Source organism: Chelonoidis abingdonii, chromosome 1, assembly GCF_003597395.2.
Source record: "Chelonoidis abingdonii isolate Lonesome George chromosome 1, CheloAbing_2.0, whole genome shotgun sequence".
Taxonomy (NCBI): domain Eukaryota; kingdom Metazoa; phylum Chordata; order Testudines; family Testudinidae; genus Chelonoidis; species Chelonoidis abingdonii.
Genome location: NC_133769.1, coordinates 250,658,773 through 250,729,216, shown reverse-complemented (window position 1 = coordinate 250,729,216; position 70,444 = coordinate 250,658,773). Strand labels below are relative to the sequence as shown.

The window sequence follows — 70,444 nt, the reverse complement described above, 5'->3', positions numbered from 1 at the left end:
ACATCCAAACAGTAATGAAACATTTTAAGCATTTAACCAAGATACTTACAAACAGCTAAACCCAGGGTTCTTAGACCCCTATTGGTCAGCTCAAGTGTGATTAGGCAGGTGTTAGCAATGAACCCTTTAAGAGTTTACTTTTCACCCCATGGCACCCTTTCAGAAAGAAGTGATTTCATTGCCAGTTACTGACTTCAGCTAGAAATCAATTTGAGACAATTGACCCTTATTTCGAGTCCTAATCCTGGTAAAATGGACAGCCTCCTTTCTTCTCAAAGCCTTTCCTTTCTTATCTTCTCCCTGACTTCCAGTTTACTAGCAGAACAGTGGGAAGGTTTGGACTTGTTTATTTTAAGACAGTTTTTCTTTGTTTTGTTACTGCAGCTCTCTATTTTATTAGTTTCTTTTGGAACCATACATCCTTCCCACACTACAACTAATACTGCTTATTTGCACAGCTTCTTTTACTTGCTGATTGAGGCCTACTTTACAGCGCACACACACATATGCCAAACTTAAGCTAACTTTAATTTTTTACTTTTTGACTTATCCTACGTGTGGAAAGGGACTTTGGGAGGTCATCAAGCCCAGTCCTCTGCTCTGAAGCAGGACCAAGACTAAGGTAGATTATCACTGACAGGGTTTGTGCAACCTGTTCTTAAAAACCTTCAAAGATAGGGATTCCACAACCTCCCTTGGAAGTCTGTTCCAGACTGTAACTACCCTTATAGTTAGAAAGCGTTTCCTAACATGTAACCTAAATATCCTCTGCTGCAGATTAGGCCCATTAGTTCTTGTCCTACCTTCAGTGGACAATTTATGGCAAAGACAACACATTATGACTTTGTGCTTTATGAGTGTTTGCTATGAGCCTTTTAGTACAAACACAAATTTAATCATTAAAGATGCCCAAGATCTGTTGAAAGACAAATTAATCAAAAGTCTACAACTGGGGGATTAATGGGTGCCTGTGTTTACACTACCAACCAAACTTAAAACTAAGCAAAAAAAGTGATGAAGGATTGTTAGTAGGTGTTAGACTGTCTTTCATAAATCCTCTTTAAACTCACTATATGTGTAAGCAGTGTCAGGATGAGTTCTACCCTGACATCTAGAGGTGAATTATGGGAAGTGCAGAAAGAATGTCAGGAATGTGAAATCTCAAATATTTGCATGGGCACACCCAGCAAGGCAGCCTGGGATGGTTATTTTGACAGCTGAGATCCCCAATTTCTTTGTTATTGGGGCAGGAGGAAAAGAAAAGTGCTGTCACCCTAATTATGTGAATGAGGAACTATTAGACTGCTTTATGACAGAAATGACTCAACCTAAATTAAGTAGTATTTGCTAGACAAGGGACATGGGTTCCAAAAACCAAGTGATTTGAGAGAGGTTGGGGACTGATGTGTGTATCTGATGGTATGGGCCCCTTTTGAGGGCCTGGCACACCAACTGCACATCCGCCTCTCTCCACTGTTAAAGAGTAGAGCTAATTTTGATTCCATTAGGAGTCCATCTAGAGACTGCTCAGCTGAATTCATGTTGGGCCAATGATGCACCAGCACCAGGGCTCCCCTACTAAGAGCTGAAATCACTGAAAGAGCTGATCTGAGAATCACTGAGTGCTGTGTTAACCAGTGGGGGAGACTGAAGAGCTACCATTAAGCAGCTGGCAGAATGGAGCAGTTTGCAGCGTGTTGGAGCAGCCCATGGAACAGTGAGCAGAGTGAAGTGGTTTACAGGGACAGCTGGAGGAGCGGCACAGCTGGTCGTGGTGAAGGCTGCAGCAGAACTCCACAGAAAGGCGGAGCAGTTGGCCTTGGCCCACGTAAGGTGCCCCTTAACACCCTGTGTGGACTCCACCCGCCTCCAGTTCCAGCCAGGCAGGGGGGAGGGTAAAACTCTGCAGATAAACTCTTGAATTCTGGGGTGGCATTGACCACAGACTTTTGAGTTGTTGGACCTTGGGGTGATTGGACTTAAGACCCTAAAGAGGAAAGGACATTGCCAAACGTACTTGGAAGTGGGTTTTTGTTTATGGTTTGTGTATAATCCTATTTGTGGTGTTTCTCCAATGGGATGCCGCATTGTTTCCTTCCTTTATTAAAAGGATTTTGCTACACTCAGACTCCGTGCATGCGAGAGGGGAAGTATTGCCTCCTAGAGGCGCCCAGGGGGGTGTGGTATGTAAGTGTCCCAGGTCACTGGATGGGGGCTCGAGCCGGTTATGCATTGTGTTATTGAACGGAACCCCTGGATACTGAACCCAGCCCTTGTTGCTGCCAACTCAGAGGGGCAGAAGGGTTATATATGTATAAAAAAAGCTAAAGACATTTAGCTATAGACTAGCTATGCCAAGAACCAGAACAGAATTTTTATGAGAATTTGCCACCTGTACAAATTTATTTGGGGTGAGCAGTTTTCCACTTACTGTTTCAGTAAAGATGGAGTGCACACCTCCCTAGGGTTTGTGGTTGGATTAAGGTATCTGGAGTTGTCACTTGTCTATTGGCTCATCTCCTTGGTGGGCTGCTCTGCTGTTCCAACCCATCAAGGAGATGAGCCAATGGAGAAGGGACAAGTCCTGAAACCTGAATCCTAGCAAACCTCTAAGAGATGTGTTCTCCACCTTCATTGAAACGCTAAGTGAATAAAAAGTCCACCCCAAAGGAATTCACTGCAATAGAAATACACGTTCAGCTTCAGAACCTCCTGCACGGATTCCTCAAGCTTCAACTGGTGAGATCACACCTTACATAACTAACCCTTTGCCTTGTACTGACATTTATTTTAATTCTATATTGAAATGCTATTGTAACTAACGGTTTTTAACAGCTTCTCCCAGTAAACCATTAATAGGTGAATTATTATTTCTTTAGACTTTCAGGTCCTAGCTAACCTAGAAAACTCTGACTGGAGAACTAGTGAAATGAAGACATGAGCGCAGACAAAAGAATGAAAATTTAGCAGTTGAGAGGGGAATAGTTTTCTAGTCACTTGTTAATCTCCTGGTTTCATAGGCACTGACTCCGAGGCTGGCACACACATGGAAAAAAAATAGTGGGTGCTCAGCACCCAATGGCAGCCCCACTGATCAGCTCAGCCCGTTCTCCCCACAGTGCCTCCCACTCACCAGTGATCAGCAGCTCAGCAGTGTTGAGGAGGCACTGCAGGGGAAGGGGTGGAACAGGATGGGAAGAGGTGGGGCAGAGTGGAGGGAGAAAGAGGCGAGGTGGGGTAAAGCGGAGGGGGGCTGAGGGAAGGGGTTGAGTGGGGGCCGGGCCTGGGGCAGAGAGACTGTCGTGCATCCCTCAGGACCTCAGGAAGTTGGGGCCTCTGCTTGGTTTCTGCCAAGCCCTCTTTATCTTTAGTAACTAACATTTTGGAGCAAAACACCTTGTTAAAAATTGAATACTGCATTCAGGTGTGAAAGCTCACCCAACAGGTTATCTAGCAAAACCTAGGAAGACCAGAGCTGATTTTCCTGGTATTTCTAAGGTAAAAAACAAGCAGTTGGGAAAAAATATCACAAAAAAACCCCAACCAAATAAAAGACAGCCCCCCACTTTCCAGTCTTCATTACCTATCATAAAGAAGCAAAACAGGACATGAACAGAAGCCTGGCTGGCTTATTCTTATCATACCATATGCATCTCTAGCCTATTAGAAATTTGTGAGTGTATTCAGTAAGAAAGTAAATGAAGGAGAACTGGCTGACATAATTTATCAGAACTTTCAAAAAGCCTTTGACAAAATCTCTCCCATAGGCGGTGTGCAAACCCGCTGTTTGGGAAGCCTGACCCCCGGACCCATCTCTTCTGACTGAGACTCTGCCCCATCCCACTCCTCTGCCTGAGGCCTTCCCCCACTCTTTCCCACTGGAGCCAGAGGAGCCCCTCACCCCTCACTGTGGTTGAAGGAGCCTCGACCAGCCTGGCCGAGCTGCCTTGAACCCTGGCCTGGCCATTGGAGCCACCCCAAGCCCTGGCTAGCCAGAGGAGCTTCAAGCCCCACCGCAGCCCAGCCCCGGGGCCATGGCAAGAAGCATTAGCAGAAGTTTGGGGAGGCTTAGCCTCCCTAAGCCTCCATTTCATGCCACCCAACATCCCTTCCCAGAGGCTGTTAAAGAAATTAAGTGGACAAAGGGTGAATGATAACATATTGTCATGGATTAGCAGCTGGTAAATTTTCATCATGAGGTCACCAGGCCAAGCTTCTCCCCAGCTCTCAAAGTATGCACTGCCACACCCAATTTCTTCCAAAGAGGTTTATTTTCTTAACAGAAGCCATAAACAGAAAAACAATTTTTTAACTCAGTCCTTTCAGGTTTCAGCTCCACCCACCTCAGGGGCCTCTGGTGGGTTCCCAGTTCTGGCCAGTTCTGCTCCTTCTCTGAGGCAGCAGCCTCAGGGCTGTCTCCCTGAGCACCTGACTCCCTTTGTCAAGGGACTCATCACTGGTGTTAGCTCTGCTCCACTCCACTGTAGCTTCCTTCCCCAGACACAGCATACTCAGTCACCCTGCTCCAACTTCCCACTTGCAGCAGCCCTTCATAGGCCAAGGTATAGCCTAGTCCTCTTTAATTGTCTGGATTGGACTCATCTGCTCTGGTCCAAGGGAGTTGGGCTTTGTCTGTCTGCAGGGACCAGCCACCCTGTGAAGTACGCTCCCTTACGCTTTCCAGGAGGAAATATATACATTTCCCCTCCTTGTGAGGTGGCCCCCTTGGCTACTCCCACATTTCCACCCTGACATTCTGCCACAAAATTCATTACAACACTCCAAAGCCTAAAATGTTTTCTTAAACCAACCAAAATATTCCCCTCAATGAGTTAATGCAACACCAACATTTCAACCATTATTTCCCACCCACTCATGGAGTATTCTCAGAGTTCTTGAGACCATAGCAAAGTCTCCCCAGGCACAAACCCTTGGTCCCAGTCCCTCTGAGTTTTAAAAGGATGAGTCAAAGTCCCATATCCAGGCTAACCAGGCATAGTCTATATACCATATTAACTCTGTATCAAGGACCTCAGGACTACAACATGCCTAGGTTTTTCTGTTTCTGGACATAGGGTCTCTACCTAAGTTCCATCTAAGCTGCACAGCCACAGAGCAGGCTATCAAGGGCCACGCAGGCGCACAGTGGGGAGAGGTGCCCACCCCCAGAGCTACCTGCCACAGCTGGGGAGAGGTGCCTCTCCCCCAGCCCTGGGCTGCTGTGGTGAGAGAGGGCTGGGGGGAGTCCTCTCTCCCCGCCACAGCCCAGGGCAGCCTGCACCCCAAACCCCTCATCCCTGCCCCCACCCCAGAGCCCTCACCCCCAGCCAGAACCCTCGCCCCGACATCTCAACGCTCTGCCATAGCCCTGAGCCCCTTCCCGTACCCCAAACCCCTCGACTCCACTCCCATTACATATCATTTCCATAGTGGTGCACATAAAATTCATTCCACATATGGATATAAAAAATTAGAGGGAACATTGGAAAAATCTACCTCAGTTTCATATTCAATAATCATGAGAAGTAAATGTTCTTTTTCCACCTAAGTGAACTAGAGATCTGTGGCTAGTTCTTTCTCGAACTTGAGGTTCTGTAACTCACTTTCTGCTGACTCCAGTTGCTCTGTAAGCTTACTAGCATTTAGCACAGACATGTTTTATGGCTTCCCTCTATCTCTTTCCCTGTACTGGAGTCGTGTTTCCCACCATGGCTCCCTATTTGGGTCTCTACTTGTTGGAATGTCTTGTCTGAGTCCCCACACTAGCTTGTTTAATGGGGAGTCCATCTGGGGTCCCCAAGGTACACTGCAGGGCCAGAGACTCCCACGGTGCTGTGTTTTGTTTTTCCTGTCTGGGCCTGGGCCAACCCTCCTGCATAGCCAAGCATTATTGCATCTTCTCCTCAGGCCCACCTGAACCTGTGCTAATTCTTGTTCTAATAAAACCAGTTGGCTGATTTTCCTCTGATTTACATCTTCCAAATCTTGTTGGCATTTTCTAGGCTGCTCTCTCAGCTTGAAGGGAAGGTCGTGATCTCACTCTTGGCCTCCCTTTCCCATCTTTACTCCAGCCTCTAGCTCTCTCACTTTCTTTCCTAGTTGATCCCAGACCCCACAGGTCCTGGGCTGTTGTTCTATTCCTATAGTAAGAGAGCTGGGAAACCCACTCAGTTTCTCCCCAGAACTATGGGCCAAGGCATACTCCTGAACACCACACTGTGCAGCTGAGGTCTTCAACCCCAAACCTCCAGATCAACTTCTGTGGTGGGGCAGACATGGGTCTTACCATGGTACAGGAAATATGTACTCGGAGATGGCGCTCTAGGCTATTTACCCTCACCCAATCTTCCCAAACAGGAGAGTACACACAATCTGAGCCTACAAGTCCCTTAACTACTGTTCCACTCAACCTAACTGCTACCACTAATGACAGGGCCCCCATAACTCTCACAGTGGACCCCAACCACTTGGTCTCATCATAGTAACAATTTAGGTAGTCACATGCCATAAGTAGGCAATGCCTTTTAATGTGCCCAGACTGACCACACCTGAAGCATACCACAGGGGCCTCTGGTCCATCCCATGAGTGTTTCCAATAAATTGCAGGGCTACCCAGATTCCTTGTAGGTCCTATGTGTCCCCTGAGCTTTGGACACTCAATGACATTCCCCCTTGAAAGTTTCTCTGACTCATCCCCTATTGAGCTCCCTTGAGTTTCCCATACCGCCTCAGCCACTTGTTTCCTTCAGCCTCAAAGAAGTCTTCAGCTTGCTCCACAACTTCCCCCCTTGCAGCTCGCTGAAAGTGCCTCACTCAGCTCTGCATCTCCCCAATCTCATCCAAGACTTTCTCCATCAAGCTGGTCAAGAGGTCCTAAAATTTCTGGGCTATTACCCGCAGTTGTGCCCCTCACAGGAATGGCTCTGTTCAAAACCAGTGTCTATATGTCTACAGAGTCATTCCTAAATGGTCCAGGATGATTGCCTTCACCACTGGGTTGAAGTTCGCCTCTCATTATGTACCACCCGGCTAGCTGCCTGCACCTCGCTCATCAGGAATGGTACTATGTTGGCCACGAAGTCAACTCCACCCAGTTTACTGCCTTGCCACTCTCTCAACCATTCAGAGGAAGCAGGGCCAGCCCACAACATTTTGGCACCTGAGGTGGGGAGCTCAAGTGACGCCTCCCATACTCCCTCGCTTGGGCCAAAACTTTGAAAGTCTCAGTTCTGCCTTCTTCCTGTTCTACTCCTCTCATGGTACTGCTCTGCTGCCTACCCCAATAAAGGAGAACTAACAACTTAAAATGCCTTGTTCTAAAATTTTAAGTAACGCTTAACTTTCAAATGCCTGAACAGCAAATGTAACTTTTCTTGTCTGCATAATAAACACTGGCATTTTTATCTTTGAATAATCAACAGTGGTGCTTTCCGTGCCTTTCTTGGTTGCAAAGATTTGAACTGCTTCCTGAAATTCCACAGTCTGGGCCAAGCTCAGCTCTCTTGAGATAGTTGCAAGGCTGACCAGCCTCTCCTTGTCTTTGTAGAGCGTAGATGTGGTTTTTCAACTTTAGTTTGGAGAAGCTGTGTTCTCCACTGGCAATTGTTCCAGGAAGTGTTAGACGTATATGCAGAGCAACAAAGGCATTTGGAAAGAGGCGGTCATCTTATTTGTGCACGTATAGTTCAGAACAGCCTTTGGACGTTGATCTTGCTGAAATATATCTTGAAAGGACTTTCAGTTCATTACCTAAATCACTTGCATCATATTGCAACATGGCATTCATGTGTCAACACTGTCTGTAGTGCCCTACTTTGCTGTGTAGGTATTCTTCAAGTTTAGTTGAGCAGTTTTGGAATATCATACAACATCCCAAATATACTGCTGTGTTCCTTGAGCTGCATGAAACATTCTTCAACTGACTGTATTGCACAATCTAGCACTTGGTTAAGGAATTCAACTTTGGATTGTTGTTAGGGGTCTCTTTATGGGATTATCCTATGCCTCGTAATCAAATGTCTTCTTCTTTGAGTGACTCTTGTATTCTTGGAATGGGTGGGAAAATAAGTTCAGTGTGAAATTCCTCTGCCAACTTTCTCTGCACTCTCAGAACATTTTGAATCCCTCATCTGACCGCAGTAAGACTGGACGTATGACTTTTGCTTTGTTCCAGTTGTTTCCATTGCTCCAGATTATCAAGGTCAACACCTTGGAGTCCTGCTTACAACATTTATTTTCAAATAGTATGTCATGCACACACTAAGCTAGCACGAATTTGAAGTAATGTATGTTTCGGTGATTCCATTTCCCTCTGCCACTTTTCCCACGAACAGTTCCTGTAATAGCATTATCCTCCATTAATGGCAACTATCGGCATTATCCCTTCCAATTGGTGTTTGATGCTTATCACCTCCACTTGGCTTTCCATTGTGGGCCACTCAGTGGTTTCAGTGTCAGAGAGGATGTTCCCAGATGTTGCTTCAAAATTTGCCATCGATGAGTTGATGCAGAGAAAAATACATAGATGCTTTGAATTACACTAAAAAATTCAGCAGCTTCACTAGAAGTTGATGCTGCATCACTGACCACCAACTTCAATGAATGAGAATTGCATGGGACAAAAAAAGCTCAAGAGTTTAACTCTTGGATCCGTGTCTGCACTCCTCTGTTCTTTTCTCTCATGTTGGCACCATTATCATAGCCTTGACCTCTCATGTCAGCTATTGCAATTCCCATATCTTCCAGCTTTTTAAGAAGCACATTTGTCATACCAACTCCTGTAGTATCATCAATATCAATAAATTCTAGAAAATTCTCTCAGACAGTCACCATTGCAGGGACATTTTCACTAAGTTCTGTTGTTGTTACAAAACACACCATTAAAGTCATTTGTTCCGTATGGCTGATGTCTAGTGAGCAGTCCAGAATAACAGAGTAATATCTTGCTGACTTCAAATCTGCCACGATCTTCTATTTGACTTTTGTTGCCAGTAACTGTATGATCTCATTTTGAATTGTTTTTCCAAGGTTGTGGTGTGTGTACATTTCTTGGGTGGTGACTCTTCTTAGATGCCCCTGGAGTACAGCATCAAACTCAGCCATCAGCTCTACAGTTTTAAGGAAGTTTCCATTGTTTGGCACATACAGCTGACCTGAACTGCCACGCAGTGCTAGTTTTTGGGTAGCAAGCATTCTCACAATGGCAATGAGCCATTTCAGAACATTTTGCCAGTAGAAAGATTCTGATGCAATCTTCTCTTGATGCTGATCATCTATGGTGGCCTTTAACCTTAGTCTCATCTCAAGCTCTTTCCACTTATGGAATGCTCTCTGGTGATTTGTTGCCTTCACATGGCATGCCAGATTTCTAGACAGATCTTTCCAGTCCTTTGGTTCTGTAGAACCCAATGTGGCTGGAACATTAGACTGGAAGAGTTTGCAACAAAAACAGTATGCAGTATTTTGACATTTTGAGTACATAAGCCATGGCATCTCCACTTTGTCACCATTGGGGATTTCACGCTAGTAATGTGTTGGAGGGAAACTTCTATTTTCATTGTCTTTGGGGAACATGAAGTTTTTCACTTGCTGTGGCCCATGGAGTACAAGGAAGTCCCTCAGGCTACAGCTCAACTGGGTCCACAGTCCTGGATCATCTAGACTTAAGGAACTAAACTCAGCAGTAGCTGTTTCTTGCACCTCCGCAACACTCATCTCTGATCTACACTTTTCTTCAGGAATGTGCATGGTTACATCCATTTCAGATGGAGATATGGATGCTGCAGTAGCTGCCAGGTCACCTGCACTGACTAACTGGAAGATCAAGCATCTGTTCACCACTCAGATCCTCACAGGGGCCAGAAGGCTCACCGTGAACATTTGTGTCTATGTATCTCAGGAGAGCTCCTTCCTGCTTAGATAGAAGAGCTTCCTTTGCTTGCTTGCTTTTTCTGAATGCTGTCCCAGAGGAGCGTTTTCTTCTTTCACTCATGACTGCTGTTCTGTGCCAGCTATAGTGGCTCTCAACACTCAACTGAAGGGGACAAATAAGCAGGCTGGTAGCAGGGCCTGAGTGAGGGAGGCTATCAGAGTCTTAATGGCCTAACTGGCTCCTGCTGCTTCAGTTGACTGCCTGTTCTCCTCAAGTGGGTTCAGGGAAGCAGCAGGAAACAGGAAGCTCCCAGAGAATCTGGTGTTAATCAGTCCAGGCTCCTGAGGGTGTTACAGAGGTACATAAGAGGTTCCTCCTCCTCTCTCTCCCTGTAGCTCCTGCAGCTTTCTGTTATTCTCTCTCACCTTTTCTCCTGCCTGCCTGTTATGTGTCTTGTGCCCTCCTTCCTCCAGCACAGCACTCCATTTCTGTGCATCTAGAGCAGAGAGAATACATCTGTATCAGCAGCAGACACCATTTTCTACACTCTGGGTCCTAGTGGCACCCCTCCCACCCAGTCTGGCACCTGAGGTGGCCGCCTCAGTTCACCTCATGGTAAGGCCAGCCATGAGAGGAGTCTCTGGGTCATCTTCTGGTCCAAGCTACACCAGGCCCTGAGTGAAGTGGTGTCACTATTACTGAGTTGCCAGATATGGCTCAGCCCAACTGTTTCGGTATCCATTCACGTTGTTTGTAGTAGGCCTCTTGCCATCTCTGTTGTGCAGCAAACTGGGCCTCCTGCTGTTTCTGTTGATTTTCCATCAATTGCTTAAGATGGGTTCTGAGTCTGTTGTTGCTAATCTTGCTGCTGCTGCATTGCAGCCACCTGCTGCTGCTCTACTGCCGCTAACAGGTGGATCACCTCCACCATCCTTCTCCTTGTTCTAGGGGCAGGCCAGAACCCCACTTCTGGTACCACATGTAACTGAGCCAGTTTTCTCTCTTTCTCCCAAAATACACAGTCTCTTGCAAAGACATTGATTTTCTTAACAGGAGCCAGCAAACAAACAGAAAAATACTCTTTTAACTCAGTCCTTTCAGATTTCAGCTCTACCCCTCTCAGGTGTCTCTGGTAGCTTCCCAGTTCTCCTCGTTCTCTGGGGCAGTAGCCTCAGGCCTGTTTCTCTGAGCAATGACCCCATTTCTCCAGGTACTGGAGTTAGCTCAGCTCCACTCCACTCTAGCTTCCTTCTCCAGGCACAAATGTCTCCTTCAACCTTCTCCAACTGCCCACTAGCAACCCTTTGTAGGCCCAGGTATAGCCCAGCCCTCTTTAATTGGCTGGACTGGACTCACCTTCTCTGGGCCAGCAGAGATGGGATCTGTCTATCCACAGGCACCAGCCATCCTGTGCCAGAGTTTAATTTATTTTGTGAAAATCTGGAAAAGGGGGAGAATCGTGAGGTGCAAAAAAAATGGCAGATGACAGAAAATTATTGTTAGTTATGACAAGAAAATACTGTGAGGAACTTCAGGGAGACTTAACATATTGACAAAAACAAGTTAGAAGGAATCATTCGAAATACTTCTCCACATTGCTGTGTTCTAAATTCATTGTAGCCAATGCAGAAATGACATGAGGATTGTTGTGAACTGTTGCTCAATGAAAATAACTATTCAAAGTGAAGCAGTGACTAAAAAGCAAATAAAATGTGAAGAAATGAAGAGTGGAATGTTTTTTCAGTATTATTTGCTATAATACTATTATGTAAATCAATATTGTTACGTGCCTGAGTACTCTGCAAGAACGAGGCCCACACACACAGTGAGTTATTTGGCTTTAATGGAGGTTATGTGACACACCCGCAACGGGGACTCCAAGCGTTGCAGTCACAGCGATGGGTAACGAAGTCCAAAGCAACAATACACCCCGCAGCAATTATAGCATCATGCTAATATCATGCAAAGCAGCTCATGCCTAGGCATTTCGGGGCTTTCCATCAGCCATAGCTGCCCCCTTGGCCTATGGCCAGGGGCTTTCTGCACTTCCCCATACATGCAGGGGCTTCCCATGCTTAAGCGGTTCTAACTGGTTACAAGCAGAATACACCTGGTGTGCTGCAACCTCTAATAACCTGTCCTTGAGAAGGTGATAAGCCCTAGCTAGGCCGTAACAAACTCTTCCGAGGTCCCTTACAAATATTATGGCCTTACCTGGAATACTGTGTTCAGTTCTCATTATCATATTTCAAAAGAAAATATAACTAAAATAGAAAGGGGGTCAGAGAAGAGAAATCAAAATGATTAGATGCATGGGGCATGGAGTGACATCCTTAATGAGAGAGACTGAAGAGATCACAACTAAATTTAGAGAGAAGATAAGTAAGAGGGAACACGGTACAAATAAACAGAATAATGAAAGTTATAAGGAAGCTAAATCAGGTGTTCCTAACTACTTTCTTAGAATACGGAACAAGGGGATCTTAACTGAAATTGAAGCAACGCATTTAAAAATAATGAAAAGACATTTTTTACATGGTATATAATTTGCTTGTGGAACTCATTGCCACAAGATATCTTTGGGACCAAGATCTTAACATAAATAAGGATCAGAGACTATATATAAACTTTTATGCTTCTTGGCATGAATCAATCACTAATAGATTGGGATTAGGAAGAAACTTCCCCATGAGCAGGTTATTCAATAATTTCTCCGCTTGTGCATTTCTCAGACCTTCCTTTAAAGGGATGAACAAAATCTTGTATCCAGTTCATTCAGAGTGGGAGCTATTCTGAATTATGTTCATTAATAAAATCCTATGGTTGCTTATGGAAGGCCAATTCCTTATACATTGACTTCAAAAAGAGCTCTCCTTGTGTAAAAACTCCAGAATTAGTCCTTTAATGGTTGTTACTGTGTCTCTATTTTACAACGATTTTTAAACTATGAGGCATCTCCTTATTATTCAGATTACTTTGTAGAAAACCAGAGTAATGGAGCAGCTACAAAGGGTAGTTGGAGGTCTTAATCTCCTCTACCCTGTCCACAGAAATAACAAATTTAACAAATACCTGCACAGCATGTTTAAGGGAACCGTCCACGTATAAAGATGCATATGTAGCAGCAGCCGGTCATGCTGACCACTATGAATTTATTAATTCCAGCTCATATATCAGTGGGGAATTTATTTAGAAATAAGCTATTACTATATTTCATGAGCGAAAAATGATCAATGTCAACAAAACTAATTTGTTACAGCTTGATTCTGAGTTTATTCTCTCGATTCTCATCTACAGTGTAACAACCTTATTTGTGTGCTGTGTCAGAGAGACAAAATATTGTTCTGGTCCCAGTATTTATCTATTAATAGAATAGAATTCCTTTCTGTCTCAGTGTTTGCATATTTAAAAAATGGGGGCTTTGTACTTCTTCACAGTAGCACTGCACATTTAGATATTTTCATTTCTCTGCAGACTTGGATTCATTTTCCAACTCTCTTGGGTGCCTGAGAAGAACCCTCCCCATGCTGCTAACACTGATGATTCTGGGCCTTGCTGCCCTCATTGATGAGTTTGGGGTCTATTCCTATTTCACTAAGCTCACTGCCAAAGCAACCATGGAAGAAGATCTTTGTGGGGATAGGGAGTGTTGTATGTATTTAGATAGAATATATGGGTTGCAAAGAGTCAAAGGTGTTAACCTACCCAGTCACTGCCCAACAGTGTTAAACAAGGTTTGGCATACAGAGACCTCAGCCTGCTTAATACCATGGCAGTCACACCACTGAACATCAGTCTAACCTTGTATTAAAGATATCAGAAAGAAGGAAAAACAGTTAAAGTAATTGAAATGTAAACTGTTAAGTATTTTAACAACATCCCTTGTTCCCTTTCCCTTTTAGCCAGAGGGAATTTTTCAAAGGAAAATACCTCTTGTTCGACAGTAGTGTAGATGATATCAAGGATGGTAATTAAAGGTCCTCTTTGGGGAAAAGAGAAGAAGTTAGTTGGGATGAGCTGGAGATGTCCTTGTTCCTGTTGTTGATAAAGTCCAGTTCCATTTCCTAAGAAGAGCAGAGAAGACAAGACACTCATAAAGGAGGGGAAGACATGAGCAGCAAAAACAGAAAATGTAGCTTTTATCTCTGGTGTTGACTCTCATTTGCAATCTCACTGCAGGAGAAACACAGGCATTTGCTGAGAGTGACCTCTTATGGACGTTCACTCCCTTTTAGCAGTTGAGCTCACAGCTGGAGTAAATTTGTCAGCCCAATTATCACAACAGGAGTGTGATTGGTTTTACTTGTCTGGCATGCTGTTGAACTGACAGGAGCACCTCTCTCATCCTGGATATCCTTCTCTGCACAGTAATTTGACTGTACCCTTGTTTCCAGACTTGGGTACAGCCTCGTAGAGTCTGCTCCCTTCTGGGGAGAGATGAGGTGGGGTTAACATAGTCCTAAAAGAAAAGACAAAATACCTCCATTGCCTACAAAAAGGGCCAGTTCCCCACAGTCTCACATAAAGCTTCTTATCCCTTGTGTGCCCAGACTCCTGATGCTGAATCCCAGGACTCCAAAAATAATAACTAGTCATGCTGTTTCCTTAGAGGCCTCAGTCAGCTGTTTGCCAAGAAGACACTCTGTGTTTCCTGGGGCCAAGGAGCTCTATGTACTAGCTCTGTTTGCTCATGAATACTGCCCAGCCTGAGCTAGGATCCTCCCTTTTAAGGATTGACAATTCTTATGGCATGTTGAGGTTGATTAAGCCTGGAGAAACTCTTAAACCTTTCTTGACTGCAAGGGAGAGCTACCCTCTCTCACAGGAGAGAGAAGAGACTTAACATATCATAGGATTGCCTCACCTTTCCTACAAAACCTAATTATGTACATGTAAGAATGAGTTTGGTTCAACAGTAAATGGACTATAAATAAAACTACCTCAGTCAATGGCACACTTAGTACCAAAGATGATTCTTGCAGGAGGTGGGGATTGGGTGCTGTCAGTCAGGAGCACCTGGGTCTAGAAGTCAGGATGTTCCTATCTTGCCTCTTGTAGATCCCAAATGAAAGACACATCTCTTTGCACAGCCCTTCTCCGTCAACAAAGGCAATGAGTTCTGTGGAGCAACTCTTCCTTCCCAACAGATCTCTTTCAAACATAAAAAGACACCTATGGAATGCTACCCTTCACCTGAGTGGAGCAGAGTTGGGTTCGTGACTTTGAATTCTTTTAGCTTTACTTATGTTTGCAAATGGTCCTTAATGTAAAATATCTCCATGTCATTTTTCAGGTACTTCTGAGAGTCAGACTGGATGCTATGGTAATGTAAACAACATTGATACCACTGGGGCTTCCTGTGCAACTACATCACCAGAAGGCTTAAGCTACTGTGGTGAGTATAACTCTGCTGTTTTGTTGCTGTATTTCATCACACAGAGTCGTCACAATGATTCATAGTACTTTGCAAGCGCTGTGTTGGTGGGAGAGCTGCTCTTGCAGACATAGCTTCTGCCACTCGTGGAGGTGATTTTTTTATGCTAGCGGAACAGCTCTCTCCCCTCAGCATAAAGTGTCTTCACCAGATGCACTGCAGCGGTACAGCTGCGCCACTGCAGCGCAGTACATAGAGACATCCCCTAAGAGAGAGAGGAAGACTTAACAAACCCTTGATGTTACTCCGCTGGCTTCTAGTCCAGGAGGATTTTAGCCCAGAAAGGTAATAGCCAATATTTACACAAGTGGCTTCTACCATTTGAGGTCCCCAACTTGAGACACTTAGGGTCGATTCCCAGAAGTGCTCACACAGGCACTTCTAGTTAAAGTTATCAGGAGCTATGAGTACGTCAAACCTCTGAAAACCAGGTCCAAAGTGCTTTGACTGAAACACCCAAAATTAATGGTGACTTATCAAAGTTTGGCCCAAGTGACTTTCTGAAGGCTACACAGGAAGTCAGTGAGAGAGCTAGGATTGGTACTGAGGAATTCCTGATCCTAGTCTCTGATTTAATTCTCACTGTTTTATACCTGCTACATGCACATCAGATCAACAGTTTGTCTGGTATTGCTGGTAAAAATCAAAGAAGCTCCCTATTTTTTTACTCTACAAATAAAATTAAACTTAATGCCAAACCCTCCCATGCTGAGTAGGATTGAGATCCCCTCATAATGTGGGATGAAATAGTGCTAAGACTCCAAAAGAAACTGAGAGGAAAGTGCAAACATTGGGAACTAATGTGTCAAATTGCAGCCTCCCAGCTATGCCCCTAGATAAGTCTTTTACATCCGTCCCTAAGAATCCTGCCAGTTCTTCTATTTTGAGTTCCCCGCTCAACTTTGAAGCCCCACATTACAGCCCTATTCTTCTGGCCACAGAGGGGTAGATGAGGCTACTCTCAGTTCCTGTTAACATCACTCCTGCATCATCTAGAGTGAGGGTGGGCAAACTTTCTGGGCAGAGGCTGAGGGCCACATCTGGGTGGGGAAATTGTATGCAGGGCAGAGGGTTGTGGTGCGGGAGGGAGAGTGGGGTGTGGGAGCGGGTGCAGTGTGCAGGAAGGGGCTCAGGGGCAAGGGCAAAGGAGGGGTGTGCAGTGTAAGGAGGCTCAGGGAAGAGGGTTGGGGTGCAGGAGGGGTGTGGAGTGAAGGAGGGGGATTAGGGTAGGGGTGCAGGAGGGGTGCAGACTGTGGGAGGGGGCTCAGGAAAGGGGGTTGGGGTGCAGGGTGTACAAGGGGGCTCAGGGCAGGGAGTTGAGGTGCAGGCAGGGGGCTTACAGCAGGGAGTTGGGGAGCGGGGTGCAGGTGGGGTTTGGGCTCCAGCCCGGCGCTGCTTACCTAAAGCGGGTCCAGGGTGGCAGTAGTGTGCACCAAGGCCAGGGCAGGCTCCCTGCATTCCTGCCCTGTCCCCGGCCTCGCGCTGCTCTAGGAAGTGTTGCAGCCCCTGGGGCGGAGAGGGGGCAAGAGGGGTCTGCATGCACTGCCCTTGCCATGCCTCCAGGTACCTCTGCAAAAGCTCCCATTGGCTCCCGTTCCCTGTTCCCGGCCAATGGGAACTGCAGAGAGTGGTGCCTGGAGGCAAGGGCAAAGCATGGAACCCTCTGCTCCCCTGCCCGGGGGCTGCAGGGAAGTGGTGCCAGCAGCTTCTGAGAGTGGCATGGAGCCCATGGGGGGCAATCCCATGGGCCAGATCCAAAGCCCTCAGGGGTTGGATCCAGCCCGTGGGCCATAGTTTGTCCTCCCTGATCTAGAGGGTGACAGGTTGCTGTTGATTTCTCTTCAGAGGCTAAGCACATTGTCCTGCCATCTCCCCACCAAGCCAATTCACCTTCATCTTGGGGCCCAAAGGAATGGGAATTAAACCTAGCTTTTCCATATTATTACAAAGCCCTAGGTTTTTTTTGGCTTTGACACATTGTCAAAATTCATTCTGGGCACTATGCCCATTACTCTCACAAGGGCTATCAAATGGCACAACAGAGCTCTTTGCTTTTGAAATCTCTTGTTGACATAAAAATGATTAACAAAACACCTTTATTACTACAGGGATTGCTGCATCAGAGAAGATTGCTGAGAGGGACTTATATAATACGAACAAATATAAAACCATCATTAAGAGCGCTTGTGCAAAAAAATGTGTGGATCCAGCTGTGATCACTGCTATCATCTCTCGAGAGTCACATGCTGGAACTATCTTATTCAATGACTGAGGTGATTATGGATATGGATTTGGTTTGATGCAGGTCAGTAACTACCCATAAACTAAGAATAAGTGTATAGCCGAGTGTTACAACAGGGAGCCTCCTGCATTTCTCAATAGCGCAGCTCAGGCTGATATGTGCACATTCCTACAAAACGAACTATTGCTGAGGCAGCAGCACATTGCACTGGCATATGTCAGACCTGGGATTATAGAGGCTGCTTCTGGTGCTGCAATGTCAACATCTATTAATTCCATGGGGTTCACAGAATTCCCTGAAGAGGCCGAACATTTTACTCTTCCACCCAGAAATTCCATTTCTTGTTATTACTATTTACTTTTTCAGGAAGTATTTACAAGTTTACAAATCCTTGCCACATAAATACCAGATACAGAACAATAATCATTACAACACTGAGCTTTCTTTAAAGACATTATACAGCAGTACAGTCATTCCATCTCATAATCTCTGATTGCATATTTTGAACGGACAAAGCATGTCTATCAAATTGTAATATTCAATAAAAATTGGACAGGTGTGCTATTTTTGTTGCAGGTGAATCTATTTATACTGATAATTGAATAATGGATTACTAAATAGCTAAGTATCTGTTTGTTCTCCATCTATTTTGCTGGGCATATAATTGATGCACTAGTTTTCCCATTACCAACTCCCATATTTTTTGAACCATTCCCTGAAAGTTGAACTATTTTTCTTTCTCCAATGAGAGGCTATCAGTAACCAAGCAGCTAGTAGTAGTGAAAGATTAATTCTTCATTTCCTTTTATGTGACCATTTTTGCTAGGAAGGCCCAGGAGGATACCCAAAGGATCATTTGGTAATAAATGTCCAACAGTTTCTGATATTTGGTTACAAACTGCATCCCATTACTCTCCAATGACTGGACATGTCCCCCATATATTTATCAAATATCCTCTTTCACCACCATTTCTCCAACATGTATCCTATCGATCTATCAAACCCCATTCCTCTAGGGTAATTTGCCTATAGTACAGATCCTTTTCCCAGACTATCATATATGACATTTTTTTTAGGAAACTTATCTACAAAGATTGATATCACTTACTTATAATTTTTTGTTTCATAATTGACAAGACACCATTGCTTCTATTAGAGTAATCTTGCTGTGTACAACAGCTTTTCGAGAAAGTTGAAAACATAAGCCTAAACTTGAAAGTACTGGTACCATGGAGAATAGGCCAGTTAATGTTATTTTGATCTCTAAATAGGTTAGAAAAGTTTCTTTACTGAACAGCTGGCCAACTGTATGCATCCCATGGCTCTCCCTATCTTTCAAGCTCACCGGTTCGTGATCTGGATTATGATCTGCATTATTTCCAAGGGGTATTGTTGGTGAGGGAAAAGAATTTATCTTATTTCTAAATCTGTCCCAAATCCATAGAGTAGCCTCAAGCTCAAGCATGTGTATACATTTCTGGAGAGTGATTTTTTTTTATTTATTAATCAATGATAACCTAGAGATGTTTACTCCACTGACTGCACTACTGCTTTGAGCTGGCTGGCTTGATAGTACCAGAGACTATGTGGAACAGCTGAACAACCCTGTTCAAGGAGTCTCTCCAAAGTGTTACTTCTGGGGGAATTCTGCACCAAAGAATTAAAAATTCTGCACACAATATTTTAAAATTCTGCAAAATTCTGCATATTTTATTTGTCAAAATAACGCTGGTTTCAATTATTTAGGTAATTTATTTAAACTACAATACAATGGATGGAGACTGGGAGTGGAGACCATTGGAGGAAACCTCCAACCCCCTTGCCTAATAGTAATGTAGCTAGTAATTAGTTATAAGTTATTAGTCAACAAATATATGCAGCCATCTGCTCAGTGTTACATCACAGGCAACTGAAGAGCAAATGAAGGCTGGGGAATCAAACTCACAATTTATATTGGCTATTGACCATCTCCAGAAAGGTCAGTAGCAAACAGTTCATGGAGCACATTTTGATAAGAATTTTTTTCAGTCCAAAAATTCAGACCAGTTCTAAGCACTAAAGCACCATAAGCATTTATAAGGCCATATTGTCCTTTACACCACTCTGCCATGTAAAGGAGCCTTAAAACTCTTACACCTGTTTTTACTCTTGGGGTAATTCACAAAGACAACGGGAACAATTCACTAAGCAGGCATCTGGCTACATTTTGCTTTGCTTGAGGGGACAGCCTGCACCATGCCTACCTCCTCAAACACACCCTGAAGTCCTCCCCCTCCATGCCGAGCATGCTGCAATAGTGAGCAAGAGGGACAAAGTGTGTGTCTCTCTCTCACACACAACTGCTCACCCCTTCACACACCGCTGGTGGTGATTTTTGTCTCTGTTGGCTGCTCCAGGCTCCTGAACCGACCTGCCTGTGCTGTCAGGGAGGGACATGTGACTGCTCTTGTGGCTTCCTTTTGCTCCCCTGTCAGAAGTCATTTTTCTATGGGGAAGCAAAGAAATATGAGGGGGACATGAATTCTGCGCATGTGCAGTGACACAGAATTCCCCCAGGACTAAAGTATCTGGACTTATTCTTGGTCTTTTCTTATTCTATAGAAATTCTAACATCCTCCTGTGTATTCCAGCTAGGATTCAAGGTAAGATGATCACAGAAAGATTTTGAAACAAGATATCCTTGGCAAAATTTTCATTTTGAATGGGACTACTCTTTCCAACCAAGAAATTGCATTCTTTCCCCCAGCACTTCGGATCTTTTTTCATTTGCTGAAGTGGTGGCTTGACATTTACATCTTAGACCTCTTCTGAGTTGTTTGATATCTGAATTCCCAGGTATAATAGAATTTGTTGCCCATCTGCCCCCAAATATTTTTGTTAGCAATTACTGCTCAGAGTCTTTCAGACTCACAACTAGCATTTCAGATTTGGCATAATTTACTATAAATCCAGATATTATCCCAAAGTCAAAGATTTATTTATAAACTAATTTAGCAACATTTTGGTTTAGATAAAAATAACATTATATCAAGTGCATGAAGCACTCATATCTGATGGGTTCCTGCAAGTTTTATTCCTGTGGCAAATTCGCTGATACTTATCCTTTGTGCAAACGGCTTCATGGCCAGTGCAAAAGTAAAGGAAACAATGGACATCCCCACCTAGTCCCTCTGTGTAATTCAAATGGGGGACATTTAACCCCATTAAGTCACAGAGCTGCTTTCAGGCAGGTGTAAAGAGCAGTTATCCGATTAAGGAACTGGGAACCAATGTCCCTGTGGGACAGGACATGAAACTGAAAGTTCCAGTCTATTCTGTTGAAAGTTTTCTCTTTGTCAAGTGATCTTTTCCTGGTCTGGCATTATGGATGATTCCAAGTACTCTTATAATATTGCTTGATGTTTGTCTAGTGTTAACGAATCCAGTTTGATCTGGATTTATATAAGATGAGAGCCTGGACTGCAATCGGCTAGCTAATATTTTGGCTAAAATCTTTGTCATCATACAACAGTGATATGGGCCTGAAAGAGCTGCACAAGGTCAGATCTCATCCAACTTTAGAGGGGAAAAACAGCATTAGATTTTTTTCACAGGCTGTGTAAGTTCCTTTTCTAACAGAATATCAGTGAAGGTTAAGAATTTATGAGTAGTCATACTGAGTCAGACCAGTGGTCTATCTAGCCCAGTATCCTGTCTTCCAACAGTGGCCAATGCCAGATGTTTCAAAGAAAAAGAGCATAACAAGGCAATCATCAATTGATCCATCCCCTATCATTCAATCTCAGCATCTGGCAGTCAGAGGGTTATGAACATCCAGACCATGGGGTTGCAGCCCTGACCATCTTGCCTAATAGTCATTGATGGACCTTTCCTCTGTCAACTTATCCACTTCTTTTTTGAGCCCTGTTATACTTTTGGCCTTCACAGTATCCCGTGGCAATGAGTTCCACAGGTTGAATATGCATTGTGTGAAGAAGTACTTCCTTTTGGTTTTTTAAAGCCTGCTGCCTATTAATTCCATTGGGTGACCCCTGATTTTTGTCATATGTGAAGAAGTAAATAATTCTTCCTTATTCACTTTCTCCACACCATTCATGATTTTATAGACCTTTATCATATCTCCCTTTAGTTGACTCTTTTCCAAGATGAATAGACCTAGTCTTTTTAAACTCTCCTCACATGCAAGTAGTTTCATACTCTTAATCATTTTTGTTACCCTTCTCTGTACCTTTGCCATTTCTAATATATCTATGCTGAGATGGGTGTGACAGGATCCCCTGGGTACAACCTGGAAGTGAGGTACCGCTATGCCCCTTAATTCTGCAGCCTGGGCTGTCTCTCACAATGCTTTGCCAGTAATAAGCAGCAAACCCCTCCAGGTGCTGCTGTCACTCAGTACAACAGCATGTGGAGCCACATACCTATCTAGATTGCATGAATGCTCCAAGAATCATAAAGAGAAAGGCACCAGCCAGTTCCCCCCAGCTCCCCAGCCTTGCATCCCAGAGCAGTACCATCCTGCTCTGGTCAGAAGCCTGACCAGTGTAAGTTTATAACCCAGTCTGCCCCTCCCTCAATGTGGAGAGAACATGCACAAGCCCCTATAAACTAAGCTGAGGTTTCCCAAGCACTTTAAGCAAAATACGCTGTTTTAGATAAAATATAGAACAGATTTATTAACTACAGAAAGATAGATTTTAAGTGACTGTAAGCGGTAGGCATAAAAGGTCAGAGACAGTTATCACAAAAAACAAAAGATAAACATACAATCTAAATCTTAAACTTTATTACACTAGGTAGTATTTAGATCAAGCAATTTTCTTACCCCACTGTGTGTTATAATTCTTAGTACACAGACTTCTCCCTTAAGTCTGGACCAGTCTGCTCAGATGAAGTCTCTGTCTTCTCAGCATTCTTATTGCTTCTAGTGTAGGTGGGGGAGAAGAAAGGCAAAGGCATGCTGCCACTGTTCCCTATTTTATATCCTTAGTGCCTAGAAGACACTTACCCAGACATGTCCTGGTGGGCTTTGCTGAGTAACCGGCTTGGGCAATCCCCCTGACATAGTCTTGTGCAACAGAGTCATGGGGTCGAGCAGTCCCCATTGTATGCTGCCTGGGCAACTCTTATTGAATTGTAAATCCCTTGATTGCAACTCCCCTGTTGATTAATGGTCATTGGACAGCCTCCTGGGTGGGGATCTTTTGTATGTCACAAGCAAATTTACAGCATATTTCAATAACAACCATACAGCAAAATCTCATAACTTCATCCATACTAATGATATACATATTTGGACAGAACAGATTTCAGCAGATTATGACCTTTCATATGATGTCTTACATGCCATGCTTTGTATGAAATATCACAATTACATGACAGTGGTGAATATAGGGGTTCCAGGATGCTGCTTTGAAGTACAGAGTGCCACAAGGGAGTAACCAGAACTGCACGCAGTATTCAAAATGTGGGCATACCATGGATTTGTATATGTAGTGACATGATGATATTTACTGTCTTCTTATTAATCCCTTTACTAATGGTTCCTAAAATTCTATCTTTTTTGACCACCACTGCACATGGAGTGGGTGTTTTCAGAGAACTATCCATATTGACTCTAAAATCTCCACTAATACCTCCTTAAATTCGTCATAAAACTCAGCCAGAAAGCCATCAGGTGCCGGAGTCTTACCACTTTTCATACTTTCTATTGCTTCTTACGTTATTTCTTTATCTAAAGTCTCTTTGTCAATTTTGTTTCCATTTGGCAAGCCTGCTACTTCCAGATATTTCTGAATAACTTCATAGCTTGGAGTATCGGAGGTAAACAGATTTTTAAAATAAGCAGCACAAGTAGCACATATTTCATTACAGTGTGCAACTCTCTTCTGCTGATTAAATATAATGGAGGATTAATAGATTGCTCTTAAATCCTTTCAAGCCAAGAGTTTCAAACATTTTCAGAGGGAGTATCCTTAACTGAAAGAAAAAAATGTGTGTGCCTCCCCAGAGTTTAAGGCACTAAAGAACTGAAAATCCTATACTTTACACAAAGACTAGTAATAGAGTAGAAAGGCTTTGAGTGTGAAGGGGTGCATGAAGTGTGTGTGTGGGGGGAAGGTCGGGTCTTGCACCTGGAGTGTGTAACACAGAGGGGAAGTCAGGTCCTGTCCCCAAGGGTGTGACACAGCAGGGTTGCATCCTGCCCTTGACTATGGAAAATCCAGTGGGAGCAGGTTAGAGAGCAAGCCCCATGGCTCCTGTCCCACATGGATAGGCACAGCTCCCCACTTTGCCTCTGTGGCTCTCACCATAGCATCACAGGATGCACCCAGATGTATGTGGGCAAGGCGATGCCCCGTCTCCTTCCTGGCCCTGGTGCTGCTGGATCGCCTGCCATGAGATGAGTGGTGGCTGCTCAAATACAGTGATCTGGTCATCTGGATGAGGCCCCTGGGCCACCAGTTGCCCATCCTCAATGTACTTGCTTAAAAGTGGTCAGGCCTTAGCCTCAGCGACCCCTTCGGCTCCATGGCCCATGAGCCCAACTATCAAATATTACTTCCAATGATGCATGACCTGACTGTGTAATGGTGCCAATTTCTGCAGATTTGAGCTGCTTCATTAAGGTTTTAGAGATTAACCTGGAATTCATCTAAAACTGAAGAGAGTCTGAATAAAACCTTTAATCTCTTTCCCCTGCGTGCAATCCTCTCCAGCAATCTGATAGGTTGAATTGTTGGCACAGAGAAGTCAGTGCGGTAGTGAAGAGCAAAAATTGATTAATTTATCAAACAAACTTTGAGAAATAAAATCATGTAGTGAATGCTGAGAGGGAAGAACTGCAAAAACACGTCATCTTTTCGAGAAGTAATGTTTTCTCTGGCTCTTCTAGGTTGATAGACGCTACCATACAGTGGTTGAAGCATGGGATAGCGAGGAACATGTTCTTCAGGGGACCGGCGTCCTTATTAGTATGATTCAAGGAGTCCAGAAAAAATTCCTCGGCTGAACAAAGGACCAACAGCTGAAAGGTATAGTATAGACGGCATTCAGTCCAGGAGCTGAGGGAAACTCTAGGACAAAAATCCTATTAAAACTTTATTGTCTTACTGACACTCTAGAATAGTAAGCATTTAAAAGAATCTCATAATTTTTCACTACTGATGGTGCAGGTCTACTTTATGATTTCCCTAGCTTGAGCCATGAAACTAGATTAGTCATTTTCATACAGTTTGTCCCATTTTTTAGCACAATGTTGTGTGCTGGGTTTCCAACGCGGCCTGAGGAATGTTTATAAAGCCTCCCAAAATACTAGTTAATATTGACATTTGGGCCTCTACTATTTTATCATGAGTGAAATCCTGGTGCCTTTGAAGTCAATGACAGTTTTGCAGTTTATTTGAATGAGTCTAGAAGTGCACCCTATATTTTTATAGGTGTGTAGGAGGGAGGTGCATTTTTGGGAACTGGACAGTCCGTCAAGGGATTGCAAAATTGTGCAGTACCATATGGACCCGAGAAAGGGAGAAGAATGGAGTGTAAGGTCATGTTTTAACTTTCTACCTTGCAGTCATTTTCAGGACTGATTGAAAAGTAAACAAGGCAATTGGGTTTTATAATCTATTAAGAACAGGCCTGGTTCAAAGATTGCAGTCTTCTGTTTGAATGTGGTTAGCCAAATGCATACTGAAGGGTCATCACCAAGCTACAGTCATTTGTTTATGTAACACCCCAAATTCCCTCTGATTTTGGGTGAATTCAGGAATTTATTAAAACTGTTCACACACCTATAGTTAAGTCTGCACACTGTAATAAGGCAATTCACTCACTCCCAATTTTTTTGTTTTAAACACACTAGATAAAAACGAGACAGCTCTGTCTGGAATGGTGGTTTGTTTTTCTTTTAAGTCTTATTAGCTATTTTGGTGTTTCCTTCCAGGTGGGATTTCTGCCTATAATGCAGGACTAGGAAATGTCCAGACCTATCCAAACATGGATGTTAGCACAACCCACAATGACTATGCCAATGATGTTGTTGCACGAGCCAAGTATTATAAGAGAAACGGATACTGAATCTGGGAATTATCTGCTTTTCAGATACATTGTGGCTCTTACAATAATAATTCAGATGTTCGGGAGAGATACTGTATATTTGGGGGAGATTAGAAGCTGAAACCTTCAAAACCTTAATGATGCAAATAGGCCCATTGTCAGCAGCGGTAAGACTTGCTTAAGTAAGGCTTCGCAGTCTCAGGCACCAGTTTTTTAAATTCTACAGGTAGTTAAACATTGTATCATACCAAAAGAAATAGTGATGGGAATATTTAATAATATTCTACCACATCTGATTATTTCTCTGAGTTATTAAAGCTGCTCTAACTATTTTTAGTCTTCTGCCTTCCAATTTTTAAAAATCTGCAAATTTCAATATCTGTCTTTGTCTTAAATAAAAAGTAGTCTCTTTAGAAAGGCAGCAGAGAATCCTGTGGCACCTTATAGACTAACAGACGTTTTGGAGTGTGAGCTTTCGTGGGTGAATACCCACTTCGTCAGACGCAAAGCTCACGCTCCAAAATGTCTGTTAGTCTATAAGGCGCCACAGGATTCTCTGCTGCTTTTACAGATCCAGACTAACACAGCTACCCCTCTGATTCTTTAGAGAGGGAAGCCTGTATTTCCACTCTGTGATTTGGTTTGACAATTTATTTTTTCAGTACAGCACAACAAGCATCTGTCAATTTGTTGAATAAGAGTACTTTAATTTGCATGTACTTTCATAGAATATCAGGGCTGGAAGAGACCTCATCTAGTCCAACCTACTGTTTAAAGTTGGACCCATCCCCAGACAGATTTTTGCCCCAGGTCCCTAAATGGCCCCTTCAAGGACTGAACTCACAACCCTGGGCTTAGCAGGCTAATGCTCAAACCACTGAGCTATCCCAGCTTGCCATGAACCAGCACAATGCCTAGAACCTGAGATTAATGATTTCAATCAAAACAGAAATATTCAGATTGAAATGCTGGTCACTTGGGGGTACAGAGACCTTACTACAGGTAGAAGAACTATTTCTATTGGCCAGGAATACAGAATGATGTATGGGGCTATTGCATGGCTTGTGAATTGTCAGAAAAGGAAGAGGCCTACAGGAACCCAGACAGCTCTTTTACATCCCTTGCCTGTCATACGGGAGACATTTCTAAGGTTATCAATGGATGTTGTGTCCCTAGGCCAAGTCCTACCCACTGAGGTAATAAGTATATCTTGGCAGTGGTGAATTTTTCCACTAGATTTCCAGAAGCAGTAGTGGCTCTGTCTAACATTGAAGCAGAAACTGTAGCAAGAGTCCTTCTCACTGTCTTAAGCAGAACTGGTTTTCCCGAAGAGGATTTTATCGGATCGTGGATCAAATGTCATGTCACAGCTATTCAGCGAGCTATGGAAGTTTTGTGGGGTGAAACAACATAAAACTGTCCCATACCACCCAGAAACCAAAGGTTTGGTGGAAAGATTCAATGGGACCCTAAAATCCATGCTGAGAACGTATGCAAATAAAAGGGGTTAGAACTGGGACAAATTGTTACCATTCCTGCTCTTTGCTTACAGGGAGGTATCCCAGGAATCAGTGGGGTTCTCCTCATTTGCTCACCTATATGGAAGGAAAGGGAGGAGACCCCTAGATCTCATTGGAGACTCCTGGGAAGGGAACACTGAAGTAAAGGAAGAGCCAGTGACTGAATATGTGCAGAGGTTCCAGAAAAAGTTAAAAGACATGATGACTATTATTCAAACTAACCTCAAAGACAGTCAGTCTAAACAAAATGTGTGGTATGACAAAAATACTTGTAAATGCTGTTTTGTAATAGGAGACTTAGTATTGGTATTAAGCCCTGTGAAAAGGAACAAAATGTAAAATACTTGGGAAGGATGCTTTGAGGTGATAGTAGTAAATGAAGATGCATATCATGTTAAACAGCCTGATGGTAATGCTGTTTCACAGCTAGTACAGGTAAACAGACTTAACATCTATCACATCAGGGAAGCCATGGTAAACATGACCTGCTGTGTAGAAGGGGAAATTGAGGCACATAACCTCATTGGTTTGATGGCTGAATATCAAAGTGACTCAACTCTGAAAAGCATTGATTTATGCAGTGAGTTAACACCAGTTTAAAAGGCAGAGGTGTTATGATTGATGCAAAAATATAAAGAGGTGTTTTCTAACAAGCCAGGGAAGACACACTTGCTAACTCATAAGATCATTACAAAAGGTCAACAGCCACCTCCCGGCAGACCTTACAGGGACACTGGCAAGGTACAAGAACAAATTTGTGCAGAAATATAAAGCATGTTAGACCTGGGAGTAATTAAAGAGTCCTGGGCATCACCTGTGGTCTTGGTCTCTAAGAAAGACCACTCTACAAGGTTTTATGCTGAGTATAGAAAACTCAGTTCTGTTACAGTACCAGAGGTATATCCTCTGCCTAGAAATGATGATATGCTTGACATTTTAGGCAAAGCTAATTATCTTATTTCTTTTGATTTAACTCGAGGTTATTGGCAGATTCCTTTGGATGAGGATTCACAGAAAAAATCTGCGTTCATCACTGATAAAGGATTCTGTGAATTCACAATGTTACCGTTCTTTTTAATTAATGCCGGGGCAACCTTCCAGAGGCTGGTCACCTAGTGTTAAATGGTTTACAGAACTGTGCAAGAGTATATGTACATGACATTGCAGTGTTTAGCGGCACCTGGGCTGATCACAAAGAACACTTGGAAATTGTGCTGTCAGAACTCAAGGAGGCAGGCCTAGATATAAAAGCCTCACATTAATTACTTTTCAGAGAGAAGCATGTGTGGCTGCAACAGTAGAATTTTGCCCTATGTAAGTAAAACAGATCAGGTACCATGCTGCCAGTGGATGGGGCCCAAGTCAGGGCTTCAACACAGGTCTCTCTTCTATAGATTTAAAAATAGGACTGGAATAAAAGGATGAATGGAAGAAAGTATGGAAGCAGTAGATGAGAAGCACATAACACTCAGAGATGTGTGGACCTCTGATGGCTTTACAGATAAGTCAGAATTAAATAGAGGGAGGAAAGAAAGCAAGATCACTGAATTTTTCCTGGCAATTTTAAATTCCAAATCTGGCAGTGTGTTTCCTGGGACCCTGCCATGGGCAACTTTTTAAAAAATGAATGCAGCTTTGAGGCATTTTAAAGGTGACTATGAAGAATGTATAAGAAAAAATTAGGTTCGTACCGTTCTTCATGACACATAGAGAGCCTGAAAGAATTTGTTTTACGGTTTTAAGTTTTTTTCTTCTGATATAATTATCAATCATTATTATTATACCTTAGAAGTATCAGGAATGCCGTTTGCCATTGGATCTTCTCCAGATTTAATTGGAGGACTTCTAGGAAGTCTTAAGGATGCTTATCATGAGCTTTAAGACACACCTTTATTGGAGAGGTAAAAGTGTTCAATCTTTAAGATTTCCCTTATCCAAAAATGTTTATTAAGCATTGAAGGTATATAGGTGCTTTAAAGAATAATAAAAATAAAAACTCAGTCTATCTATCTAAAAATTATTGCAAGCCTCAACTGCTCAGCTTTCACGCTCTGCTCTTGCAGGTCACCGTTTCACTAGTTCTCCAGTTATCATAAAATCTTCCAGGCTAGGTAGGATCTGAATTTCTTATGAAAAAAAAAAAAACAGAACAAAAACAAAACAAAAAAACCCCCACAACTTTAGAAATATGTTGAGCCTTCTTTATAATCATAAAGTAGCGAAAATTGGGCACAAACCTGTTTTTCTTCTTTGCTGTTCATCTTTAACACCACAAGTAACATGACACTCTTCCAGTTTCCCCTCTTCTTCTCCTTTGTCTTTTATTCAATTTTTTTTCCAGTTTCTCTGTCTCAGATCAGGAGATTTAATATTCCCCTATTACTCCTGTACTTTTAGAAGCTTAAAATGGCTCTTCTTTAAGCTGTGCTTCATATTCCATTGAGCACTAAGAGACTACTTATTGCAATTCCCTTAATTAATGTGCAGATCTACTCGGAAAAATCATTCTGTAAAAACGCCACTGTGTGATTCCATGTTTATTGTTCCCATTTCTATATCAACTATTGTCAATTTACAAGTAAACAGATGTTTTGTCTAGTTCCTAGCTCCTGAGACTGAACCTAGGTCTGAGGCTATGTCTACACGCCAGAGCTTACAGCAGCACAGCTGCACTGCTGTAAGGTCTACCGGGTAGCTGCTCCATACCGGTGGGAGAGAACTCTCCCACCATCATAATTAAACCACCCCTAATGAGCACTGGTAGCTATGTTGGCAGAGAAGCATCTCCCAGCGACACTGAGCTGTCCACACCAGCGCTGTTGTTGGTGAAACATTTGTTGGTCAGGATTGTGGTTTTTTTCCACATCCCTAACCAACAAAAGTTTTACCAACAAAAGTGCCAGTGTAGACATAGCCTGAATCAAGCTCTCCCACTCTTTCTTGTACTACCTTACCATCAATGATAGATGATCTGCAGCCAAATTAGCCTTCAGTTATATCTGTGCATTTTCATTATCTTCAAATTATACCAGGGGTGCTGGAACAATTTGTATAGTGGCGGTGCTGAGAGCAATTGGACCAAACTGTATGTAATGGAAACCACTTCAAGCCACGGGGTGCTACTGCATTCCCACACCCCTCATTCCAGCACCTATGAATTATGCCCTCCATGACACCTGTGCAACCCCAGTTCTTTTAATGTGGTTGAGATACTGATGCGAGCTCTGATCAAAACTGTAGGCTCAGCTGAAAATGTACAAGCTCACAGCTGGAAGTGAGGCCAACTCACTTGTGTATTAATATAGATCAAAGTGCCTGTTAAATGTATCAGAATGTATTTGGGGTTTAAACTTTGTGAAAATTAATGGGATTTACATGTGTTGTTTTCACTTACCTGTATCCTGTTATAATGTCATAGCAAACATTTAGATTGTATATAACCCTGTAACTAAATAAACCCATCAAACAAGAAAGAAGTCTTGTGTAATGCAAAATGAAGAATTTTAGCAGAAAGTGCCAATTCTTACACCAGTGAAGGAAAGTGGTCATTATGTGAGATCAAAGATGCCAAATGTGCTCCTCTCTTTCCACCAGTCAAAGAAAGAGCCAATGTGGGTGGTGACCCTGTCAGTTTGTTTTCTGTCAGAATAAATTGTAAGCATGGATTATGGAAAAGCTCCTGCATCTCTGAACTGTTTGGATTCTATCAGGGCAAAATAAGTGAATGAGCAGATGGAGATCCCCAAATTATTCTGGGTAGCCCTGAGAGACTTTGGGGAAACTGGCAGATTACTATGACTGTGACTCACCTGTACATATACTTTACCTGCTTTAACCTCTCAATATCATTCATTTATTTTTCTTAGCTATTAAACCTTTAGTTAGTTTACTTTAGAATTGACTACCAACATTGTCTTTGGTGAGAGATTTAGGATGCAACTCGACCTGGGTGAATGCCTGGTCTCTTGGGACTCAGAGTAACCTGAAATACATTTGTGAATTCTGCTATAAGTGACCATTTATCATATAGTCCAGCCTGCTTGGGTGGCAAGATAGACTGGAGTGTCTAAGGGGACTGAATGTGACTCTATTATAAGATTATTGTAGTACTTTGGGCATTCACATTTGGTACTGGATTGGTGAGGGGGGAGGAATAGCTCCAGGGGCGGCTCTAGACATTTCACTACCCCAAGCATGGCAGCATGGCGCGGGGGCACTCTGCCGGTCACTGGTCCCGTGGCTTCGCTGGACCTCCTGCAGGCGTGTCTGTGGAGGGTCCGCTGGTCCCACGGCTCCACCGAAGCCGCGGGACCAGTGGACACTCCACAGGCATGCTGCCACAGGCTGCCCGCCTGCCACCCTCCTGGCAACTGGAAGACCACCCCCCCACAGCATGCCGCCCCAAGCACATGCTTGGCTTGCTGGGGCCTGGAGCTGCCCCTGTATAGCTCAGTGGTTTGACCATTAGCCTGCTAACCCCAGGCTTGTGAGTTTAAGCCTTGAGGGGTCCATTTAGGGATCTGGGGCAAAAATCAGTACTTGGTCCTCCTAGTGAAGGCAGGGGAGTGGACTCAACTCAATGACTTCCAGTTCTAGGAGATAAGTATATCTCCAATTTTTTTAAAAAATTAATTATAGACCATACCACTAGTTTGAGGTGTCAGCCTTGCTTGTGACAGGCCACTGTGAGGTAGACATAGCCATGAGCCACTCCAGACTGCATGACAGTGGTCACACAGAAATAACTGATTAAAATTCAGCAAACAATTTTATTGATGATGCATCAGAAGGCAGTGTTAGCTCTGCATGCTAACAGAAGAGCACTGAATTATTGTATTTAATCACTAAAGCCAATAAATATGATTGAACACACAGAAAGCAGTTCTGTTGAATAAGGTGGTATTCTTACAGAGTCATTTTCAAGACAGAACCACACTTTAAAATCTGTACCGTTTATTAAAGACAAATAGGAAAAAGAAAGGTAAAATTAGTGAACTGTAAAATTATGTCCAGTTGAATGCCTCAAAGAAGAGCAGCTAAAAGAGGCAATTCAGAATGGTGATTTTTTTTGCTTTGTTTTTGTTTATTTTTTATATTAAGTATTCAAAGCTGTGGTAGGACAATACCTGCTCCATTCTTACATACCAGCATGAATTATAATGTGATATCAGAGCTCACATGCAATTGCACTGCAGTATCAAGCCAGCCTCTAGAGTGGATAATAAACAGTGTAAGTCTATGAAGGCATGTTGAAAATAAGTTTATTTAACTTATGTTTTAACTGTGCCGGTTCAATCTTGCAAGACTCAGATCTAAAACCAAGGCTCAGGAGGCCCTCATCCAACACCACCTCTTTGCTAATGATGCAGCACTGGCAACCCATACAAAAACCCATTGCCAAAACTTCATTGATAGTTTTTCCAAAGCCTGCCAAGAATTTGGGCTTACCATAAGCCTAAAGGAGATTGGCACATTATGTTAAAGAGTTGAAGAAGCACCCTACATCAAGATTAACAACTGTGAACTTGAAGTGGTGAACATGTTCACGTATCTGGGGTCCACTACGGTAGTCAGTCTCTCACTTGAAATGGAACTCAACATCTGCATCAGAAGAGCCACCACAACAATATCTAGAGGGTATGGCACAACAACAAACTGACCGAACACACACAGATCTGTGTGTATCAGGCACGTGTTATCAGCATGCTTTTGTATGGGAGCAAGACATGGACCCATATACTCATCAGGAAAAGTGGCTCAACAGCTTTCATATGTGTTGCGTTCATCGAATCTTTGGAATCTCCTGGAGGATCCAAGTTACCAGCACTGAGGTGCTCAAGCAGGCCAGCATGCAAACACTCCTCAAATAGAGATGCCTCCTCTGGCTTGGGCATATGTGCCAAATGAATGAATGGCACATCCCTAAGGTCATCCTCTATGGCAAATTGGTATATGAAAAACAACCCAAAGGATGCCCAAAATTACATTTCAAGGACGTATACAAGCGAGACCTCAAAAAAATGGATATGGATGTGGACAACAGGGAAGATCATACACAGGCCTGCAGCCTTTGGAAACAAGAGCTCTATAAAAGTCTCTGGAGTTATGAGAGGAAACAGTCCAGCTTAGGAGAAGAAAAGAGCTCGCAGAAGTCAGAGCCCAAAGGGTTGAAACATCACCTCTAAATGTGACAGATGTGGCAGAGATTGTCTCTCTTGAGTAGGTCTTTTCAGCCACAGCTTCCATAAAACCAATTGAGTAAATTCTTTATTTCTCAGGGGCACATACCCATGGTCTCTTGAGACTGAAGGATGCCCACTACTACTCCTATGTGTTCAGGTGTTACTTATTCAATAAGTAAACAAGATTGAAATCCCTATTGAAATAGTACAAAAGGCATCAACAAGGTCATTATTGTTCCCTTTCAGAGCTGCACAGACAATTGCAATCTGTCTTTGAGACCTTCCTGCTTTTCTGTGTCTTTTAAGCTAGTTTTCAATCTTGGTGTAGATGAATGGACTCACCCCTGCGGCACCTCCTGCTGGTGACTTCCAGGAATTAGCTCATTCCAGCTCTGGAGCACCCTCTGCAGGCCAGTGATCTGCCTGGTCCCCCATGTCCCTCCCTGGACCCAGTGCCCTACCCCTGGCAGTAACCCTTCAGTCTTACAGTCTCCCCTCCTAGGGACCCCCCCACCATCTATCCCCACCCTGTCTCAGTATATGGCTACTGCCAGTCATTGTCTAGCCCCCATGCCCTGGGGCAGACTGCAATATCAACCTACTCATCACTGGCAAGGATGGGTTTGGACCTACTGCCTTTGCCTACCCCTGGGCTGCCCTCTGCAACCCCCAGTACCTGTTAGCCCAATGCTAGGCTACAGCCTGGGCATTCCAGGCTGGAGCTCCCCAGCCCCACTTCACTCAGGTACTCTGTGTCTTACTGCCTGCAGCCAAACCCTTCTCCTTCTACAAGCAGAGGAAGATCATCTGGGCTGTTGGCTCATAGACTCTTTATAGGGCCAGCTGGGCTCTGATTGGGGCGTGGCCCAGCTGCGGCTGCTTCCCCAATCAGCCCAGCTTTTAGAACTGCAGCTTTTAAGCCCTCCCAGCCCTAGCCATAACCCTCTCCTGGGCTGTTTTAAGCCTCAAAGGGCAGGAGCAGGTAACCACCCTGCTACACTTGGGTATGCCCACCCACTTCCCGGACACCCAATAGATACACTTGGGTATGCCCGCCCACTTCCCGGACACCCAATAGATACACTTGGGTATGCCCGCCCACTTCCCGGACACCCAATAGGTACACTTGGGTATGCCCGCCCACTTCCCGGGAACCCAATAGGTACACTTGGGTATGCCCGCCCCCTTCCCGGACACCCAATAGATACACTTGGGTATGCCCGCCCACTTCCCGGACACCCAATAGGTACACTTGGGTATGCCCGCCCACTTCCCGGGAACCCAATAGGTACACTTGGGTATGCCCGCCCCCTTCCCGGACACCCAATAGATACACTTGGGTATGCCCGCCCACTTCCCGGGAACCCAATAGGTACAATTGGGTATGGATTTCTCAGTATGTGGGTTGCTGTTATGTTTTCTTGGCTGTTTTTGGTGTGGAGGTAATGGCAAAACTGGAGATATTTATAAAATGTGATCTTTGAAAGTTATGTCACTATGTGCTCTTCATATTTAAAATCTGAAAAAGCTGATCCAGGTGAGTGAACTTATTTTGCTGCTATCAAACTATAATGCCATGAGAAAAGAGAGGGACAAAGTTTAGAATGTATAAATATGCACTAGAAGAAACAGGGAAGCCTTTGTGATGGTGTGCCCCATAAGGCTTTATGGAATATGCTTAAGAATGTATATATGACATAACCAGGAGTGGCGCCAGGGTTTCTGACGCCCTAGGCAGACGGCTGTTTCGCCGCCCCCCTGCAGCTCCGGTGGAGCTGCCGCAGTCGTGCTGGTGGGCAGTCCACTGGTCTAAAGGCTCCAGTGGACCTGCCACAGGCATGACTGCAGTAGGTCCGCCGGAGCCTTTAGACCAACGCACAGTCCGCCGGCGTGACTGCGGTAGGTCCCCCGGACCTGCGTGCCGCCCCCCCCGCAAAATGCCACCCTCCAAAAACTCTGGCGCCCTAGGCCATTGCCTAGGTAGCCTAAATGGTAGCGCCGGCCCTGGACATAACTAGAATATGTTTTGTGCTACATATGCCATGTAACATATCTGTGTAAAGGTTATGATCTACTGAAAACATTCCTCCTATTTGTGTGCATATATCATTTTTGTATTTGAAGTTAGGAATATTGGCTGTGTACTTGCTTGATTTCTAACTAGCCTAGTAGAGCATATGGTCAGCTTCTTGAGAAAAGTGCAGATTAAGTGCCCAGTCAAGAACCACTTAAGCCAACAACGAACTTGAAGATGCCAATCCACATCTGAGCTTTCCCAGGAATGTGTCTTGGCTGGTAAAAACTGAGTCATGCATGGACATGTGACGTGCCCACGTGACTCCAAAACTCCATCTTGGAGCTGGACTTTGCATAGGAAAGAGGAGGGGGTCTCCAGCCACAAGAGAAGTCTATTTAAATCCCTGAGAGATCCCTCCATTTGGTTTTCAGCTGGCTAAAGGGATAGCCTCTCCAACTCCAAGAAACCTGAAAGAAACTGGAACAAAGGACAGTAACTATAGGGGGTGTGAGTGATTGCTGGACCCAGACTAGCAGGAAACTAGCGTGTAAAAGGAAGCTTACTGGAACTGGTGAGGTTTTATCTGTATTCAGTTTTCTTAGATATAGACTTGCATGTTCTATTTTATTGTACTGGGTAATTCACTTTGTTCTGTCTGTTACTACTTGGAACCACTTAAATCTTACTTTCTGTATTTAATAAAATCACTTTTTACTTATTAATTAACCTGGAGTATGTATTAATACCTGGGGGAGGGGGGTAAACAGCTGTGCATCTCTCTATCAGTGTACTAGGGGGCAAACAATTTATTAGTTTACCCTCTATAAGCTTTATACAGGGTAAAATGGATTTATTTGGGGTTTAGACCCCATTGGGAGTTGGGCATCTGAGTGTTAAAGACAGGAACACTTCTGTAAGTTGCTTTCAGTTAAGTCTGCAGTTCTGAGGTGCATTTGTGTTGCAGGGGCTTAAGAGAAACTTGTTTCTTTTTTAAGAAATAAAACTCAAGTATATCTATTTTTTTCATTTCGGTGCAATTTTTGCATGTAATGGAGGACCTAAAAATGTCCAGAGTGATGACAGAATGGATATTGGCACAACAAATAATGACTACAGCAATGATGTTATTGCAAGAGCTCAGTTTTTGGAGAGAAAGGGATCTGGAAACTAGCACTTGTATAGAGAAGAGTTTCTAAAAATAGTGTGGTCAAAGTGATTTAAAAAATACTACTTTTCCTATATAAATCTTGGAAATAGAAAAATAAGTTAAGAACTCCAAGAGGCTTTTAGTTTAGGTTAGAAATAATTTCTAAAAATGAAAAAATACATATTAATTATACTAGATTAGGTTAATTATATTAGGTTATTAAAATTGGAAGTCTTAACTCTAATAACCAAATTATTAGAACCTACCAAATGCAAAACTGTTGCAGTAAATGTTTACTGATATATACATACACACACACACTTGTAGAATGATCAATACATAATTTTCAGTAATTTAGTAAATGACATCAAATTTATAAGCATTGAATATGTGTCCCTTTTTGTTTAAAGCAGGCACACAACTTTAAAAACCATTACCAGGTTATCTATGCTTTTTGGGATGTTTTGGCTGAAACAGCCCAAGAGACTCTGGGTTATGTAGTGGAGTCATAGTAGAGAAAAGTTGGTGGTTTGGGGGTGGGGTCAAAGGCAAGAATGTATGGTTTGGGGGGTTAAGTTGAAAAATGTTCAGAACAGCTCTCTGAGAGCTTTGCACTAAAGCACCTCTTGTGTAGTCAACATTATTCTTCTTTACCTGCTCTGTGTTCAGTTAAAGAATCCACATAGTTTAATAGTAGAACTTTATCAAAGGCTGCAAACACCATGGGATCTAACTTCCAGACAGTCTGGTAGTAGTAGGTGTACCCAAAAAGGAGCACAGAAATGGAACTTCCAGGACTTTCATTTCTTCTTAAAGGTAAATATAAGTTTGTGTTCCCCTATGTAGCCAGTCATTTTTCAGGTATCTTGAGAAAGCCCTGTTTAAACAAAATTTGGGTTTATCTAAATTGGCTTATTGCTCTTTTAACTCAACTTTTATTGTAGAGAGTGGCTTCCAGCTGCACCCAAAAACAATCTACAATGGACATGGTGAAATGACTCCAGCCCAATAATTCATCTTGAGAAGGGATGGTTGCTCAGCTCCACAAAGGAATTTAGGTGCCTAAATCCCAAATGTGGGTACCACTGCAATCCACAAAACCCCCACTGAGCTGCCAACTAACTCTGTAGGTGCCTAAACTCACTCACTGAGTAAATTTTCACCTGAAAAGTTCCCTAGGGACCTCATTTTTCCCTCTGGGCCTGCATACTGATGCCTATCTCCTCTCTAAGCCCCAGTGCGATCCTCAAATCAGAAGACAGATGCGGGAACAACATCAGGGCCTGATCAGGTAGGCATTTTCTAAGCATGACTTACTCTACACAAAACAGGAGGGCAACTCCCGTTAACCTTCATCCCAGTGGTTAGGGTACTCAGCTGGGCTGAGGGAATCCCCAGTTCAATTCTGACCTCTGCCTCATGAAGAAGAGGGATTTGACAGGAGTTTCCCACCTTTCAAGTGAGCACCCTAACCACCAGGACATATTCTGATGCGAGTCTCTTGTTGTGGTCATTCTATGTGTTATTAAATATTAATGGGACCAGAGAGCAAATGAAACTATAGTTCAATGGTTAGAACACTCACCTGAGGTTGGAATCCTGTTCAAATCTCTTCTCTTTGTCAGGCGGAGTGGGGAACTGAACCAGTTTCCCACATTCTGGGTGAGGGCTCTGACACTAGGACAAAGTATGGCACCTGCCATCTCCTCCTCTAACACCCCCACCTCCCACCCCTTTGTGGGAGTCAGGCAGGTGCTTAACTTCTGTTCTCTCAAGCAACAGCTTAGGCATCTAAGGTGCCTGACTCCAGAAACAGCACTCCCAGCTGTAGATTGCAAGCACAGATAGATGCCTCCCTGTATCCCACATTCAGGCCATGTCTACACAAGTTATGTTAGCATACAGCTGCTGAAGTTTGTATATCACTCATGCACTGCATATTTGGCTGCTTGTGTCTGCGCTGCACATATTTTCCAGGAGCTCTTTTTTTGATGCAAAGTGCTGTACATGGTGGGTAGGCATCCCAGTGTGCCATTTGCTGCCTTCTGGCAAAATGCTTTTTGGGAAACGTTCACATGTGTTATGGGAAGCAGTTGGTTCAAGGTCTTATCTCAAAACTTTTACCGTGAGACAGTAAGCTGTGCTACTCATGGACAAGCTGGGTTCCATTTTAAACATTTATTAATACACACAACTCCCAATTTATCAGTTAATTTATTTTGTAAAAGTAAGAATAGTCAGTGCATACTATGACTTAATTGCTTTTTGTTCCACGGGTTTCAGATGCCGCCGAATTATTAATTCTCCTGTGCTCTTAAGTAAGGTATCTGACATTTCCTCTTCTGTTGGAATTCCATGAGGTAGTTTGAGGGGCTGTATTCTACAGACAAGAGAATTTGTTTAAAACATGGACTATGCTAACAAGTTATTTTAATTGTTGCTGGTTAAAGGAAGAGTTAACAAACCTTATTAGATGCTTTATGACTTTCAGTTTTCCATTCACAGATGGGATATTTTTGTGCACTCTGGGCAGATTTGCCTATAAAAAATGCAGAATAAATGTTACAAACTCACTTTGAAAAGGCACTTTATGTCTCTGGAAATTGATGTATTCACATATCAATAAAAGAAGAACACATGTACATAAAACTAAATTACTTTGGGAAATTCACACTTACTGAGAATAAGTGTGCTAAAATTTATTAAACTTCTGGGATTCTCTAACATCTTCATTAATACACCCAGACTGTCCAAATACTCACAAGCACTGACTAACATGACCTAATAAATAAGAGTGAACTAATGAGCAGTCAAAAATACATATATATAGCTTTACTAAAGGGTAGCGGGCAAAGTTCTTCTATGCTATGCACAGCAGTCTCAATGCTGGTGGTTCTGCTTTCCTTACAAATGTATATTTCTTATTAATATCCATGGGAGAGCCATACATCTAGGCTCCAATCATGAAAATACCTACCTATTTGCTCAACTCTGCTATTGTGAGTAGTCCTTTTGATTTCTCACTGTAGTACAGTTAAGGACATGCATAAATGTTTGCAGAGTCAGGGTCTCACAGGACAAAAAATATCAAAGCAGCGTACTGTGGTGAAGATCTAAGGAGAATTTTGCCCTAAATTTCTTGGCTAATTACTTTACTGATGTGCATGATAAACATGAAATAAAGTAATTTAGAAAGTATACTTTATCCAGTCCAAGATCATGTATTATCTTCTTTTCCCAGTATGGACGACCTATTCCACTTTTGATTCTAGTGACAAGATGCAGTTTGTGAGGCTGCTCAGGATCACCTCCATATTTTTCATGATCTGAAGGCTGTGGCTGAAATACCTACAAATAAGTAGTTCACAAAAGGCATGTTTTTGTTTATTTTTAAACATTTCAACAGTTACTGAATTTAACCATGTCTTGCTGTAAAAATATTCCCCTAAAATATATTTTGATCTTTCACTAGAAAGAAAATGTGGCAACCCCCCCCTAAATTTCTAATAAGCTTCCCTTCCAGAAAGGCAAAGCAGCAACATATGACCATAGTATTAAAAAAGCTAATCTCCAAATAACCTCAAATTATTTCAAAGTGTTTCCTCATGACAGTTTGCAGAAAGATACAATAAGTTTGGGGTCATGATCCTCCAATCATATATATCCTAGCCTTTGGGGGCATGATTCTTCAACCATATATATAAACACATAAGAGCAGAGGTCTGTGCAGACAGGTCCGTTGGAGAACTGGGACCTAAGTTTGTAAGATGATTGTGACAGGCTTATTACTCAAGACTGCTCTATTTCAGAAATAAAATCTACTACAATCACACACTGGTTTTTCATACAAGAATCTGAGTGCATCGCTCTCTGGTTTAACAATGGTATTGCTCAGTACTGTTACAAATTAGTCTTACTAAAAAAATTAAAGGTATAAACAAACCCAAAATGTGCTTTCAAATCTTTAAATATTGTGCTTACTGAAGCTGGAATTCTTGACTTAGTAAATTTATGGCGAATCCATGCTGTCCACGTCAGTGAATCCACGCTGCTTTTTGCCACAGTCTAAAGAAGTTATGGCATGATTTGTCAAATATTGAAGAAGAAAATCATTAACATCTGTATTGTACATAAACCAGTGTAATAACTGAATTAGGATCAGGGTCCCATTGTGCAACTTGAATAACCGATACTGTGCCCTTATTACATCAGTGGGTGCTTTGACACCAAGAAATTCAGCATATTCTTGCTTAAGGAAACCAAATACTTTTGAAACCTTTTAAAGTCTGTGTTTCTGATCCGGGTGTTCTAGTGAAATGAGGACACGACCCCGAGTTTCACTAGCATAGAGGCTGCAGAACGGCAGGAGTGCGTGGGGCCCTTCACAAGAGGAAAACCTCGCTGAGGCGGAACACGCACTCTGACAGCGATCAGGCAGCGCAGCTCACTGGGGCTGCTGACTTGGTCTTGAGGGACGCTCCTAGGGGAATCGGGCTGCAGCCCGCCCTAGTGCGGCCCAGGATGGCTCGGAGAGGGAAGAGCCCCGGTCCTGCGACCCTTTCACCGGGGGCTCGAGGCAGTAGGGAACCGAAGCGAAGCGCAGCAGCCCAGGCAGTGGGCGGCGAGGAGGTGCAGCTCCGGGTCCCACTCTCACGCCGCCCTTCCTGCCCTTGGAGAAACTGGCCCCAACAATCCCACTACGACCAGAGCAGGGGACCCCGCCGCCCTGCGCCCCACTCACTCTCCAGACGGCCGGGTGTCTCTTAGCGACGCAGCCCAGCACCACCGCCGCCATCTGGGCCCCGGGCGCCGTTTCCGGATTCCGATAGCCACTAAAATCCGTGCCCAGAAGCCGCCGCACTTTGGTTCCGAGGCGCAGCGCGCGCCCCGGCTACTTCCGGCGAAGGGCGGGCAGGGGAGGGGAGGGAATAAAGTGCGGCACCGGCGGCCGCTAAAGGGTCTTCTAGGTCGTGAAAATCACGTGACCGCCTCCCCTATCCCCTCTGGCTCCCGGAAGTGGCCGCTGCTGTTGGCGCGCGCAGGCTTGGTCCAGCTGGGGGTTCGATACCCGCCGGGTGCTGCTTCCCGCTTGCCCGTCCCCAGGTCCCAGGCCGGTCCGGGCGCCGTGGCCACGCTGGAGCCCCCGGCGGTGGCGACGCTGAAGCGGGCGGTGGAGCTGGACTCGGCGTCCCGCTTCCAGGAGTCGCTGGTGTGTTACCAGGAGGGGATCGACTTGCTGCTGCGGGTGCTGAAAGGTACCGACGGGCTGGCCCCTATCTCCCCTGCAGCGCTGCAACACCCTTCCCCCTCCGCTGCCTTCCTGCTCGCCCCGCTCCGCCGGGAAGGGTCGGGAGCCGCAGCGCCAGTGCAACCCCCTGGCAGAGGTCATACTGCTCTCTCCTGAGCTTGCAAACGTTTGAGGCTGGGGGGCTGCGGGCTGTCATTTTCTCAGGGGTTGCAGAGGGTGCATGGAGGTTGGGAGCCCAGCTCTGGCTGACCTGCAGATGCTGCCTCTTTAAGGTCTGGTCTATACTAGAAAATTACGTTGTCTTAACTATGTTGGTCAGAGGTGTGAAAAATCCATAACCCTACTTGGTGTAGTTAAGCTGACCTAAATCAGCGCCACTACTGCCTCTTGGGGAGGTGGAGAACCCCTCCTGGTGGCACAGGAAGTGTCTACGCTGAAGCAGCACTGCTGTGCCACTGAAGTGTTTTAAGTGTAGACTAACCCTAATAACATTCATGTATGTGCTGAACCCTTAGAGAGGTGGTGATGGGCATGTTGCGGTTATATATGCCTGTGTTGGGCCTCACAGTTCATAAATGACTAAGGCCTCGTCTACACTAGGAAATTAGGTCAGTGTAACTAAATCACTGAGAGGATATAAAAAATCCACACCCCTGGACAATGCAATTAAACCGATGTAACTCCCTGCTGTAAATAGCACAAAGTCCATGAGACATTACCTACACTGGGAAGAACCTGTCCTGTCAGTGTAGATAGCATCTTCACTGAAGTGCTACAGCAGCACCATTGTAGCATTTTAAGTGTACATGGGTCCTAGGAAAAACAACATTCTTGGGAACTTAGTAAAATCAAAAGGCTGGTTGGCTGCTGTATTTGAGTGGCCCTTACTTTTTTTTAAAATACATCTTGCGTCTAGTAGATAGCTATTACATTCCTGTCTCTCTCCCTCTTCCTCATACACACACACTGGTTCAAGAAGCTTATCCTGGGGCTTATATAGGCTTGGCAGGTTTAAATTTTTATTGATAAATGTTGGTAAGGGTTGATTTCACCAGAAACACACAAAATATTTGTGTACTAACAAAGTATTTCCATGAATAATCAAAACTTACAGTAATAATATTTAAAAAAATCTGCTTGAGAACTTTAGAGTTTCACTTAAGAATATTAAAAGCAGCAAAGAATCCTGTGGCACCTTATAGACTAACAGACATTTTGGAGCATGAGCTTTCGTGGGTGAATACCCACTTTGTCAGATGCATGTAGGGGAAATTTCCAGGGGCAGGTATATATATGCTAGCAAGCAAGCTAGAGATAAGTTAGTTCAGTCAGGGAGGATGAGGCCCTCTTCTAGCAGTTGAGGTGTGAAAACCAAGGGAGGAGAAACTGGTTCTGTAGTTGGCAAGCCATTCGCAGTCTTTGTTTAATCCTGAGCTGATGGTGTCAAATTTGCAGATGAACTGAAGCTCAGCAGTTTCTCTTTGAAGTCTGGTCCTGAAGTTTTTTTGCTGCAGGATGGCCAAGATCTGCTATTGTGTGGCCACGGAGGTTGAAGTGTTCTCTTATAGGTTTTTGTATATTGCCATTCCTAATATCTGATTTGTGTCCATTTATCCTTTTCTGTAGAGACTGTCCAAGTGGGTATTCACCCACGAAAGCTCATGCTCCAAAATGTCTGTTAGTCTATAAGGTGCCACAGGATTCTTTGCTGCTTTTCCAGATCCAGACTAACACTTAAGAATATTTAATTTGTATGTTTTGACATGTGATGTTGATAATGTGTTTTAACCATTAAAAAGCTTTAACTTATGAATCTCAAAACCTACTGTCATTAAATAATTGTCTCATCACCCACCCATAATTTTCTGGAACTGTGAAAATTTTAAAAGTGCTTAAAATAAACATTGATGTTATCAATCAAAATTTATTTTAAAAAAATCAAATTCTGCCAAGCCTAGGTACACACAGTGAAAAATATTGAGAACTAACCTGTAAAGAGACTGGCTCTTGGACATGGATGTAAGTCCAGTAAAGGATTTCTCTCCTCTCCTATAGACTGTTGAATGAAAAAATCAGAGGACTTTTTATCCTGGGGAATAATTACCAGATGTAGTCGTCCTCCTTTTTTGAGATAATCTGAATATTTTTGATTCACAGCTACAAAAGATGAAACAAAAAAAGCTCACTACAGACAAAAAATATCTGACTACATGGAGAGAGCTGAAGCAATTAAAAAACATATTGAAAAAGAAAGAGAAGGTATGAAGTTGTACTGTACATTTTTTTAAATGTTCATGAAATGATGCACTTGTACATCTGAAGTTACAATACAGTTACCTAGGATTTATAGAATGCATATGTATGATTGCACTGTCTTGTTTAGTGAGGGATGCTTCTTTTTTAGATGGTAAATACCACCAGCAAATTAAAATTGAAGAAAATGCAACTGGTTTCAGCTATGAGAAGGTTTTCCAAGACTACCTTAATGAGACTGTTACAGAAGTTTGGGTAGAGGACCCATACATTAGACATGTTCACCAGGCAAGTGGAACTTGAAGTAGCTTACATATAAAACTATAACAATTTTTTTCAGTTATTAAATAATCAAACTAACTCTTACAGTTCTACAACTTCTTACGATTCTGTGAGATGCTTGTTAAGGGGCCCTGCAAAGTGAAAACTATCCACCTTCTCACTTCCTGTGATGAAGTAAGTATCTAGACTTCATGTATAACATCTGTTCATATTTACCAATATTTGTCAGACTGAAGCCCCTCCCTCCTTCAACAGGAGATGCAAGCAGATCAAGAGGATTTAACATAAACACTGAATAGTGTAATTCCAAATATTTTGCTAAGTAATAAATTCTACTTATGTGGAATCCTAAGTGGAAGTGACCCTGGAAGAAAGATGTTTATATTGTCCTAGTTGACTGTCAAACTCCATTTAAATCAGTTCTGCTGGGAGACTCTTTATAATAAGGAAGGCTTGGATACATTTTGATATTTTGGGGTTATGACAAGTATAAACCCTCTTTGTTGTCATTGTACTCATTCTAACCCAAATCTTAATCTGGACAGACAATTCAGTGTACTGGGGAGGCAGCATATCTAGTGGTTAGAGCATGGGACCAGAAGGGAGAACTGAGTCCTTGTCCATAATCTGTCATTGGCTTGCTATGTGATTTTGGCCACGGCTGTCAATGTGCCTCAGTCATCCCATCTGCAAAAATGAGTGTAACTTATCTGCCTTCATAAAGCATTTTGAGATTTGGATAAAAAGTATAAGAACAAAGTGGTGTTAGTGAATTGAAGAAGATAAATGGACACAACTGGAACATGCATGATGAAAAAACAACTTTTACTCTTTAACAGGCCAGTGGAAAGAGTCAGCAGACAAATAGTCTAGAAGAAATAAAGCAATCACTAAAGAACTATGGCGTAACACTGAATGTCTCATTTTCATCTTCAATTCATGATCGAGAAATAAGGTTGGTGATGCAGAAAACCAATTAATTTCAAGAAGCAAAGAGTCCTGTGGCACCTTATAGACTAACAGACGTATTGGAGCATGAGCTTTTGTGGGTGAATACCCACTTCGTCGGATGCAACGTATTCGAGCATGAGCTTTCGTGGGTGAATACCCACTTCATCGAACGCATGAAGTGGGTATTCACCCACGAAAGCTCATGCTCCAATACGTCTGTTAGTCTATAAGGTGCCACAGGCCTCTTTGCTGCTTTTACAGATCCAGACTAACACAGCTACCCCTCTGATAATTAATTTCAAATTATTTAATCCTGACAAATTATCTATAACCATGGTTACAAATGTCATTCAAAGCAGAAGGCAGTTACTTTATCCAGTAAAGTAAGTTCTTCATAGCTTTATACTGTGTTCAACATTGGGACTGCTGGGATCTAGTTTTTAAAACAAGACATTGCTGTACAGTAACTCCTCGCTTAACGTTGTAGTTACATTCCTGAAAAATGCAATTTTAAGCAAAACATTGTTAAGCAAATTCAATTTTGCCATAAGAATTAATGTAAATGGGGGGGTTAGGCTCCAGGGAAATTTTTTCCACCCAACAAAAAACTATATATTATATACACAGTATACATTTTAAACAATTTAATACTGTTCACACCTATGATGATTGTGAAGCTTGATTGAGGTAGTGAAGTTAGAGGGTGGAAGAGGAAGGGATATTTCCCAGGGAATGCCTTGCTGATAAATGATGAACCTAGCACGACTGAGCCCTCAAGGATTAATACATTGTTGTTAATGTAGCCTCTCATCAAGGCAGCATGAACAGGAGGGAGAGGAGACAGCATAGCAGACAGAGACAGACACATTCTATATGTGGGAGAGAGAGAGATGCACGCTGCCCCTTTAAGTAAGCTGACCAACTCTTAAGTGCATTGTCTTTTTAAGTGGATCAGGAAGTTGAGACAGCAGCTGCTGCCCCAAGCGCTCTCTGTCCGTGTCCCCTCCCTGCTCTATATGGAGAAGAGGTGAGCAGGGGGGACACCCTGACATTAGCCCCTCTCTTTCTCTTTCCTCCCCCACACACACACACACACACAGCAAACAGGAGTCTCTGGGAGCAGCCCCTGGCAGTGAGGGGAGGGACAGCTCAACTGCCGATTCATAGCCTGCTGGGTGGTTGCAGCACAGCAAACTTAGAGGAGCGGGGAGCTGATAGGGGGGCTGCTGGTCTATCCTGGTTACAAGCCCCCACCAGCTAGCTGCAATGGGCTGCTCTTCCTGCAAGCAGTGGACAAAGCAGGCGGCTGCCAAACAACATTAGAAGGGAGCATTACACAACTTTAATCGAGCATGTTCCCTAATTGATCAGCAATGAAACTACATTAACTGGGATGACTAAGTGAGGAGTTACTGTATTATACAGTTGACATCTACTCTAGCTAGGAATTGTGATTGAAATGGTAGGAGCAATTTGCATAACTTGTAGATATGATTAATGTCTTTTTTCCTAATTATGTTAAAGTACCTACAGTTTGTAAACTTGTGAAGATGCAATAACATTGTGAATTTATAAATAGATTCAACAATGGATGGATGATTAAGATTGGAAGAGGGCTTGATTATTTTAAGAAACCACAGGTATGTGTCTCTTCTTTTGAATGAATTTGAACTACCAAGTGGCTTATTCTAAAATTGTGTTCCTTTTTGTAGGGTCGTTTTTGCCTTGGATACTGTGATTTTGATTTGAGACCATGTCATGAAACAACAGTGGATGTCTTTCATACTAAACATACAAAGAAAACATGACCAAATATTTCTGTTTTTACTTAACTGCTCTTACAAGTTTTAAATGCCTGCTCTTAATTTCTCTCAATTACATGTAGTGTACATATTTTATGGAATAAACTATTTTTTTTATTTTTGATTACTTGCAGTTTGAATTGATACCCCATTTAGTTTAGAAATTCTAACACTTTAAAGCAAGGTACAGCAGAAACTCAAGAGTTATGAACACCAGAGTTCCACACACTTCATTTGGAACCAGAAGTATGCAATCAGGCAGCAGCAGAGACGATAAAACAAAAAAGCAAGTACAGTACAGTACTGTTAAATGTAAACTACTAAAAAAAAAAAAGGAAAGTTAAATAAAAATCGCCAAGGTAAGGAAACTGTTTCTGTTCTTGTTTCATTTAAATTAAGATGGTTAAAATTAGCTTTTTTTCCTGCATAGTAAAGTTTCAAAGCTGTATTAAGCCAGTGTTCAATTTTAAACTTTTGAAAGAACCATAACATGTCCAGAATTACGGACATTTCAGAGTTACAAATAACCTCTATTTCCAAGGTGGTCAAACTCTGAGGTTCTACTCTATCAAAGATGATGAATTAGCAGTGCTGAAAGTTCACAGGTTCTTAGGAGACTAGTTAAGTTTCTGTAAATTGTACACACTCAACAAACTTAAATGTTTTTGATCCAACACAGAAAATCCAAATATACACAAGTTAGATAGGCAACTGTCTTTAGGATTATACTTTAAAGAAAAAAACAATAGGATTGAAGGAAAACACCATGCTAAAACTGTAGCTTAGTTAACTAGATAATTAAGGCCAATTGTTTCCTTCTAAAATAAGGTGGAGAGCTGTAAAATCAGTGAACACTTGTGCAGAGTCCTCTGTGAAATACCAGTTGGCAATCACACTACAATTTAATAGCCTTCAAAAGCTTTCTGTTTCATTGATTAACTTATTTGATTACTAATGGCAGTACATGTATTGAGGGGCCCACATACCAATAAATGGAACAGAATGTGCCATACTTAATTAGACTATCTAAACATGTGGTTCTGTTTTGTGGCGATTATCCTTCCAGTTAAGTCATAGAACCATCCCAGAGAGCAAGACACAGGAATCAAAATGCAGTTCTCCTGCATGGTATCTGAGCTGGTCACAAATCCATGGCCCATTATTTACTGATACTGATTTTTTTTTGTGATGTTAACGTGCAAACTTTACTATTTTTAACTGAGACCGTAAGATGAAAGTCTAGAATAAAATTCAGTTTAGAGCCTAACATGTAGACAAAGCAGATACTCTATATATACATTTAACTTTAAGCTCTCAGAAGTTACCAAAATGTATCAAAATACCGCATAGTAGACTAGTGGCTTTACAGTCTTTTTAAAATGAATTCATTCTGTCCAAATCCAGTATAACTTTCCAGTAAGTCACTGCCTCTGAGATGTGAACTCCTAACATATAGATCTGGTCTGAAGTATCTTCATGTATTTGGGTGACTCAGTACATGTTCAATCTTCAGTAACTGAGAAATTGTCACATGTTGACAGTGCTGACAACATGAAATTTAGTTTTATGATCAGTCTAATTAGTAGATTGTGTAATCTAATCAATCATGAACTAAAGCAAGAACTTTAGTGGATAAATCAAGAGAAAGTTACTTCAGTAGTAGCTTACTCCTGTAAAATCAACTTGCACAACATACTGAAAATAACCAGATGTTATTTTACAATTTTTGTTAATCATGCACTAGTTAATATCAAAGATGTGACTTACACTTTCAGTATGAAAATCACATTAGTGTCATCACATTCTCACATAAGAGACTCCACTTGCTGTGCAACTCATAGTTTTGTGGACATATTCTAAGCAGAGTGCTTGCTAATGCTGTGGTTTCACTGGGGCAAAACTTACTGCCAATTAAGTTTTTCTCTAGTTCATTGCACATTGCTGGTGGCAGCCACTGCTCTGGCAAAACTATGTTGCAAACTTCAATTCTCCCATGCTTTACATGAATATCCACTTCAGCTTCAAGGAGAGACTGTTCATACATCATATTAAAGCAAGTGCTAATACTAAATTTTGGTGTCTTGCCATATATCCATTCCCAGGTTTGTAGTTCTTTGTTTTTATTATGAATTCCAGGAAACACTGTCTCATCAGCTGGGTTTATTAGGGTAATATGATGGTCAATTTGATGACATCTTGCATATTCTGCAGCAACAGCATCCATGACCATCTCACATGTTAGAGTAGGATCCTCTTCAAAGAGATTTTTCACTAAAGCAGGCATGCTAGGAGTGGCATTGCTTTTTATCCCCTTGTAAGGACTCTTCAGTACAGAAGATAAGTTTATTTTATCTGCACTGCACAGTAAAGTGCAGTGATGATAAGCAACAGTCCTTCCTAGCTTTGCAGCAGTACCTGAGATTTTAAAATTCCCATCTAGCAAGAGATCATACCTGTCAGTGGCACACACATGTAACTGGGGTCGCAGGCCTTTTAGAGCCCTAACAACTAATTTTAGGTTTTCCATTCTCTCATATTTTTTCTTGGATGTGAAGAAAGTAAAATTGATATTGCCCAGATCATGGTAAACCGTTCCACCTCCACTTCTCCTTCGAGCCAGTTTTATGTTGTTCTTCCTCATTATCTTGAGGTTACACTCCTGCCAGGGATTCTGGTGTCTCCCAATCACCACAGTAGGAGAATTTCTCCAAAGGAAAAGAACCTGTCTGTTCTCTAAATTCATGTTGTCATGAATCCAATCTTCCACAGCCAAATTCTGGAAAACATCACTAGAAATGGACTGTAGAATGAGCCCTCTGTTTGCTGTGTACTTGAAGCCAGCTGCTGAAATCTTGAGGACATAAAATAACCGAAAACAGTTCTTCAAGGATGATGGGATTACCATGGTTTTAATAAAATTATCAGATAACGTGTGACAGAGGCAGGTCTGTCAAAGTTATGTCTGAGATGTTCATCATCTGCACTCCTCTAGTACAAACACATTACTAAAGGCAATCATGCTGTACTCACTTTCTTCCCAGGATACCAAAATAGTGATGCTACCACAATGGATGTGTTTACAAGGTAGATTTCCTTCTTTCAAATATGATGATGGTATTTCACCACTGGTGCATGGTCAATATCTATTGAAGGCTGTTTCCACTTGCTGCATATTACTAGAAGCCTGCAAGAGGGAGGGCAGGAAGCATAGTATCTGATTGTATTTGTTTTTTCCCCTACAATATAATTTTACAGTACTGTCATGAACATTGTTCCTGGAGGAATTCTGTGCCACTGTGCACGTGCAGAACTCATGGTCCCCTTCACTCCAGATTTCTTTGCTTCTCTGCACAAAAATGATTTGCTGCGGGGGAAGCAATGGAAAGCCACAAGAACAGTCATGCACCCCTTTTGAGGCCCAATCAACTGCACCCAGCCCCACTCTGAACCCCCTTGCCCTCCCCATTGAGCCTCAACCACCTTCCCCTGGACCCCAGTGCCCCTGCACCCAGAACCTCCCAACCAGCCCCTTCATCCAGATCCCCCTCACAGCTATATCCAAGCTGCCAGCAGCCAGGTTGCCCCACCCCAAACCCTCTCATCAGCACTCGGATCCCCCCACACTAGAAGCCTGCTGGGCTGAACCTGCCTGGCATAGACTATTAGGTTCTCTTCATTTTTCTTATTTTCAAAAGATGTGAGCAACTCTGGTCCCATAAGGTCACATGTGTGCATGCCAGGAACTCTTAAACCATAAAAACTACTGAACAAAAATCTGTCAGCTGGAAGGAAACAAAGTCCTTTCCTAGAGAGCTTTTGCTTAATATTTATTAGAAATGTATTTGCCATACCAAAAGCTTTAAGACTGAATTCAGAAGAATGACCCAAGGAGGTGGCAGGGAAAGTTATACAGGAGATAAAGCTACACAGCCCATAAAAATCAAGACATACTGTAGGCATCAAGTGAATCTCCATTACAATCAAGTCAATAAACAGAAATATTGAAACTTGAAACATTTTTCTTCCAACTGTGCCAAGATAATGTATCTATGGAGGGGCAGGGTCAGCCCTTGCACTTTGCCAGTGTCAGATGCAGCCTCACCTCCGTGTCTGACGGGGAGCTACAGAGGGATCTCCCACCTCTGTGCCGCCAGTGGCCGTGCTCCCCATTGCCATGCTGGAGGCTCCACGTTTATTTATTTACAAATACAAGTAGCAGAATTGTGCAAAATTTTAAAATCTGTGCGAAATTTTTATTTCTTCGCCATGGAATTCCCTCAGGAGCAGTAAAAGTCTTTAACAATCTACCATAAATATGCAGGTTAACTTGTTAAGAAGTCGGTAGAGTGGCCCAGCTAACAAGTGCGGGATTTAAACTGCCTTTGACGCTAAAACGCGGCACCTTGTCCCTATGCCCCCACCCTGCTTCAGGGATCGCACCAGAAAGGCGCGGGCACAGGTCCGGGACGTGCCCGATCCTGCCGGTACCATTAGCCGCCTAAGGCTATTTGAGCTTTGCGTGGTGAGCGGCCGCGGGCTCCGCGCTGCGCGACGTTCCAGCGGCCCCGGGGGGCGGAGAACCGGGCCCGGCTCTGCCAGCAGAGCGAGAAACCCGAGCGCCGGTGCCTGTGGTGGGGACAAGTCGCTACTCACGGTGGGGAGAAGGAGAAACAAACTCCAACCGCCTCCGCTTCACACGCGGCCCGTTATATCGACCTTCTGTCCTGGGTGCGCGTCCCAAACCCTTCCGGCCTCGCGCCGCAGCTGGGGCCTGACGTTCCCCCGGCGAATCCTCTGGTGACACGGGGGAAGGGAAAAGAGGAGACACCACGTCCCTCCCACGCACGGGGGTGGGGCCTTGCCAGGCGAGCTGTGTAAGTCACGTGAGCTGGCGGGACTTTTGGCGGGATGGGAGGGGGTTTCGCTGCGTTGCGCTGGGTTCTGCGGGCGCCGTGTGAGGGGAGCTCTGCAGCGCTGAGCCGAGGCAGACCAGGCTGCGCAGGGCAGGGGCAGGAGGGGATTTTGCCCTGTGTGTGTCCTGTGAGCGAGGCAGGGTTGGGCTGATGGCGTCTGCTCTGTGGGACCAACTTCTGCTGCGGTCAGAGACAAGCTTTTGTAGTTTGTCTAAAAAAAATAAAAGCCAGAAATACCCTATCCGCCATGGGTGAATACTTCTCACAAAGCGATCGCAGCATATCTGACGTCAAGAGCACACCCAAGGCAGTGACTAGCCTCTCCTTCTCCTTCCCCTTGTTTAGGACAGAGGGACATGTAGCCCTGAGAGGGGCTCTGGCCATTGCTCTCCATCTGTACCCTCTAGCTGGACCTAAGCACCAGTGCCAGGGATTGGAGTAATTAGACTCAGAAAGGAACCCAGGAGTGAGTTCAACTGCCACAGGGGACAGTGAGCTTGCTCAGGAGTGGGGGCTCCAAGGACAAGAGATGTAAAGAGATGAGAGCTGAGCCCAGGCTGAGAGCCAGCTGACTACATGTGGTGAGGGATGCAGGCATGATGCTCTGTACCTGATACAATGTCTTGAGAGAGAAACAGGTTTTGTGCTAGTCCTTGGAGAAGGGGCATCGCTTGAGATGGATCCTGAATGCTAGATGGTGGAATGGCAACAGAAGCAGGCCATCCAGCAACAACAATGCCAGCAGCAAATGTTGTAGATGTGAATGGCCCAGTCAGCACACCAGCAGTTGCTGAAAGTGATTGTGACCTACCAGCAATAACTGCAGAGAGACTTTTTGCCACAGTTAAAAACCCCAGCCCCTGCGCAGGGAGGCCTGGTAGGGCCCAATACACCAGGAGAAGCTCTCTCACCTATGCCAGAAGTTAACTAAGGTGGGCCCTGACAGTGCTCTGGAGGCATTCTTCACCACCTTTGAGAGGGCAGCATTGCCATCTCAATAACCTCTGGAGATTCAGGCATTAGTTTTAGCTCCCTCCCTAATGAGACGGGCACAGTTGGCCCACTGTAACCTTGGCTCAGAGCAGGCTAGAGGCTGCAATTGGGTGAAATTTCTATTTTAAAGTATCTGGATATTACCAAAGAGACACACTGGCAGAACTTTAGGGCAAGGTTTAAAAGAGCATTGCTGGCATTGGCTTCCCCTCAAGGAGTTTTCCAGGACTCAAGTTGTGGAGTTGATCCTCGTAGAGCAGCTCATGCCCATACTTTCAGAGAGGGGCTGGGAGTGGGTTCTCTAGCATTGCCCTGAGTCGTTGTCAGACATGAAGCAGCTGATGGATAATTTTCTTGTAGTCAAAAGGGTCCATGGCCGAGCTCAGATGAAGTATCACCCAGATAACTGACCAGTGACACAAACATCTAGGCTGGAATCCTTAAGCTCAGACAAAGGTCTCCCTCGTAGTCTAAATATATCCCTGGTCAGAAAGGAGCCTGCAGACACAAACGTGGTAACCTGCTACTCCTGTGAGCAGGGGCACATGCCCCCCCAATAATTGGCAGAGGCACAGAGCTCCTCTGGTCTGATGCAGGACCTGACAGCTCCTCTGACCCTGGGGCAAGGGCAGGGGTACAGAACCCGTCTCTCCAAAAGCGGTCGCATTTTTGTTCCTCCGCACACCCCTGCCTGCGGGCAGCACAGGCACATGAGGAAATAGTGCCCATTGATGGAGTGCAACTACGCAGGGGTTGTACGGCAAAAGAGAGGGTCCCTAGGCGGACCCTCCCCAAGTTGACCAACCTTCTGTTGGTCCAAGGGAAGGAGGTACTGGGGCTCAGTGAGCACAGTGTAACCAAACTGTGATACAAGCTCCCTTGGTGGGTGAGACAACTGACACAGAGGAGACAATTTGCCTACAGTGCGTACATGGAGACAAAGCCCTGTCTCAGTGGGGGCCCACACTTACTTAACAACAGAAATGCTAGCAGAGAAATTAGAATACCCAGTGATAATAGGCTGAGATTGGTCAGCCTTTTCACAAATTATTAATGATCTTATCCATGCCACAACTGAGCCCCAGGTCAGGCCCTGACCTGTGCACCCCATCAACCTAGTGGACCTGGGGTACTCTGAAGACCCTCAGGAAGGGACATTCTTGGGACCAGAGACAGCCAGAGAGACACAGGGATGGCCAGCACTGTCTGTGGACCTTGAGACCTTACTACAAAGGGGGAAGCTTCGTCCAAGAGCAGCATGATAACACAATGCTGAACCATGTCTACAAACAGATGATGTCTGTAGATGGGAAGGCAGCAGACTCCTAGTGCCTGGGACAGTACTCCTACTTTGTGCTGGAGAAAGAGAGGCTCTGTCACATGGAATGATGCCTGCAATCAGTGGCACTAAGAGCTCAACTACTGGTACTGTAAGTGGCTGTAATCCCGCTGGCACACAATATTCCCTGCATGGACATCTAGGTTGTGAGAAGACCCTGGACCAGGTTCCGAGTCACCTTTTCTGGCCAGGGGTGTACCATGAGGCAAGGGAGTATTCCTTTTCCTGCCCTGAGTGTCAGTATGTGGTAGCTAAGATTGTCCCAAAGGCTCCTTTGGTCTCAATGTCCTTAGTGGAAACCCCATTTGTGAGAATAGGAATGGTTCTGGTGAGGCCTTCAGAGAAGAGCTCCTCAGGAAGTCAGCATATACTTGGACTGTGCCACTCACTACCCTGAAGCCATACTCTCACATTCAGCTAAGGTGACAGTGATTGTTCCGGAGCTTATGAGATTCTTTGCCTGGCTCAGCTTCTCTTGGGAAATATTGATTGACCAGGTGCTGGAATTAATAATTGAAATTATTAATATGGGAAATCACCAAACACCAATTTAACCATAAATTCCTTTATTAAATCTGAAGGCCAATTGGTACTTACACAATTGCTCTAAACGTGCTGAAAAATCCTAAATAATAAACAATTTACTACATCCAAACAGTGACACATTTATAAGCATTTGGTCAAGATGCTTACAAAGGGGCTAAATGCAGGAGTGCTTAGACCCATATTAGTCAGCTTCAGCATGATCAGGCAGGTATTAGCAATGAACCCTTTAAGAGTTTACTTTTTATACCCTTTAACAAACAAGTGATGTCATTGCTGGTTACTGACTGCTAAAAACCAGTTAGAAACAGTTCACTCTTATTTCTAGTCTTAATCCAGATAAAATTTACAACCTTTCTTCACAAGGCCTTTCCTACCCTCCATCTTGCTATCCAGCAGTTTTCCCATTACACCTGGGTTCACACAGGTTGTAACACTGGTGTGTGGGTTGGAGAAAGGCCATTTTGGTTCATTTTAAGACAGACACTCTGTTTGATTTAAAACCATCTGCAGTCACACCTAGTGATCAGGGACCTTGTTTTCAGAAACTTCCCCTTACCTCCTTAGTTATTTTTTGCATTAGACATCCTTCCTACTTTATTCCTTCTGTCCTTATTACTTATTATTTTCAAGGTCTTCCTTCTACTTGCTAATCAGGGCCTTTCTTTATAACACATAACTTTAATGTTGTACTTATCCTAAACCAAGGCTTTTACTTCACCTTGCAGGTGATGCATGAGCAATACTTCCGCCTTAAAATCAAGGCCCTGAGGACATCAGTGTACAATTCACAAACGGCCCGGTGGAAAGATTTAACAAGACGTTAAGAAATGTTGAAGCGGTTTGTTGGTGCTGAGGCTAGGCACTGGGACTAGTTCTTCCCACCACTGCTATTTGCCATGCAAAAGGTCAAGCCTCCATGAGTTTCTCACTCTTTATACTGTTCTACAGGTGCAAGCCTCGGGGAATCTTGGATGTGTTGTGAGGAACAAGATGCAAACACCCTCAGAGCAAACCTAATACATCATCCAACTTAAGAGGTTGAGCACTTTCACAAAGGAGAACCTTGTCTGACCTCCCACTTGTGGAGAACACATCGTACAACATCATGTGGAGACTGCACCGGAACAACTGATTAGAAAGAATCTGTGATCCTTACTCAGGAGGATGTGAGACACTGTCCAGGTTGAGGTGCAGGTAGTGCTGAGAATGGGGGTCATCAAGGAATCCAAGAGCGATTGGTCCAATTTTGTATTGACTTTCGTAAGGTCAGTTCCATCACAAAGTTTGACACTCACCCAGTGCTGCACATGGATGAGTTATTAGAGTGGTTGGCCTAGCATGATACCTCAGCATGGTGGACTTTACAAAAAATGATTGGCAGATCTCCCTGTCTCCATCCTCTCACGAGAAGGCTGCGTTCTCAACCCCTTTTGGCCATTTCCCCTTTAAAATCATACCATTTTGGCTTGCAAGGAGTTGGAGTGTCTTTCCAGATTCTGATGAATCAAATCCTTCGAACCCACCAGCAGTACGCTGTGACTTACCTTGAGGACATTGTAATCTATAGCCATACGTGAGAAAATCACTTCAGTCACCTAAGAGCAGTATTAACTTTCCTACAAGAGGCCAGTTTCACAGCTAAACCTGCCAAGTGTAAGAAGTGACTTATTTAATGTATCAGGAAGAAGGAGGCCTTGTGAAACCAATGATAGATAAAGTCCATGTGTTAAACTCCTGCCCTGCACACCGGACGAAAAGTTACATATGCGACCTCCTGGGCTTGGCAGGATATTATCATTGGTTCATTCCCATCTTTGCATCGATCGCAGCACCCCAGATTGATTTGCTACAGGGCAAAGACACCAAAAAGGTCTGTTGAGACAATGTGATGAATATGGACACATCTGACGCTGGCCTGGGATCAGTGCTCTCCCAGGGCTTTTTCTGCTCTTCACCTTCAGTTGTTTCCCAGGGAGAAAACATTTTCTGTTAGGAAGCTCTGGCAATAAAGTGGACTGTGGACACCCTTATGTATTACCTGCTGGGTAGTCCTTTATCCCTAGTCACAGACTGTGCCCTTACACTGGTTACACTCTTTGAAGGACTCTAACCCCTGGATTATGTGCTAATATCTGGCATTTCAGCCTTATAGCTAGCTTCCACATGCAGTACCGAGACAGTAAGGAGCATGCAAATGCGAATTTTTTTTCCCCTCTGAGAGATTGGAACTGGGTTGAAGCTTGAACAAGAAACTTTTCTGGTCTTGAGAGAGACTGGAGGTGGAGGAGCAGAGGGAGGATAGAATGCGATGGGACATGCCCCCATCCCACTGACAGTTAGCCTAATGAGCATCCCTGCACTCAGGCAGTGCAAATTGGGCATACCTGCAGAGCATGCCCTGTTTGGAGAAGGGGAGCTTAAAAAGTTGAAGGTGGCCTAAGAGGAGAGACTGCTAGTGAACTCAGTAGCCATGGGAGTCCAGCCTAAGCCAGAGATTAGACTTCTCTCTCCTACTTCTTCAAGGCAGACAGACATGCAGAACTCCTCCCCTGGCCTGAACCCAGCCCCGACCCAGACCTGCCAGGGGAGAGGCACCTATCCTGCAGCCCCAGCCCTGGTGCTGCCACAGCGGGGAGAAGTCCAGTGCAGCTGTAGGAAGAGAGAGCAGGGGGATGTCATCTCTCCCCACCCTAGCCCTGGAGCACCCTCCTACACTGCAAACCCCTCATCCTCAGCCCCACTCCAGAGTCCACACCCCCAGCCGGAGCCCTCACACCCCTGCACCCAAACCCTCTGCTCTGCCCCAGCCCTGAGCCCCCTCCAAGACTCCAAACCCTTCCCCCCCCCTCGCACCATATGAATTTTGTTATGTGAACCAATATGAAGGTGATGTGTCACACATCACCTCCATATTGATGCACATAACAAAATTCATTCCGCACATGGGTGGGAAAAATCAGAGGCAACACTGCCTGCAGGGCATCCGAGTTCAAAACAGTGAGCAGGGTGGGTGGGCATGGTGGGATACTGGGGGAGGCCAGTTATGTCGACATAATGAGCACTGATGCTTTGTCGCTTTAACTTTGCCACAAAAAGCTTTATGCCTCTCATCAAGATGATTTTATTTTGTCTGCAAAACAGCAAAGTTTTGCCGCCAAAAGTAGCTTTATAGCATGTAAACTTACAGTGTTTGTCAGAAAAAGCCGCCTTTTGCTAACAAAACTATGTAGTATAGACAAGGCTCTAGTCTTCACAGGGAGGTACACTTGTCCAGGAGCCTTCAGAGTAGGTTTGGCTTCCTCCCTAGCCTCCCACTTCTGAACTGAGTTACTCCCTTTTAAATTTCCTCTTCGATTGGGGCATGTTTCACAGGCTGGAGGGGAAGAGCTATTTGGATTCGTTTAACACCTTCAGGCCCAATGTGGGGTTTGTGCATCCCATCATATTCCCAAAAATAAGAATATGCTGTAAGATGTTTGATTTCTGGTGGATAGGAAAAGGGAACTTTCAACAATGGTAAAAGTTACTCCAAAGATTGCCAAATAATAGATCTTGAAATTGAAAGTATATTTGATTATGGTTATTTGACTCAGCTATTAAACATTATTTTGTTGTTATTTGGTAGACTAAATAGAATATTTTTATGGTATATTCATTTGTTCAGGTTGGATCAAGTCCTGAATTATCTCATCAAACCTCATTCCACATCTGTCATTTCTAAACCATCAGTTTCTTTAACATAAGTCACAGAGTGCAATGCATTATCAGAATAAGACTCCGTGTGAGTTTCTGCATTATTTCTAATGTCATTTTCTGTTTTTTCAAACTTAATATTTTCTGTATTTTGGAATAAGTGAGTCCTGACTTCTACAGGGATTTCTTCAGTGTTTTGTCGCAAATAATCCTCTTCAACATTCCCCATTTTTGGATCATTCTGTAAGACAAATACTGGAGTATTGGATTTACTGAAGCAGAAGCCCATGGTGCACTTACAATGCAAATCATACGAACATGCAAGTAAGTCTCTTGAAGGTCAAAGAATTGGGTCAGTTAGGATGCTTTTATTCAGCTTGATTGTTGTAACAATCCTATGCAAAATATTAGAAAAAATATTAGGAAAAGATTAGGAAAAAATAGAATAAAAGGAGTGACTCAGTTAACACAAATTAAAACCTAGTAAAGATATCTGATTCTCAACTGATATTAATGTCATGATGTCAGAAATATGGATTCACTTATTTTCTTGCAAACACAGGGATACAGATGTACAGCAAGTCGGAACTCATAATTGAGGTATGTGGAGTACCCACCTTACTTCTTGCCTATGTTAAAAATTGCCTCCTTTTAACTAACAGTGTATTTTTAGTTGATTTAGCTAAACTGTGGGACAACCCTGTGTGGACTCTTAAATTGATTTAAACCTGTCTTATATCAATTTAGCTTACATCGATAAAGGGATCAGTTTAAGGATTGGGTCTTGGTTTATATACTCCTCAGAGTAGGGTTGTATCTTCTTTCTGCTTTTGGAGGGGCCAGAACATACCTGGTTGCCAATAGATCTAATAATAATAATAATTAATAGTATTTTCCTCAGTGAGTGATCTGAGGGGTTTACTACCTTCTTAATTTGGAAAATCAGTAATATATATTATTTCAATGCTGTTTTGAATCCAAGGGCCTCATTCTTCTTTGACGCCGTATGTAAGCTGGCACCTTTTCAATCTCTCCTACCACTAAGTTTATCTGTTAATGTGTGAAGGTTCCTATTTATTTATATTTAAATAATATAATAATAAATATGCATAAATAAGGCTCTAGGTGCCCTAACACAACTAACACAAAATTCCAGCAGCTTTAAAATAATAATTCACCTGCAGAAAAAAATTTTTCCACCTCTTCAGCATTCTGGGAAACATACCCTCAGTCCTTCCCAAACAGGCTCTCCAATAGATGTTGTTTGCAATGTCTAGAAAAGTTGCCAAATTGGGGCTATTTTAGACCAATGTGGGGAGCAAACTTCCATCATATGGCATCTAAGAATGCCTTCCAAAATTATAAAGTGGACACGTAAAGAGGTATTTAGCTATCTCTTCTCTCTGGTCAATAAGGACTGGACTTTGTATGAAGCTCTCCCTCTCTCTCTCCAGCTCTTAATACAATCTTCATATGTGAAAGCTAAGTCAAAGTCACCACTATGTTCCATATCCTCTGTGAACAAAAGCATCTCCCTTAACTGATACCCTATCTAAACGCAGGAAGTTAAAACTGATTCTCAGCGATAGTCCTCACAGGTCACAATTAATCACACCATCTCCACCATGTCTTTCCCTCTCTTTCATAAGTGCTGTTGTCACCTCTTCCTGTTCTGAAAACACCGTTGTGTATAGTCTCCAGTCTCCATTTCCTCACAATAGAAAATGCCTTCTTTTAACAGCATTATTCCTTTAAGAGATATTCATTTAACCAAATTGCACTTAGAGAAAAAAAAATAAAAAATACAAGAATAAAGCTCCAACAAAAGATATATATTTTCCCCCTACACATGAATATTTCATAGTGAAGAATTTGGGGAAGGATATGAAATCCTGTCTTGTAATTCCATCTCAATTTCAGAGACAATGTTAGATAATGCAGATTTTCTTATCTGACAATTTCTGCTACAGCTGACAGAGATGAAAAGCAGAGATGATGCCTGACCTGTCAGACAAAAACAGTGAAAGGAAGACTCTTCCTGGTGCTGGTGTAGGATTCTTGAGGTTTAGTTGCTCTGGCTTCCTCCCTGCTCTGTGGGTGGAGAAGTGTTTCAAAGGTGCTGCTAGCTCCTAATCCCCAGAAGGGAGTGATCTCTGTCTAAATATAGGTATGTGTTTGTACAGTGGTGGCTGGTGGCAGACAGTTTGCCAAGCAGGGTTTCCTAGATACAAACTCCTGTTCTAAAACCTGCTGGAGATGGAGGAGGCATGTCTTTTCCATTCTCCATCAGCCCAGCTCTTGGAATCTCCAAAGAAATCTGTCTCAGGAACTCCACCTTCACACCTTTTCTGGACAATGACAGGCATTAATGGTGCAACAGGTCCCAGGGAATGACAAATCTTCTTTCCCTTAACACTTGTGATGGTAGGGGACAGGGCTCAACAGCCCTAGGGGCCTGGGACTCACTTCCAGTTTGTGTCTTATGTTCCTAAAAGCATGCTTCAGGGTTTCAGCTGGCCACCTGCAGGGGTCTGGAAGAGATTTTTCTCTCAGTGTATTCGGGGTGGATTCTTTTAATCTTCTTCCTCTGAAACATCAGAGATAGCGAGGGTTGGAGATGGGATATTGGATGGGGAGGGCCAGGGCCTTAAGGTGGCACTGAGCATTCTCTCTCTCAGCTGCTTATCTGGCTGGTTCTTGCTCACATGCTCAGGGTCTAACTCAGGGGTCGGCAACCTATGGCACGCGTGCCAAAGACGGCACGGGAGCCAATTTTTAATGGCACACTGGAGCCTGTCCGGACTCCAGCATGCCATTAAAAATCCTGCCCAGCGTCACCCGCTCTCCTCTGCCCTCTGCTCCCCCCCGTGGGAACAGGGAGCAGAAGCATACCGTGCGCACAGGGTGGGCAAATGGCCCCACTCTCTGGGCACAGCAAGCCATGGGGTCCGCACTCCCGAGCCGGAGCGCCAGACTGAGCGCAGCAAGCTGCCGGCCCCTCCCTTGGAGCCCTGCCGCCACGTGCAGCGCTCTGGGGGGTTGGGCCTGCGCGCTCCCACGGGGCAGCGTTTGGCTCTGCGGGGAGGCAGACACGCTCCCTGCTCAACTGGAGCCATGCCACCGCCGCACGCAGTGCTCTGAGGGCTGGGGCTGTGCTCTCCCGCAAAGCAGTGTGTCTGGCTCCACATGGAGCCTCAAGGTAAAGGGCCCAGGGCTGGAGGGGGTGGGTTGGATAAGGGGTGAGGGCAGTCAAGGGACAGGGAGCAGGGTGGGTTGGATGGGGAGGTGGGGTCGCAGGGGGGGTTAGGGGCTGGGGTCTCTGGAGAGGGCAGTCAGGGAGCAGGGGGGTTGGATGGGGCATGGGAGTCCTGGGGTTTGTGAGGGGACAGGGGATGGATAGGGGTCAGAGAAGTCAGGGACCGGGAGCAAGGAGGGTTCTGGGGATGGCAGTTAGGGTGGAGGGTCTCTGGAGGGGGTGGTCAAGGGACAAGGAGCTGGGGGGGTTGTATGAGTTGAGAGTTCTGGGGGTCCTGTCAGGAGGCAGGAGTGAGGAGAGGGGTTGGCTCAGGCAGGTAGTCGGGGGGGATGTATGGGTTGGGAGTTCTGGGGTCCTGTCAGGGGCAGGGAGTGGTTGGATAGGCATGGGAGTCCGGGGGTCTGGCTGGGGACTGGGGTGTGGATAAGGGTCAGGGCAGTCAGGGGACAGGTAGAGGATAGAGTCCAGTCCAAGGACAAGGAACAAGGAGGCTTAGATAGGGGGTAGGATCCTAGGGGGCAGTTGGGGGCAGGAGTCCCAGGACGGGTAGTCAGGGGACAAGGAGCAGCGGGGTTGGGAGTTCTTAGGGGGGGCAGTCACCCAGCCCTCTCCCCTGAGCCCTGACCCCCACACATACACCACGCCCTCTGCCCTGAGCCCCGCACACACCCCAGGCCCCTGCACCTCCCTCATACACACTCAGCCCTCTGCTTGACTCCTTCACCCCCCCCAACCCTAGCCCTGACACCAGCACCACCACCCATTCCCAGGCCCCCCTCTGCCCTGACACCTACACCCCCCACATACCCAGCCCCCAGCCCTGACTCCAGCCCTCTGCCCCCAGCCCTCTGGATCTTGGCCTGCACAGCCTGCTGCTGGTCTTGGGTTCTGGCTGATGGACCCTTGCCAGCCGGGGTCCCGGCCACAGGCCTCGCTCAGCCCGCTGCCAGCCTAAGTGAACAGAATCCCAGACCAGCAGTGGACTGAGCGGGCCGGGAGTGTAAGATCAACATTTTAATTTCATTTTAAATGAAGCTTCTTAAACATATTGAAAACCTTGTTTATTTTACAATACAACACTAGTTTAGTTATATAATATATAGACATAGAGAGAGACCTTCTAAAAAACACTAAAATGTATTACCGGCACCTGAAACAATAAATTAGAGTGAATAAATGAAGACTCGGCACACCCCTTCTGAAAGGCTGCCGACCCCTGGTCTAACTGATCACCGTATGTGGGATCGAGAAGGAATTTTCTGCCAGGTCAGACCAGTGGCATAGCTAGGACAGGAAAACTGGGTGGGCCCTGACTTTTGGGGAGGTGGGCAATGATGGGAGTGGAAGGAGGGGAGGCAGGAGGGAGGGGGACTCGCCTCCCCCATCCCCTCCAGCTGGCCCTTACCGCTCAGCAGGCACCTGAAGATGAGGCTGCCCAGGGCACAAAGGCTGCAGGGCGCACCCATGGGATGAAGGGGGGCCCTGCCAGGGCTCTACCTCTGCCTGTCCCTCCCAACCCGGCTCAGTGTCCATCTGACCAGCTGCGTCCCTCTCCTATCAGCACCATGCGCTGCTGCCCCAGTCTCCGGCCCCAGCATTAGCCCCACCCAGACCTGCCCCCACAAGGCACATCCCAGGCACTGGGGCTGGAGACCGGGGCAACAACGCGCAGCACTGGCAGGTGAGGGACACAGCTGAGCAGACACTGGACAGACACTGAGCCTGGGTTGGGAGTCCCAGCCTCTGGATTTGGGGGACTCCAGCTCTGATTTGAGTGTCCCTGGATGCTAAGTGGGTTGACCTGTGTCCCACACAGGCCCATCCATGGCCATGTCCCTGGGTCAGACTGGCAGTAACCTTGGGGTTTGTTTAATTTCCTCTTAAGCCAGTGGATGCAGGTCACTTGCTGGGGTTATCCAGGTGTATCTCAATCATTTCCCTGCCATTGCAGGGACCTTGGACACTGGTGCACTTCAGTCCCTCCTGTTCTCTCCTGTGGCCAGGACCGGCGCTAGGGTTTCTGGCGCCCTAGGCGCAGGGACATTTCGCCACCCCGCAGGTCCACCGGAGCCACAGCTCCCTGACCCTGGGGGGGGGGACGCCCTGGGCTGCCGGGCTGCGGCGGCGGCTCCCTGACCCCAGGAGGTGGGGGGGCCCCCTGGGCTGCCGGGTCGCAGCGGCGGCTCCCTGACCCCAGGGGGGGGGCGCCCTGGGCTGCCGGGCTGCGGCTGCAGCGCACTGACGTCAGGGGCGCGCTGACGAGCAGCGCCCTGACCTGGGGGACACCTTGGGCTGCCCGCTGCAGGCAGCTGCTGCCGCCGGCAGCTCAGCCCCTCCAGCAGCAGCGGCTGCAACCATTTAAAAATTTTTTGGGGGGTGCCACTTTTTGGTGCCCCCAAATCTTGGCGCCCTAGGCAACCGCCTAGTTCTCCTAAATGGTTGCACCGGCCCTGGTTGCACCGGCCCTGCCTGTGGCACATAACAGTCTAATCTCCTGTGGGGTCAGGGGCAGTGCCCTGGTTATTCATCACTGAGAGAGCAAAATAGATGGAGCTTTTTGCTTCCATGAGTGGTGGATCCCAGCCATGTGGGTTGGTGATGCTGGAAGAAAAGGCTTAGAGGAGAAACTACTTCAGGCCAGGATTGTAATCTTTAAAGTTAAACTTTAGCATCTAAAAAGTGTGTTATACACACAATGGTTGTTTTATATTAATTAAACCATTCTACTTCCAGTATTCATACTCGGTACTCATTTGAATCTTTGAAGCTCTGTTCTTTATTAATAAACTTATTCTTGTTTTTATTATAAATACATCTCAGTGCTGTGGTATTAAGCAAAGTTTGAATCCTCAGCTGAATCAAACAAGACGATCAGTACACTTTTCCCTTTGGCGACAGCAAACCTGGTAATTTCTGTGAGTGTGTAGCGACAAGGGCTGGAGCCAGCAGGAAACACTTTTTGAGGGAGTTTGGGGGCTGGGGTGTATCTGCAGCATCCTCAAGATGAAGGAAGGTCTGGCAGAGCCCAAAGGACAGTGTTTGAGTGGCTGAAGGACTGGCAGTGTCAGGGAGCTGACACCTGGCTACCACAAGAAAGATTCCCTCTTGCCAGAGGCCAGTGGTACCAAGGTGACTCACAGTCCTGGGCATCTTGAGAAATCATTACAGTCCCCCTGATCCTGGTACACATATGGGAGGGGAGAACATGGGTTTGATAGGCCCCCCACCCCTAAACCCCTCACTTCCCTTACCACCAACCTTATGTCCTCATTCCCATCTCAATTTATCCCTTCCACATTGCAGCCCCAACCCCCTCTCCTACTCGCCCCAAACTCCTCTGCCCCCTGATTCCCCCACTCTCCTAATGCCAATGCTCCCATGCATTGTCTCTCTCACACATACACCCTCCACTGCTCTGATCTTCCTGCCCCATTCCCTGTCTCTGCACCAAAAGTTGTAAGAATCTGCATATGACACATAATTTATTATTTTTCAGAAAATAGTTACAGCCCCTTCTAATTGAGCTGCACAAGCAGCAGTGCACATTTTCCAAAATGAAAAAACAAAACAAACAAATCACTCATCAAAGGCAGTTAATAGCAACATGCATAGAGATCATTCTCAGATTTCTCCCATGGGGATAGCTCAGGTGCAAGGGCCACAGGATGTCCCCTTGAGCCATTAAATTACTAACACAGGCTGCCTGTAGATATAAGAACAGAGAAATGGCCATGCTGGGTCAGACCAAGAGTCCATCTAGCCCAGTATCTCTATTCCAACAGTGGCCAACGCCAGATGCACTAGCCACTGACCCTCTTATCTAGTCTTGCTGTATGTGCACATCTCTATCCCTTTGGATTGTGAGTTATTACCACGTACTTTTTAAATATTGTTCCTCCAAAGGGGCAGTGAGTACCATGCTCTAGCTGAGACACTGTCAAGAAACTGATATAAGTTGGGGCACAACCAGAGCCATCATCTAAGCCTCAGGCGTGTATTAAAAAAAAACACAACACTCTATAACGGTCCGTTGATTTTGTAAAACGCTGGGGGGGTTTGGGGGGTGGGGGCTGCCTCTCAGGAGCCCCTTGCTCAAATGACCTCATATCTGGACCACTAACACTCCACCATCACTCCCCCCAACCCCATTGACAGCAAATTTAAAGTAAAATATACGAGCATGGATGTGGATTTCACAGCACTTAGGAGTAGTCCTTGAAACAGAAAACGCCTCTCAGTCCGAACCAGTCTACAGCAGCGAAGGTACTGGGCTGGGCGCAGTGAGAAGGGGATTAATGCTGAGGTGGAAACTCCCTCGGCAATTCAGTGCTGCCCCAAGCCGGCAGGTGCAATTGTGAGGGGGGCATTCAGGTTGGGGTTTTTGGCACAGGGTTTAACACGGCCGCTGGCTGCGCTCGCTCTGAGCCAGGTGGGTGTGTAATAAGCCTGGGCGCCCCGGGTATTAACGGGCTGCAGCGAGCTCCCTGGCTCTGGAAAAGGGGGGTCATCAGTGGACACCCGGCAGCGCGGCTCCTAGGCTGCTCTGCGCTGCCCGGTGCAGGCAGGTGAGTGAAGGTGGGCTCGGCTGAGGCGGGGCAGAAGGGCTCGCGACGACGGTTGCGGGGGATGGAGCGCGCGGCTCGGAACGGGGCGGGGGAGGGGCCGGGAGAGGCGCGCAGGGGAGCGAGGGGGTTAATGCAGCAGGTAACGGGAGAAGCGCAGGGGATGGGGGCGGCTGGGGGGAGCTCGGGGCAGTGAGCTGTGGGTGACCGGGAGGAGATACTTCCTCCCGCCCTGCCCAGCAGGGGGAGCCGGTGCCGGGTCTCTGATTGGGCTGCGGGGCTGGAGCGGGAGAAGCGGGCGCCACGGCGGGTAAGTGCGAGGGGGCGGCGGCGCAGTCCGGCCAGAGCCGGGGGAGCCGCCGCCACCATGAGCGCCGGAAAGTCCCCGGGGCGCAGGAGGAGGAAAGCGGCGTGTCCCACGCAGGTACAGACCCCCCCCTCCGGAGCAGCTGGGGCGACGGCGGGCGGCGGCCCGGTCTGGTGGGAGCCGGGGACCCCTCCCTGCCCTGCAGGCGGGCGGGCGCGTGAGGCCTGGGGTTGGGCTCGCGCAGCCTGCGCTGGGAAGACCCGTCCCCCACCCCCCGTAAGACCCGGCGCGAGGCGCGGGCTCCCCGACTGCGAGTGGCGCAACAGCGGCCCTCGCCGCGGGGCCGTCGGAGCTCCGGGCGCTGAGGCTGAGCGCAGGCTGGGGCACCGTGACACTGGCCGGCCCCGCCATCACCATGGTGACGGCTTGACTCCGGCTGACAGGCAGGGGGCACGGAGAGACGTTGGTGTGAGACCAGGCGCCCTTAGCGTCTGTGGCGCTTGCTTTATTTTTAGAAACCGGTAATCTAGGGGTGTTTCGTGTACAGCCTGCTTCCCTGCAGACAGTGTAGTTTACTTTATTTTAAAAAGAAAAAGCCATGATCAAATCTGCATCGATTTTGCAGATTATCAGAATTTCCTAGCCCAGGCACAAAAGCTGCCTCCCCACGGGCACCATTACAACTATCAGAATGGAAAAACGTTATTTTATGTACTGGTTAACCTCTCCTCCGCCCCCACCCCCTTCCCAAGCACCCACCACTGCCCAGGCAAAGATAATTCTGAAAGGTTATTGCATAAAGGTAGACAGTGGGTAGCAGGTTTCCCACAACAGGTAAGTTAGCAAGTTTCAGTAAGGGGTTATCAAAGCTTCACTGGTTTGTTTTTTTTAATGTCAAATAGATCTGACATAGTAGACTTATAAAAATAGGTAAAGGCATATATATTCAGACTCTGTTATGTCCCAGATTTGTTAGTTTTCAAAGATACCTTTAAGTTTAAAAAAAAATGAGCAAGGCTAGTTTTGCTTTTTTCAGGGCTGGATCCAGTGAATTTTCTGTTGATTTTTATAGCAACAAACTCTAACTCTGATGTAGTATTTTGCATCTGATATCTTTCATTGTAATCTGTGATAAAATACTATTATTTTACATTCAGTTACCCTGCACAGAATCCTCTCACCTGACACCTGGATCCCCCCACACTGAGCTACTCCATACTTGGATCCTGCCTGGTTGAGTCTACCTGCCCCACACCTGGTGCATCTGGCATAGAGGGGCATGGCCCCAAGGTATTTCTGGGCCTGCACCTGCCCCAGGCAGCTCAGTGGGGGGATATGGATGGACAAAGGTTCATTGGAGGAGTTCCAGGTGCAGAGGCAATGGGACTCTGCAGGGAATTCCAGGTAAAGGTTCTTGGAACTCAGCAGAGGGGTGTGAGTGTGGGTATTTCAGAGGGGGTGGGGGGCTGGGGGAGTGGAACTCGGTGGGTTGGCGGTCTGGGTGCAGCTAGTTGGTAGTCTGTGACATGAAAGTCTGGATGTGGGAGCTTAGAGTGGTGCAGGGGATAGGGCATCAGGGTGGGGTTTGAGTGCAGGGAGCTCAGTGGGGGTGGTTGGGGTGCAGGGCTAGGGTTCTGTAGGCAGGGGTATGGGTGCAGGGAAGCTCCAGATGCAGCAGCTGAGGTTCGGTGGGGTGGGGGTATGGAGATCTAGGGGGATTCTGGATGTACCACGTGATGCTTGGCAGGAGTGTCTCAGTATGGGAGGTTCAGATGCACAGGGTTTGGGTGGATGGGGGAGCAGCTCCCCATACAGTGACCCCTTCCACCACAGCTGAGGAGTGATGGGGGCAGGAAGCAGGGGAGGATGCTGAGCTTCCTGCAGCTGGGGGAGATTTCTGGGGGTGGGTCTGACACAGTCGCAGCCGCTTCTTGCAGGGGAAGAGGCAGTCTCATCCTTTCCTGCCTCCAGCCCAGCCGGGACTAGCAGCTGATCCTGACTCAGGGTAGGAGCCACTGTCTGGGGTTTCCCCAGCCCCATGGTGATTTACCTCTCTGCTGGCTGATCTGGGTGCCTGAAATGTTGTACCTGCGCTGCTAGAGAGTGGTGTGTGACTGCTCTTGCAGCTTCCCTGTCAAAAAGTCATTTTTCTGCAGGGAAGCAAAGGAATCTGGGGGGGACATGAATTCGGCACACATGCAGTGGCGCAGAATTCCCCGCAGGAGTAGAACATGTGGTCAGTTTTTGCCATCTCTTTATGACAATAACTTTCCTGATAATTTTCAATATGATTCTGTAGAGATGATTATTCTACCAAATTTGTTGTTTTATAAGATTATAATAATCTATCCACTTCTGCCTCAAATAGTTTGTCATCTGTTTTGAGATTCTTGGATTTATTATTAATTACTATTAATCTTTGTTTTTTGTGGTAGTGCTTTAAGGCCAGTTAAGAATGGGCCCTCACTGTGACAGTCTTTGCCTTGAAGAGTTTACAATCTAAATAGACAAGAGAGTTCTGATTTTTTTTCAGGGCTAGATCCAGTGGCTATTCCAGGACTACTGCAGCTGGTAGGAGCAGCTGCAGAAGCAGGGATTTTTGGACTTTTAGAGAACTTTCTACAGTTGTATTGACTGGAACTTCTCTGTCCTGTTTTAACTTGCTGTTTGCACCAAACCTCTTTCTCACAGTCTCTTTAGGTCTGCTCCTGTTCTCTGCTTCTTCCCTGCCCCATCCCCCTCAATTCCATTTCCTTCCTTTTTCTTTCCATTTAGCTTATTCCTACAGAAGGAACCCCTCTTAAAAACAATTGTAAAACTAATATGATGTCTTCTGCCACTACATTGTTCACTTTTCTTGTGTGTTACACCCTTTCCCCCCTGGGGTGTCTCCAGCTGGCTTCTTTTTATTTTTTTGCTATCATATTTGACACAACTGATAGGAGCGTTGTACTTCAGTTATGTAGGAGGGCCCAGTCCTGCAAACACTTACACACACTGAAGTCAATGGAATTACTCACCTGTGTAAAGTTACACGCTTGCGGAAGTGTTTGCAGGATCAGGATATATATTTGATATACATCATAAGGGTATGTACATCATTGGAGTTTTACCTCAGTAATCAGTCTTCTGATTTGACAGCAGGAATTTGTTTCTGTCCTATGAATTGTCAGTGGGTATTCTGCAAGGTTCTATTTTGGGCCCACTGCTTTTTTTCCCCTTTGGCCTGATGCTTTTAAGTATCATTTATATACAAACCATACCTAATTTAGTTTCTTTATTTTTTTAGGACAGCAACTAGCTGCTTTTATTGCTTAATATGGACAAAATAAAAATGCTAACAAAACTTTTGTGCCTCCAAACTGCGTTATTTTATTTTCTGCATTAAGGGCCTGATCCAGTACTTACTGAAGTCAGTGGAAATATTCCAGTTGATTTCAGTGGGTGTTGGAACAAGCCCTAACTCCCGTTTCTACAATTTTTGGGTTTAATTCTGACTCATGTTTTACATATTAAGCCAATAATTAAAATGTATAGATTTAAATATTTGTATTTTTTTGTCTTTGTTACCAAATTATTGATGTATGATTCAGTTATTTCTTGGCTTGACTGTTGTAATGGCTTTCTTGCCAGGTTTCCTACTTTTTCTTGTTGGCGTACAGTCTGTTCAGAAGTTTGAAGCTTGTTTTCATTATGTTTATTATTCTTCAATTACTGCTTTATTCAGGCTATTATACTGCCTCTCAGCTTCAGATTTGAGTCTTATTGCTTCTGTGCTACTAGTTTTCCACATTAAAATATCAGGCCTTTGTAGTGTGGGGCCCTAGTGGT

The 70,444-nt window shown here is 44.8% G+C and overlaps 5 protein-coding genes and 1 pseudogene across 7 annotated transcripts in view; 3 read left to right on the top strand and 3 right to left on the bottom strand.

The window, feature by feature from the left end:
- The first annotated feature begins 13,395 nt into the window (after positions 1-13,395).
- On the top strand, positions 13,396-25,623 carry LOC116816297 (lysozyme G-like; annotated as a pseudogene).
- A 13,040-nt stretch (positions 25,624-38,663) lies between these two features.
- Positions 38,664-41,326, bottom strand: MRPL30 (mitochondrial ribosomal protein L30). The gene is made up of 5 exons (XM_032765384.1): positions 41,210-41,326; positions 40,450-40,533; positions 39,670-39,816; positions 38,934-39,007; positions 38,664-38,848 (listed from the first exon to the last, which is right to left on the bottom strand). Exons 1-5 carry the CDS (start codon positions 41,261-41,263, stop codon positions 38,716-38,718), a joined length of 492 nt encoding a protein of 163 aa, XP_032621275.1. The 5' UTR covers positions 41,264-41,326; the 3' UTR covers positions 38,664-38,715.
- Positions 41,327-41,463: 137 nt separating this feature from the next.
- MITD1 (microtubule interacting and trafficking domain containing 1) lies at positions 41,464-47,120 on the top strand. Its single transcript, XM_032765383.2, has 7 exons — positions 41,464-41,723; positions 43,874-43,975; positions 44,121-44,257; positions 44,339-44,425; positions 45,091-45,206; positions 46,782-46,842; positions 46,915-47,120. The coding sequence occupies exons 2-7, from the start codon at positions 43,927-43,929 to the stop codon at positions 47,008-47,010; spliced, it is 546 nt and encodes a 181-aa protein (XP_032621274.1). The 5' UTR covers positions 41,464-41,723; positions 43,874-43,926; the 3' UTR covers positions 47,011-47,120.
- A 583-nt stretch (positions 47,121-47,703) lies between these two features.
- LIPT1 (lipoyltransferase 1) lies at positions 47,704-51,753 on the bottom strand. Of its 2 annotated transcripts, none has more exons than XM_032765381.2 (2): positions 51,658-51,753; positions 47,704-50,188 (listed from the first exon to the last, which is right to left on the bottom strand). In XM_032765381.2, the coding sequence occupies exon 2, from the start codon at positions 49,907-49,909 to the stop codon at positions 48,788-48,790; it is 1,122 nt and encodes a 373-aa protein (XP_032621272.1). In that variant the 5' UTR covers positions 49,910-50,188; positions 51,658-51,753; the 3' UTR covers positions 47,704-48,787. The 2 variants fall into 2 exon arrangements, with proteins under 2 accessions (XP_032621272.1, XP_032621273.1); XM_032765382.2 differs by having other exon boundaries at positions 47,704-50,368; positions 51,658-51,744.
- A 6,438-nt stretch (positions 51,754-58,191) lies between these two features.
- On the bottom strand, positions 58,192-58,777 carry C1H2orf15 (chromosome 1 C2orf15 homolog). The gene has a single exon (XM_032765387.1). It carries the CDS (start codon positions 58,775-58,777, stop codon positions 58,493-58,495), a length of 285 nt encoding a protein of 94 aa, XP_032621278.1. The 3' UTR covers positions 58,192-58,492.
- Positions 58,778-66,670: 7,893 nt separating this feature from the next.
- The window catches only part of TSGA10 (testis specific 10), a 79,000-nt gene continuing 75,226 nt past the window's right edge, over positions 66,671-70,444 (top strand). Inside the window, exon 1 of one of the 2 annotated variants that reach the window (XM_032765397.2) lies at positions 66,671-66,730. In XM_032765397.2, the coding sequence (XP_032621288.1) occupies positions 66,674-66,730 (57 nt within the window). In that variant the 5' untranslated portion in view covers positions 66,671-66,673. The remainder of the gene's footprint in view (positions 66,731-70,444) is intronic. The other variant, XM_032765393.2, reaches the window with a different exon arrangement.

Excerpts from the sequence above, each read along its gene's own strand:
- MRPL30 (XM_032765384.1), bottom strand. The coding sequence starts at position 41,263 with ATGGCGGCGGTGGTGCTGGGCTGCGTCGCTAAGAGACACCCGGCCGTC. Across the intron at positions 39,817-40,449 it reads AGTCAAGAATTCCAGCTTCA|GTATTTCAGCCACAGCCTTC; the intron begins GTAAGCACAATA and ends ACTTATTTGTAG. Across the intron at positions 39,008-39,669 it reads ATGATCTTGGACTGGATAAA|GCAAATCTGCCCAGAGTGCA; the intron begins GTATACTTTCTA and ends CATTTTTTATAG.
- MITD1 (XM_032765383.2), top strand. The coding sequence starts at position 43,927 with ATGGAGAGAGCTGAAGCAATTAAAAAACATATTGAAAAAGAAAGAGAA. Across the intron at positions 44,258-44,338 it reads ACATTAGACATGTTCACCAG|TTCTACAACTTCTTACGATT; the intron begins GCAAGTGGAACT and ends TAACTCTTACAG. Across the intron at positions 44,426-45,090 it reads TTCTCACTTCCTGTGATGAA|GCCAGTGGAAAGAGTCAGCA; the intron begins GTAAGTATCTAG and ends ACTCTTTAACAG.
- LIPT1 (XM_032765381.2), bottom strand. The coding sequence starts at position 49,909 with ATGGTAATCCCATCATCCTTGAAGAACTGTTTTCGGTTATTTTATGTC.
- C1H2orf15 (XM_032765387.1), bottom strand. The coding sequence starts at position 58,777 with ATGGGCTTCTGCTTCAGTAAATCCAATACTCCAGTATTTGTCTTACAG.